A 72,089-nucleotide genomic window follows, 5' to 3' on the forward strand; every position below is an offset into this window, starting at 1 on the left:
TAGGATCAGTAGCCAAGCCTTCTAATGCAAAAATCAGTTTAAGCCAGTATTTCACCATAAGGACTTTAGCCCGTGCTTTGATAGATATTAACCCAACCTCTAAGCGAAGAGGCACATTGGAAGTACAAGGTGGAACTCCAGGAATGGCTCTCGCGAATTTGGTCTGAACAATCTCCAGAGGTTGTAGATTAGTGTAAGTGAATAGTTGAGAGCCATAAAGCATTTGTGAAATAATCCTGGCCTTTAAAACTTGTATTGCCGATGGTACATGTTTACCCCCATCAGTATGGAAAAATCTTCTTAGTGCTCCAGTATTTTTCTGGGCACTCATTGCTACGTGGTTTACATGAGTAAGCCAGGATCCTGAAGAGTGACAAACTATGCCAAGGTATTTGTAGCATGCTACTTGCTCTACAGGGTGTCCACTTATGCTTTATTCTCATTCTACTTACAACCATAATCTTGGTTTCAGCATAATTAATTATTAGTTGCTCTTTATTACAGTAAGAGGCGAAGGATCTCAGGAATCTTCTAAATCCTACGCACGTTGTTGACAGTAAAACAGCATCATCAGCATAGAGTAAGAATGCAATTGGGCAAGAGGCAAGTTTGGGTTGATGAAAATTTGGGTTACTTAAATTCTCAACTAAGCCATTGATATAGAAGTTGAACAAGGTGGGGGCTAGTATGCATCCTTGTCTCACTCCATTACGTACAGGGACTTGGTTGGATAAGATCCCCACGGAGTTACCAAGAACCCGCAAATGCATATTTTCATGAAGTCACCTCATCAAGAGGAGAAGCCATTTATCGATACTTGTGGACTCAAATTTTGACCACAGGTGTTCCCTTGGTATGAGGTCAAAAGCAGATTTGAAATCTATGAAGGCTGCATATAGAGCACCACCTTTGGGGGCAGAGTATTTAGATGCCAGGTGGTGTAAGATAAGACCCTGGTCTATGGTGGATCTTCCCAGCCTAAATACTGCTTGTTCCTCTGCAAGTATATGCTCCTCAAGTAGCCAATCTTGTAATTGGCCCAATAAATCCCTTGAATATAGTTTACTAATGGTGTTTAATAGACTTATTGGTCAATAGTTAACAGGATCCCCTCTGTTTCCTCTTTTATAAATTGGGACTACAATGGCTAGGCCCCAATCCTCAGGAAAACATGCCATTTTATCAATCCAGGTGAACAAAAAGGCTAGTACAGGAGCCCACCAGTCATGATAAGAAGAGCCCTACTAGGGACTTGGAAAAAGATTATCCAACAGATTTACCAAAAAACATCAGTCTGGGTATCATTTAGAGGTCTTTACACAACCTAATCTCATGGTGGAAGTGAAACTTCTAAGATATCAAGATTTATTAAAAAAGGATTGTGAGTTAGTCTAAAGAAGAGTTAGAGACACAAACATACAGTGTATATACAGTATCTATCTATCTATCTATCTATCTATCTATCTATCTATCTATCTATCTATCTATCTATCTATCTATCTATCTATCTATCTTTCTTTCTTTCTTTCTTTCTTTCTTTCTTTCTTTCTTTCTTTCTTTCTTTCTTTCTTTCTTTGTGGTCCAGAGCACAAGTGGAACCTAGGTATAGAAAAGATAAAATAGAGGGCTTTTACCCAGAACAAATGATATTTGATAAACTTCTGCTGGGCTCAAAAGACAAAGTAATTAAGAAAATGTATGATTATTTGTTAGAAATTAAAATGCAAAGAATGTACGTTTAGATGGGCACAAAATATAGGACATAATATTGATATTGATCAATGATTGCAAATATGAAAAAATAATATAAAGCTCACAAAATCGGTTAATTTCAAGGAGAACATATACAAGATGTTTTATAGGTGGCATATGACTCTGGAAAAATTGTCAAAAATTTATGCAGAGGTGTCAAATGTTTGTTGGAAGTGTGAAGCACAAGATGGAAGCTTTTGCCATATGTGGTGGATTTGCAGAGTAGCACAACAATATTGGATAGGAGTACATACTCTGCTACAAAAATATTGCTTTGTAATGTTCCACTAACCTCAGAACTGTTTCTACTGAGCATTATACCAGACAATATAAATAAGACAAACAACTACTTAGTTTTATATTTATAGTCACTGCAGCCAGAATTTTTTATGCCTAGTTTGTTCACATAATGTTCCTGACAGATGTGTTCTTGGCATGAAAATGTACTTTCTGTCATGTGAACCAGTTCTTAGTTAATGACTACCCGTTTCATTTTTTTCCTACTGTGGCATTATCCACTGCTATATCAAACTCTGTTGTAAACTATTCTGTTGCATTTTATCTCTACTCTTGAGGAAATGTAGCATTGGATTGCTTCAGTGACCATACAGTGGAAGATGGCAACAGGTGGATGAAAGAAACAGCTGGAAACGGCAAAATAACAAAGGGTTGATCATGAACAGGGTTACAAGCTGTGATCATGGCCTGCCAGCTGCCTAGCTACAGGAAAAGAGAGATCAAAGGAAAAGTAGGAGCTAATGAATGTTCTACATAGATATGTGTAACAGCATTTTCCATAGTACTGTTTAGGACTGGAAGGCCCACCAAGGTGATGGTGTTCAGTTAGAAGAATGGGATGGGGAAAAGTGGCATATCATTTCTCAAATACAGTATTTTGATATTTTACCAACCTTCAATACTCTTTGCCTTTCTTCATGCTAACTTCCTTTCAGTTCCAGGGTTCCTAAATGAGATGGACCATTTAGGTCCATTTCAATCTGCCTTCAGGTCTATTTATGAGTCAGAGATTTCTTCAATTGCTTTGGTAGGTTATGTACCCCAGGAAGTATATAGGCAGATTTTGTCCTTACTGGCTCTGCTGAAACGTTGGTCCTTCTCAACTGCTTTTCAGAGATGAACTTGCACTATTCTACAATGGCTGTAATCCTTGCTAAAGGGGTGAGCTCAGACAGTGGTGATGAGGGACTTCTGTTTAATAGCCTGGCTGCCAGCCTGTTCCTCTTGTGCCCAATGCTATTCAACATTAAATGAAATTGAAAGCACAAGCTGTTTGGTGCCACGCTTTCTGAAAGAAAACATTACCCCATATAGGTTTACCCAGGCTTTGGGATCTGTGGAAGTATCTATTCTCTTGGTCTTGCCCCTATCAATTAAGAACCAATTAAAAACGTGGATGTTTAAGCAGGCCTTCCCTCCAGTTAATACTTAACTTTCCCTTCTTGATTTACCCCCTGTTATTCTTTTCCATCTTGAAGAATCTGTTTACTGATCTAATTTTTTTCTTCATTTTGTCATACTTATATGTTGTTTTTTATCTGTTTGGAAGCCGCCTAGAGTGGTCGCAAGACCAGATAGGCAGGATATAAATAAATAAATAAATAGATAAATAGATAAATAAATAAATAAATAAATAAATAAATAAATAAATAAATAAATAAATAAATAAATAAATAAATAAATATCAGATCCATAAATGATGAGGACACAGGACTTTTCTGGTAGCTACTCAAACACTATGGAACTCTCTACTAATTGAGGTGTCATGATGATGGGATATGTAGTCAGAAACATGTCATGATGATGGGCTATGTAGTCAGAGAAATGTAAAATGAAGTCAGACAGGTTCTGTGTAGAGATGATTTGAGAGGCATTGGAATGTGTTTTTCTAAGGTCCACGAGAATGTTTTCCTGAAGACCATTACAGCCTGGATTGAGATAGTGTTTTGAAGGCTGAAAGGAGAGGCCCATAGAAGACTCAACATTCCAAGCTAGTTGGAAAAGAGATAAACAACACCTGGACTCTCATGGGAATAAGGAGAGGAGAGAGGTGGTACAACCCCTAAAGGTTAATTGGTTAACAGCCAGAAAGGTAATGAAGAAGGGAGAAGTTAGAAAGCTAGAAAATCGATGATGGGTTATGTGAATGTGTTCAATGGTTCAAGTGTTGTTCTGTTGTGGATTTCGATTCCATGACGATGGCCACCATAGCCCACTATAGCTTACCTTAGTTTTAGCTTTTTCATGTTTATTATTTGAAATGGGAAATAGTTATTTAACTGCAATGATCTTTGAATATGTTCTTGATAATAATGCTTATGCTTCCATATGAACCTACCCGGCAGTTAAGATCTAGCCAGGGGGCCCTTTTGAAAGAGCCATCCCTTAAGGAGGTAAGAAAGACGGCTTGTAGACAAAGGGCCTTTTCGGCAGCTGCCCCCAGACTATGGAATGCCCTCCCGACTGAGATTCGTCTGGCGCCGACGCTGATGACATTTCGGCGCCAGGTCAAAACCTTCCTGTTCCAGAAGGCTTTTAATTGAAATAATATTAGCTGTGGGTCCGATGGCAATTTTTATACATATTTTAATTGTGTTTTAATTGTTCTAAATTGTATTGTGTTTTAATTGTTGTAAGCCGCCCAGAGAACTTTGGGTAGTGTGGGCGGCATATTAATTAATTAAATAAATAAACTGATTTCTAATGAAACTATATTTTTCTAATAGAAATTAATTATAAAAAATTCTACTAAAGATCTGGTCTCTTGAACAGCAGGGTCTGGCTAAATCCAGGAGGTGGAGAGGGCTACAAACTAGCTTTTCATTTAAGAGTCCTACCTAATTGAGCTTTGGTGAGTTCTAAGGGATCACAAAGCCCATGTGCCTGTACTTGCAAAGTACTAAGCAAGTATAAAGTCTTCTTTTTAGGTCAGACTTGTTCAAAGGACTTATGCTATGCACTGCTGAGATCTTGGGACTTGCCCCAGCGCAAAGGTGGTAGATAAGTGCCTGTCGAACTCTCCGGCCAAATGCCCAGCAACCCTTTAGGGGGTCCAGTGCATCACAGGAGGCATGTTTCACTACCTCCCTGATGTTCTTCCAGCATCACACATGCCTATATCAACTGACTAACTGACCAAGAAAGGAATTTTAAAGGATGTGCTGCACTTTTCTATTACTAATTTTAATAATTATTTTAAGTAAGATGTTCCTATTATAACTGTTCTGTTAACTGATTTAATTATGGCTTAATATTTATAATATATAATGTAATCTCAGTTGTACATTTTTAAAAATTATATTGTAAGGCACCTTAGAGTCCAAATTTGGGGGAAAAGGTGGTGAGCAAAGCAATAGCTCAAATCAAATAGATAATGTTCATACTCCAGATACTGACACTACAGAGGAAGGGTAGAGAATTGAGCAGGGCCAAGACTTATTTTCTGATTGACTAGCTGGTTGGAGGGGACACTCCAACTAGAACATGGTCAAATAGGAAAAAGAAATTATTGCAATGGTTATAATGTGTGCCAGAAAAGCAGATCACAGTGGCATTATGATATTAGGTTCTTTTATGAGTCAGGAATCATAGCAGAATCATCTAAAATACAATAGTCAAAGCTGAAACATCAGACTAAGATGCCTCTTTGGGTTAATGGCCACATCAGTAGAAAAGAATTGATAATTCCAATGGAGAAAGTTCTGAAGACAGCAGTTGTAGTAGAAGATGACACTGGTGAAGGATCCTTTGACACTCAAGCTAACTTTTGTTACTGCTGAATAGGAGAAGGCAATGGTAAACCACTTCTGAATAATTCATAAATTTAAACTCCCCTTTGACAAGACTATCCAATAGTGTTGGAAGATGAGATCCCTTGGTAAAGGGACACTCAATCAGCTATTGGGGAAGATCAAAAGACCAGTACAAATAGTGCTGATGCTAATTTAATAACTAGATTAAAGCCAAAAGGATGTCTAGTGGCTAACATAACACAGATGAAATGAAAATCTGATAATGTACAAAACATGTAATTGTAAGTGTGAGGAAAGTGTGAATCAACATAAACATGGCATTGTAAAGTAATTGAACAATTAAACATAAGATCATAGAATAATGGATTTAGAAGGGACCTATAAGCCTATCAATATTTATTTATTTATTAATTTATTTGATAGATAGATAGATAGATAGATAGATAGATAGATAGATAGATAGATAGATAGATAGATAGATAGATAGATAGATAGATAGATAGATAGATAGATAGATAGATAGATAGATAGATAGATAGATAGATAGATAGATAGATAGATAGATAGATAGATAGGCAGCTTATGATAGAAATCATGGAAAAGTGAAGTTGGAAGGGGCCTACAAGGCCATCAAGTTCAACCCCCTGATCAACGTAGGAATACAATCAAAGCATATCTGCCAGGTGATTATCCAAGTTTTTCTTGTATACCTCCAGCGTTGGAGCACTCACCAACTCCTGAGGTAACTGGTTCCATTGCCATACTGCTCTGACAGTGTGGTGTTTAGCCCTTGTGGCCCCTGCTTGTCTTTCTCTCACAAAGGCTCACGTTGCATTTTCTTCTCACTGCCACCAGTGGATTACCTCAATCCACAATATAAATGACATTTGTCTGAACACTTGACTTGTGAACAGAAACAGAACTTATTTATTGAAGTGAAGCAGATTGAATAATAACAGAAGTTTCTCAGATAAACATTATACACAAGGAAATCATCAACAGTTCCCTCTGTTCCCTCTCTCTCTCTGACTAACCAGCCCTATCTGACTCCTCCTTCTCCTGCCAAGCATCATGTAGCTGCTGACTCCGCCTCTCCAGTCCTCTCATAAGTTCATGCAAATCAGCTCATGAATATGAATGGCATGAGTGACGTGGGTGATCATCACATTCCTCCCCCCTAAGAAAAAGTTTGTTTCATGAGATAAAACCTCACAGTTTACCCTTATGAACAACGGAACATACAGGGAACATTTCATACAAAACACCATCATAATAATATGCTTACCAGTTATGTCCTAAATTATATACCATATTTCAACATACACATCACATTTACCATATACTTATACATATCTTATACTAGTTTTCTCTCTATTACTATGTTTACTAGATCAAACTTATTACTTTAAACATTTAAAACAACCAATGCAATTACAAACATTTGCATTACTCACATTAAGATAGATTACATTACCCCTACTCCCCATTATTATTTCCCATCACTATACACCTCTCAGTTCATCAGCATTCAACGAGACTTTGTATTTTGATTGCATTTCATAACACACAGAACATTTAACAGAACATTACACTCTCTTAGTCATTTGGCCTTCAAGACCAAGCATCAGCAACCATATTTTGAGTCCCTTTTATGCTGTGGATCTCAAAGTCAAAGTCTTTCAGGTTCAGATTCCATCTTGCAAATTTACTATTAGTGTATTTCATAGTTTGTAGCCACACCAGAGTGAAAGGGTCACTGCAAAGGATCAAATTCCTTCCCCAAATGTAGGGCTTCAGTCTTTGCAGTGTCCAAACAATCAATAGCCACACCCTCTCGATGGCATACAAATGTCTCTCCATAGGTTGGAATCTCCTGCTGATTAGAGTCACTGGGTGTAGATTCCTGCTGTCATCTGCTTGGCACAGCACCACTCCAAGTCCGACGTTCGATGCATTTACACAGATTGTGAACCCCGGTTGTACTCCGGCACAACAAAGGCAGATCTTGAAGTCCTTGCTCTCTTCTGTCAACTGGCAGTCATCGGGCACTCTGAAGTCCAGTGGATGTCCTTGGCTTGTCTTTTCCATGATAAACCTGTCCTCTTACTGAATAGTGGCTTAATTTTCTCAGCTGTGGGAAGGTTAGGTGGTTTCTTCCACTTCCCCAGCACAGCTATGACTGCATTCTTCCTTGAGATCTTATTGCTCATGACTTCCTCCTCACCAACAAACTCACCAATAGGTACTGTCGAGGCTCTGACCGTCAGCTGGTTCGCCACTGCGGCTAGGGCTGTAGACATGATCGCACCTAAGCGCCCTCTCCAACGCAGAGCCCGCCTGGCGCCTTGGTTTAACCAGGACCTTTGGCCGCTGAAGCAGATTAGGAGAGGGCTAGAGTGCAAATGGAGAAAGGACCCGATGGATCACAATTGGATAGCTGTTAAGGTCGCCTCTAACCTTTACCTGGCTAAGGTAAAGGCTGCCAGTCGAGCATACTTTGCTAACCGGATAAGGGAAGCATCCAACCAGCAGGCGGAATTATTCCGTATAGTGCGCGACCTACCCGGAATTGGTCCGGGTGATGGGCCTCCCCCTAGTTTTTCACCGGACCAATTTGCAGCATTTTTTAAATCTAAAGTGGAGGCCATCCGCCGGGAACTCTCTCCTTTTTTGAATACAGTGAGTCGAGCTGAGATGTCCAGTGCTCCGTCTTGCCCGGTAACTTTTGATTCCTTTCAGCCAGTCATGCCTGACACTGTGGCCAGGGTGCTTGGTCGCTGTCGGGCCACCACCTCCTCCCTTGACCCTTGCCCGGCCTGGCTAATCAAAGCAGCCAGGCCTACAACAATGGAATGGGCCACTGTAATAATTAATGGGTCTCTCCTGGAGGGCAGATTTCCATCTGCCCTCAAGGAGACACTCATTAGGCCCATTAGGAAGAAACCAAGTTTGGCGGCGGATGAGATTGGCAACTATAGGCCCATCACCAATGTTTCTTTCCTAAGCAAGGTGGTTGAGAGGGTGGTGGCCGACCAGCTTCAGGCGCACCTGGATGAAACAGATGCCCTGGATCCATTTCAGTCGGGCTTCAGGCCGCGCCATGGTACAGAAACGGCATTGGTTGCCCTGTGTGATGACCTATTGAGGGAGGCCGACAGGGGAAAAGTGTCCCTGCTGGTCCTCCTTGACATCTCAGCGGCCTTCGATACCATTGACCACGGTATCCTCCTGGGGAGGCTCTCTGAGCTGGGAATTGGTGGCCTGGCACTGGCCTGGCTCCGTTCCTTCTTGGAGGACCGCCCCCAGAGAGTACAGCTTGGGGAGAGTGTCTCGGCCCCATGGAGTCTCAACTGTGGGGTTCCACAGGGGTCGATTATCTCCCCAATGCTGTTTAACATCTATATGAGGCCACTGGGTGGGGTCATCAGGGGATGTGGAGCTCGGTGTCATCAGTATGCTGATGATACTCAGCTGTACATCTCCTTTCCACCTACCACAGGAGATGCCGTTCTGTCCCTTCAGCGCTGCCTGGGGACCGTACTGCAATGGATGCAGGAGAACGGGCTTAGGCTGAACCCGGACAAGACGGAGGTACTGAGGGTGGGCGCCCCCACAGTCGGGGGCTTGGGAAACTCCCTCACTTTCGGGGGGGTGACCCTCCCCGCCAAGGATGGGGTCCGCAGCCTGGGGATCCATCTGGACCCGGCACTCACCATGGAATCCCAGGTGGCGTTGGTTGTCCAAACCGCCTTTTTTCATCTTAGGCGGATAGCCCAGCTGCGGCCCTATCTCGAGGTGGGGGCGCTCACTATGTTGGTGCATGCGCTCGTAATCTCAAGATTAGACCACTGTAATGCGCTCTACGTGGGGCTGCCTTTGAGGCTGTTGCGGAAACTACAGGTGGTGCAGAATGCGGTGGCCAGACTTCTTAGTGGTGTGAAAAAATACCAACACATTTTGCCCACTCTGGCCGCACTGCATTGGCTGCCCATCCATTTCCGCATCGACTTCAAAGTGTTGATGCTTACATATAAAGCCCTAAATGGCTTAGGGCCTCGATACTTGGCAGAACGCCTTCTCCCACCAAGATCTACCCGTGCCACTCGTGCAAGCCAGGATGTGAGGCTGAGGAGCCTAACGCCGAGGGAGGCCCGGAAGGAGAAGATGAGAAATCGGGCCTTCTCGGCGGTGGTTCCTCGCCTCTGGAATAACCTCCCTCCTAATATTCGCGCGGCTCCCTCGCTGGGCATTTTAAAAAAACAACTAAAAACACTGATGTATCGGCAGGACTTCCCCTTTGTCAGTTCCTGATTCCCCTTCCCTTCCACTCCCTAGTTCTGTCCCATCTTGCTGCAACTTTTCCTTTGAAAAATTGTTTTAACTATATTGTTGTTGTTTTATTGTTGTCAGCCGCCTAGAATAATCTTAATTGATTTGATAGGTGGGATATTAAATAAATAAATAAATAAATAAATAAATAAATAAATAAATAAATAAATAAATAAATAAATAAATAAATAAATAAATAAATAAATAAATAAATACTTTTGTTGCAAAGTTTCCCATATGTGGTGGGCCACTATCATGGGTCACCTCCAAATGCACAGGCATGTTTCTTTTAAGTGTAATCTCAAGTACTTGGTTTATGTCAGATGTATTGAGATTTTCAACATATGGTTCTGTTCCTTTAATCTCTGGTTTCTCAGGTAGGGGTTTGTTCTGCAAGATTCTCAGGACTTTTGCAGCTGCATGGGGAGCCTTCTTAATACTAGTCCCTTCAACTTTCCAATGCTGCTGCAACAGATCCACAGGTCCGCACACAAGCTTTTCTCCTTTCCATGAGTACTCCCCCAACTTGGCTCTGCTACTTCTAAGGACTTTTTCCTATATTTTACAGGGACAATTACTTGTTTGTGATGTTCATCTCCACTCCTATGAGATGTTGATAAAACCTCTCTCTATATATATATATCAGCTTTTTATCAGCTATAAACCTCTCTGGATGTTCAGGTGTCAGTGGAATGGGATTAGGTGTTCTAATACAATCATTTAAAGTAATATCTTCCTTCTGCTCCTCAATACAGGAAGTATTATTAGGGTTTTTCAATATGACATCCTCAGCCTTTTCTGCTACCTCATGGTTTTCCTCTAGACTGTGGCATTGTTCAGGATTTTCAGGGGTCAATGGAATATCCTTAACTTGTGAAAAGCATTCCTTTGAGGTTGGGTCTTCCTTTTGTTCTTTCTTTGATGAAAGATAGATTCTTAGGGCTTCTCAGAATAACCAGATCAGCTGTCTCTCTCACTTCTCTTATTTCAGGAAGATTTCCATCATTTCCCTCAGTGGCTTCAATCTGCCTTCCCTGAGAGCGAGTTGTCATAAAAACACTCTGCACATGCTCAGCTAAATCCAGACCTATTAAACATGGGGCAGGAATTTGATCAGATATGGCCACCTTCCAAACTCCTGACCATCCCTTATATCTCATTGGTATTTTTGCCATGGTCAGCACCACTATTTCAGAACCAATCCCTTTAACAGAAATATTTTCACGGTCTAACATATTTTCCTTAGGGACTATATCAGGGTGACATACTGTAACTTGTGAACAAGAATCTTTGAGTGCTAGATACTTATTGTTAACATAGATAACATATCCTGAGCTATGTAGAAAATTCTGATTACTTTCTATCAGAAAGCTCTGAGCAACCCTGGTCACAGGGGGATCTTGGCTCTCTGACCCTTCTGTTACTTGCGTTGCTATGGCAACAGCTCCATGGCTAGCTTCAGCTGCAGTCTTAGCTGTTCCATTATGCTGTACACAAAACACCTTCTTAGGGGGACTAGAATCTCCACCTTTACGCTGATTACAATCCCTGGTCTCAGACTGAGCCCAAAAATGACTTTTCTGCCCACACGTATAACAACATTTACTTGCCTTGGGTTCAAAACAAAGGGCCTTATTAACTTTTACCTCAGAGCTATTAGGTTTCAGATGACTGTGCTCTGGAGATGAGGGCTTGTCTCTAAAATGGCTTCCAGTAGCTTGGGTACTTCTGAGGTAATGTCTACCAGGTGGGGGTCCTCTCCTCCTATCATCCAACACTTTTCTATCAATTTTTACCTCAGAAAATCAAGGATCTCTTATCTCACTGATGCAATCTGCATTTTCAGATGCTTCTAATACATTTTTATGATATTTGTCCTTGACCAAATAATACACTTCCCCAGGCAAAATAGAATAAAATCGTTCTAACCCAATCACAGTTTTCATTTGGTCTAGAGAAGTGACCATATCACGTTCCATCCATTTGTCCAAACATTGAATCAATTTAGCCCCTACTTGGGCATAAGATTCTTCAGGCTTTTTGGTAAGGGAACAAAATTTTCTTCTAAGGTGTTCTGCGTTTATGCCAAATCTAGAATATACCATTTTTCTATATGCCTCAAAATCTCCAACCTGCTCCAGAGACATCTGAAAATAAAACTCTGCTAAATCTCCACTTATTTGTGATCTCAATGTATCATCCTCTCATCATCCTTAATCTCAAAGTCCCAGCACGCTCTCTGAAATGAAATCAGGAAAGATTTCCTATAATGGGGAAATGTCTTTAGATCGATTTTTGAGAGATTTCCCTCACTAGAGTTGTTATTATTACTATTTTGAGAAGCTAATTTTAATTTTTTCATTTGTATTTGAAATTCCATTTGTCTGGGCTCTTGCTTGGATTTCACTATAATTTCTAATTCCATGGCTTTTTCTCTGAAACTATACTCCTGTTCCACTTTCCATTTCTCCAGATCTAGGGAGCTTTGAATAATTTCCCTTGAGGGTTCCTCAGGTTCCGCAGGTATTTCAGGGTCTCCATTTCCATTCCCATTCCCCTCAACCACTTGAGAATCGATTTCCTCCATTACTGGCTTTTTAGTTATTTTGGGTGGCATAAGTATGTACTTCCTTGATAAGAGGGACTGATTTCTATTGCTGAATTAGTCAGGCCTCTTTTTAAAACACTTTAACTGCTGCTTTCTTTTTCCAGTATTTTTCTGGGGTACTATGTAGCTCTCACTCAGCAGCTAAAGATGGCTACACTTTCTCTGGCCTCACACACAAGCCACAATGCGACAACCTTCTTGCCTCCAAAAACAAAACAAATTTTATTTTCAAGACTCTGCTTTTTATTTTCTTATAACCTCAGATCTGTTCTGACCCTTGCTTCCACTTTTGATCCACCAGTGCTCCCTTATCTCTCAGAGCCTTGGATTTCAAGCCAGCCCACTGGGTCTTTCAAATCCTGAGGTAAACAAAAATGAATTTTCCCTTTAGAGTCAGTTCTCTATCTTTAGTTCCCCCAGATCTGGGTTCAGAAGCCCCATCACTAAGCTTTTCCACAAAAGCTCTAGCAGGTCACCCACTTCTTCACCACAGACCTCTGACTAAAAGGTACCCACAAGTCCAGAAAATTCACTCTTAAACTTTGGCTTTGCTGGATTATTTCATATCCCGCTGCTGCCACCAATTGTGGCATTCGCCCTTGTGGCTCCTGCTTTTCTTTCTCTCACAAACGCTCATGTTGCATTTTCTTCTCACTGCTACCATTGGATTACCTCAATCCACAATATATATGACATTTGTCTGAACACTTGATTTGTGAACAGAAACAGAACTTATTTATTGAAGTGAAGCAGACTGAATAATAACAGAAATTTCTCAGATAAACATACACAAGGAAATCATCAATAGTTCTCTCAGTACATACCTCTTTTCTATTTTCCTAACCAGCTCTATCTCTCTCAGTATCTGTTCCCTCTCTCTCTGACTAACCAGCCCTATCTGACTACTCCTCCTCCCGCCAAGCCTCATGTTGCTGTTGACTCCGCCTCTCCAGTACTCTCATAGGTTCATGCAAATCAGCTCATGAATATGAATGGCATGAATGATGTGGGTGATCATCACAGTTAAGAAGCTTTTTCCTGATATTCAACCAAAATCTGGCTTCCTTTAGCTTGAGCCCATTCTTGCATGTCCTACACTCTGGGATGATCGAGAGCAGATCTTGCCCCTCCTCTATATGGCAGTCTTTCAAATATTTGAAAAGTGCTATCATATCACCCCTCAGTCTTCTTTTCTCAAGGATAAATATACCCGGTTCTTTCAGCCTATCCTCCTAGGGCTTCATTACCACCCCCTTGATCATCCTTGTTGCCCTCCTCTGAACTTCTTCCAATTTTTTTAGCATTCTTGAAGTGTGATGTCCAGAACTGGACACAATACTCAAGGGTATTCTGTTCCAGAATTTGGCCTGGGATTGATGTCAGGCTGACAGGTCTGTAGTTCCCACATTCCTTTTATTGCCCTTTTTGAAGACAGGGACAACATTAGCCTTCCTCCAATCTTCTGGCACCTCCCCCATTTCCATGATTTCAAGAAAATAATGGATAGCAGTTCTGAGAGTTCTTCAGCCAGTTCCTTCAGTACTCTCAAATGCAGTTCATCTGGCACTGGAGATTTGAACTCATTCAAAGTTGTAAGGTATCCCTTGACTATTTGTTTATCTATCTCCAGCTGCAATCATGTCCCCCCCCCCCAAATTTAAACTTCCAATTTGTTTAGAAGTTCATAGCCTGTATTGTGGGAAAAGACTGGACTAAAATACAAATTGAGAACCTCTGCTTTTTCTTTGTCCTCTTTCATCATTTTTCTATCTCCAATGTGGAGCTGTGCCCCTATGTTTTTGTTTGTCTTTTGCTACTCAAATACCCGAAGAATGCTTTTTTTATTGCTTTTAGTGTCCCTAGCTAACCTCAGCTCATTTTCAGCTTTTGGCCTCTTAATGCCATCTCTGCATTTCCTTGCTATTTTTCTGTACTCTTCCTTGGTGGCCTGGCCTTCTTTCTGCTTCCTGTACATGGCTTTTATGGTTTTTAGGTCCTTCCTGAGCTTTTTAGGAAGCCATGCTGGCCTTTTTTTGCCACCTCCCATTTTTATTTCTTGTTGGAATTATTTGTAGTTGTGCCTTTAGAATTTCATTTCTTTTAGAAGCTCCCACCCTTCTTGGAGTCCTTTTCTTTTTAGGATCTCCTGCCATGGGATCTTGCTTATCCTTGTTCTGAGGTTATTAAAATTGGATTTTTAAAAAATCCTGCAGATGTGCATGGCTATGCTTTTGTTTCCTTTGAAATCAAGAATTCTAGAAGGACATGGTTACTCTCGCCTAGAGTTCACCTTACTGCCACTTCCTCCACCAAGTCATCTCTGTTGGTCAGAATCAAGTCAAGGATAGCACATCCTCTAGTTTCTTTCTCCACTTTTTGTAGGAGAATTATCAACCACACAACTTAGGAATTTCTTGGAAGGGCCAGACTTGGCAGAATTTGCCTTCCAAGATATATCTGCATAATTTACTTTGTTTGTTGAATTTGTCTATTGTATAATAATCTTTTTATATTTATTCATGTATTTTATGGTGTAAGCCACCTAGATTGATCTTAATTGACCAGATAAGCAGGATATAAATAAATAAATAAATAAATAAATAAATAAATAAATAAATAAATAAATAAATAAATAAAATCTCCCATTACTACTACATCTCTTTTAAACCCTGCAATTTGTTCTTCAAAGGTTGTTTCCACTTCCTCTCTCTCCCATTCGTAGACTCCAACTACCAAGTTCCTTTGTTGTTGTTTTTTGCCCCAACTAGAATGATCCAGATGCTCCTAATGGTGATTCTTTCCCATGGTGGTTCCTCCACAATGTTTGTAGCCTCTAGAACATTTTCCTTCATTGAAATGTTTTAGTTTTCTTCCACCAGCAGTGCCCCCTCTGACAGCTGCTGCTGCTCAAGAGTTCTATCAATGTAGGCTTCATCTTCCCTTATGTGTGGCTACTTACTGCTCCAGGTCTCTGACTTCCTCTTTTAACAGTGCCACAAGTTTACACTTGTTACATGTATACAGCATTTTACACTGAGGAACAAAGACAAACCTAGCACAAACTTTGCATATAACAACAACTGAATTGTCTCCGCCATCCATAATCACTTCTAGCTTTTTTATTTTCCACTTTTCATTTGTGATACCTGTCTTCTTGTATTGCTAATTTTAATGTAGTTTTACATATACCCAAAGGAACCCAAAAAATTAGTTAGGGGCCTCCCCTGGCAAACTCCGTTTGCTCTCCTGGCCACAAGCTCCCTTGGTCTGCCTTTAGTGAGGAATGAAAAGGCCATCCCAGAACTCACAACTGCTACTTATAGCCCTCAGCAGTAATCAGGACACTCCCCTTTCCATTAGGCCAATAACATGGCTGTTCCTGTTAAGGACACAGCCCTCCTGTTCTGCTGAGCCCATGGCTCTTCCTGTTAGCAACACACTTCAGGCCCTTTCCTGGTGTTTTTCTAGAGAAAACCCACTTAGCTCTCTGTCTTTGTCTGCCTTTAGGTTTATTTGTCAGCTGTGCTCTCCCTAGAGTCAGGAGTCAAAAAGCATAAATGAATGTTATCGTTTATGACATTCACTGTCTGTAAACTGTCCTCAGGAAGTTCAGGGCTATGTACATATTTTATTTATTTATTTAAAATATTTTTCTCCAAAAGGACCCATATATCTTTATGTTTCAAACTTTACAAGTGCAGCAGCCCTGTAAAATAGATTATGGTAGGAAAAAAGAATAAGATAATCCACATTACAGCACTGTGAGTGGGAATTTAACTGGATCTCCTTGCTTTGTATCAGACACTACAACAATATCAGCACTCCATCCCTTCTCCTACAAAATAATGCAATGTTTTTAGACAATTGTAATCTTTATTTTATCATTTATTGTTACCCTTCATGAACCTTCAGGCACAGGATTCTTTGATAAGTAAACACTGCTTAGCCATTCCAGTAGGATTAAAGGAAAATTTATATTTAGGCTAATAAAGACCTTGAAAGGCTATATTGAAACTCTCATTTTCCTTAATAAGGCCTATTAAGAAGAAGATTATCCTATATTTTGCCAGTCATAATCTCTACAGGCTAAACTTCAGATTTAAATAAGGAATGCCAGTAGCAAGGATTTCCTCTTATTCTAAGAAGGTGTGTGTTTTTCCCAGAGTAATGGTAAAGGTAGATTTCATATGATGAAAACACAGTTAATCTGTCTGAAGCTTGGTGTCTCCATGTAGCACTCTGGGGAAGAGGAATAAAAATTGCAGGGGAACATGGTGGAAGAGGATCTTGTTCTACAGTAAGTAACACTTTATTTTTCTGCTCCAAGGGAAACCTTATATGTAGCAAACCTTTTTGTGAAAAAGAAAAAGGCACTGATGTTGCTAACTGGCCTTAAAACGTATTGACCAATAGTTTATAGACTTTATGTGAGATACTATGGGAAGGGAAAAACTCTATTTTTCCCTCCACCCACTGTAAACAACATTCATACAGTTGTATGTGCATAGTCAAATGAGCATACAGGTGTCACAGATACACATTAACCAAATCCAGTAATAAGTTGCAACTGGAGTAGACCCATTAAGTCAGTGGGGATGCAGTTGATCAACACCAATATACGCTGGGAGGATCCATGGTCTCATCAGATATGCTGTCTCCCTGGAGGTCAGATAAGGGGTGTGATGGAAGGATTGTCATCACTCATAAAGAGTACAGATACATGTCCCTTTCTTCTTCTCCAAGTGGGAACACAGCCAAGAGGAGCTACCTAGAAATCATGTCCAACTTTGAAGCTCTGAGAAGGAAACTCAAGGACTTTAGGCCCAGATAGCTTTTTCATCCATCCTACTGGTGCTTGGAAGAGGAATCAAAAGAGAAAGGAAGATCCTCTGGGTGAATGACTGGGTACAGCGGTGGTATCGATGAGAGGGATTGGTTTTTTTGGGACCATTGGCTAAGCTTCCTGGAAGAAGGACTGCTAGCAAGAGACGGATCTAACAAGGACCGGGAAGAATTTGTTGCCCACAGCATGACAAACTTCATCAGGAGGGCTTTAAACTGAATTGGAATGTGGGGGGAATGAAAGCACAGAGTTAAGGGTAGATGAAGCCTTACACACAATAAGAGGAATGGACCAAATTTATCAAAAGGACAACAATAATAACATTAACAACAATAATCACAATAATAATCAAAACAATAATCATAATAATAATCATAATAATATTCATAAAAATGTACAAACTTGGTAGGATGACTCCCATGTCTGTAATACAGCAATTGAGGCATATAAACTGATCAAAATGAAGAGAGAATAACAAGTGAGGTGGAGTTGCAGTATATGTGATAAATATGCATTCCTGCACAGAAATACAGGAGGAAGAGATTGTCTGTCCCATCAAGAGCATCTGGATCAATCTAGTTGGGACATCTTTTTTTTCAGCCAGGTAAGAAGAGTCAAGAAGAAAAACAGTTGATTTCTAGAGCCATTTTGAAGCTTGTTGAAATTTCCAACCCTCATTTAAGTGCAAAGTACTGCACCTCGATAAAAGAAACCAATTGCACAATTACAAGATGGTTGATACCTAACTCAGCAGAACTACTACCAAGAAGGATCTTCAAATAGTCGTAGATTACAAGCTAAATATGAGCCAACAGTGTGTTGTGGCTACAAAAAAGGTAAATGCTATTTTAGGCTTCATTAATAAAATTATAGTTTCCAAATCCCACAAGGTGCTAGTCCCCCTCTATTCAGCACTGGTTAGGCATCACCTTGAGGACAGAGTGTGATAACATGTGTTATGGAAGCTAGAAAGTAATTTTCAGATGGGATTTGTAGTCATGAAATTAGCCAGAAAGAATCCATCTTGAAGTCTGTATGCTTGTATTGGAAATTTCCAGATGCAGTTTTCTTCACAGAAGCTAACATCCTTATCTGGTCTCCTTGGAGACAGAGGCCTAGTGAAGAGACTAAACATTCCAACACCAGAAAACAGGTGTTGGTATCCCATGGGAAAGGAAGGTGGGGAGAGACTGTCTTTTGCTTACTCCTGATTGGTTGACAACGGGGAAGAAGAAGGAGGGAGTTATTTCCAGCGAAGAGAGAAAATGGAGAATGGCTGACGGAGAGTGGGACTTTTTCACATAATGGATTCCTACTGGGAAACTTAACATCATGGACTAATGCCGTTTGGATTTCCAGAAAGTTTGGTATGGTTTTGAATGGACTATGAATGCTTAATTGGACTATGGACTATGGAGTTCACGAAATTCTTTTAAGATATAGTTTTTATAATTAGAGGAGACGCATGTCTTTTCTATTTTCATGTAGTTAGTCAGTTTGTTATTTTCTTTTTATAGCAGGAACTAGTTACTTTTCTAACTGGTTAGTTATGAAAATATTTCTATGTGCTTTGCTTTTGCATACTGAATTCTTTCAAAACTTTATTTTTCTAATAAAACAAAATATACTAAATATCTGGGGGTTCCAGTTCCGGTTTGAGGGAGGAACAGCGTTGGTATCAAGCTCTGCTCCCTTTTTAATCTTTAATCTTCATTTTTAATACCTACAAAGCATTCAACTGCTCAAGTTGTTTTATTAAAGAACTTTGCTTACCGGTGGTGCCTGGAGCCAAAGAGAGCAAGAAGCGCTGAGTCTCCCGGGGGAGTTTATCAGCAACACAATGTTTGGAAAGGACTGAGACTCTTTCAAGGAAAATTCAAGGCCGTGCAGGAACTACGCTGCAATACTGTGAGTTGTTTAAAAAGACTTTGAAGTCAAATATTGGGAGTTGCCTGAGCTATCTGATAAGGAGACACCACAGAAGGCAAGATAATAAAGAAATAAAGAAACCACACTAGGACTTGTGCTAGGTTTCGCAGACGGCTCTAACTTTTCTGGCTGCAGCTGAGATTCAACAGCACGTACAATCACTATCAATGGTTGTTACTAGAGCCCAGAAAGCTCGTGCTGGAAGTAACAATGCTCCCAGAAGCAAAAGTCAAAGAGCTATAGTAGACTTCTGTGTGCCTTTAACCTCCATTAATCAACAGGACTTTTCCAGTTCTGCTGGGCAAAGGTTTTCAAGGGAATATGTCTCAAGTATCCCATCTATCTCAAACAATCAAAATTTGAACATGACCATCAGAGATTCCCAAAGAAATGAGGTGGCTGAAGACCCTTTTGGTTACTTGATTGGTAATTGGTCAGTGGACCCAGGATTGCAGGAAAGGTCATCAATTTTATCAACAGATCTGCCTGAGAAAAATCCAAATTTATCAGACACCGAGCCAAGGAATGTATCCATAGAAGAACAGATAGACAAATCTTGTGGGCTTGAGAATGAGGACATCAAAATTATCTACAATCAATTGCGGGACTAGTGCTTCTTATCTGCAAAATGAACTCAGAGCATCTTCGATAAACTTCATGCACTGCATCAAGAAATATTTGACCTGAAAGCAACTCTCCAACTCATAGCCACCCTGATAGAAACAGGGATTTTGACAGCAGCACCCCCCCCCACCCCGGACATTCCCTAATCCAGATTCAGACTTCCATCACTCAGGAAGTGGGACTCATATACTAGAAATAAACAAGAATAATCCCTGCTTAACTCAAAAAGAAGAGCATCTTATTCAGAGGTTGGTGGACACAGAGTTGGCCGCAAACTCTGAAATGGTTCCAGAGACTCAGGCTGAGAATTGCAATGCAAACAAAGCTACTGAGGACCTGAACTTAACCCTTTCAAATGCAGACTTCATAGTAATTGATGAATGGCAAGATGCTACCCCACGTGTAAATGGCCCACAGTGCTCATTTATAGCCCCTACAGATAGGGACAACACACAGCCGGACAATACCTACCTACGACTTCTTACGAAAGTAGACTCCGGAACAGAGAAGCCACAGACTACAGTCTCACCAACTAACACTGTGAGTCACATTACTATATACAACTGGCCTCTAAAAAGGTCCAATAATACGTGGAAAACTAACATCAATGTAACACGGGATATCTTGGACATTCTGGGTAAAGATTGGGGTCCCTTAATGTATATGCATTGTTCCTGTATTTATCCTAGAAAGCCTAAGATGTGGAGGGGGAGAGTGCATCTGTCATTTAAAGAAAATGGACATGCTTAGCATTTTTGGAGCTTAATATATAAGTTTGAAGACATACCGATATCTTTCAAATGGGGAACGCATATAATACACCGTAAGCCAAATTTTAAGTCAACTGCAAAACAAAACTTGCAAAGACCATTCAAAACAAACAGACAGCTGTATGATGAGAATCACAGAGGTACTTTTGATGGGAGGGTAATGGTTGATGAATCTGGACTCAATGTAAATTTTAAAAGGATTCCAACACCTCATGGAAAATCAGAAAGAACTGTTGAGCCCTCTTTTAATTATGAGTACTCCAGGCACAGGAGAAATGCCCCCACCCATGCTGATGTTACACCCTGTGAGCCTAACTTAAACTACAGAGGGAAAGAAGTATGTCCACCTTTCGTATCTGCCCCCAATAATATCTTGATCAATCATCCCTGTGGTTTCACAAACATACGTAACAACCAGAGAATACAAAAAAAGAGAGGCTCCAAGGATTGGTGTCAATAAGTCTCCCAGTAGTCACAGAATGTATCAAACTTCCAAGGGGAAGAGCCACCTACCCAGTCACTTCAGAACTTCCAGTAGGTCTAATTCTGAATGGTACCTGGACAACAGATATGCCCCTCTAGCTGCCCTCTCCCAAGATTGACTAACATCAGATAAGATACAGTGCCAGCCTCTGAATCTGCTATCTTGGAATATTGCAAGATGGAAGAATAAATTGGCTGACTCAGATTTCATACAGTACCTCCAGACATTTGACATAATTTGCCTGCAAGAGACTTGGCTTCTGGAGAAAGACTCTTCAAATTTACAGGGATATAGGACATGGGAATTCCCAGCTCAAAAAAATTCAGCTTCAGGACGAGGAAGTGGGGGCTTGGCTATTTCAATTTCCTCCACTACTGCCTTGAAAGCAACAGAGATAGCTGAACTGAACTCTAGCCACTGGCAAGTTGTAACAATACATGGCTGCAAACCATGTCCTTTGATCTGTGTCAATGTCTATCTCCCTCCGAGAATAGTTGGTACTGCCTCAGAGGTTTGGGCTAAATTGGAGGACATTCTTGATACATTACTTTCTGAATATCCCAACCATCTTCTTATAATGTGTGGTGACTTTAATGCTAGAATGGGAAACAGTGTTTATATGATGGAAAAAGCCCGTGATATGGATAAAAGTACCTCCCGAACCTCCCAAGACAAGGTAATCAACAACTATGGCAAATTCCTCTTTCAATTGATCTACAAATTCCATCTTGTATGCCTAAATGGCTCTTATCTGGACACCTCAAATGGCTACTACACTTTTCTAACAGATAAGGGTGCTAGTGTGGTAGACTATATTATAGGATCTTCTGCTGTCCTCCCTTATGTATACTCTCTAGCAATCGATGACAGGCCAGAAAGTGACCATCTCCCTCTCAGAGTGTCCTTAAGATTCCAACAAAATCAGTCAGGGGTATTAACAGACCATAAAATGCCAGGCCACGTTCTAGGTGAGAAAAGGCTTAAATGGTCTATTAAAACTGATGACAGTATAAGGCAGATGCTGAGCACCAATAAACTCCAAGAGCTACGACAACATGCTCTTCTGGGGACCCAGAATATTTGCAAGGTCTACCAGGACATAATTCTCGCACTTAAACCACACCTAACCATTACACACCCAGAAAGAATGTCCGAAGCTCAATGGTCCTGGTTCGACAGGGAATGTAAGACCAAGAAAAAAGAGCTGAGCAGAGCAACAAGACAGGCGAGACATATTGGCACTGATGAAGCTACAGCTTCCCTGCTACATCTACAGAAAGAATATAAATCTCTGCTTAGAGGAAAAAAGAAGGCTTTCTATTTAGAGAATTGGAAATCTTTGGGCCAGGCCCTCATCGAGGGTAATGACCCCAAATTCTGGAAGCAGATAGAGGCTTCTCACAGAAAGCCTTTGAGATTGCCAACTCCATCACGCCAGAGGTATGGGTCTCCCACTTCAGTCACATTTTTTGGGGTAGTATTCATAGAAATATTACTCATGAGACCCTCTCTAATTCCCCTGAATGGCCACCTGTTTCCCCCAAAGAAATTAGGGACCTGATTCAAACTCTCCGGAATGGCAAGGCGCCTGGTGAAGATATGATCCCCGCTGAGGTCTTTGCTATTGACATTCAGTGGTGGTCTCCCATTCTAGCCAGTCTATTCACCTACATCAATAGTACAGGCAACCTTCCTGCAGGTTGGCAAACTAGCATTGTTGTGCCAATTTTTAAGAAAGGAGATCCTTTAGACCCTTGTAACTTTAGACCCATCAGTCTCCTCAATGTGGCCTCTAAGCTTTATGACAGATACCTCTTGAATAGGCTTCTAGATTCGGACAACAAACATTCTATCATCTTCGAAGAACAGGCAGGCTTCAGAAAAGGCAGAAGCACAATAGATCAAGCCTTTGTTTTACACCATGTAATTAGTAAATACACCAAACCTCCAAACAAATATCTTTACGCTGCCTTTGTGGATTTTTCATCAGCCTTTGACCTGATAGATAGAGAACACCTTTGGTATAAAGTGGAAAAAACAAACATTGATAAGAGACTCCTGTGGCTCATACAGCTACTACATAAAGAAAATACGATGCAAGTGCGTATAGGCTTACAGGGAACTCTATCACAACAGGTCAGCATTACATGAGGGGTAAAACAAGGTTGTATTTTAGCACCTTTTCTTTTGAACTTTTATATAAACAGCCTTATCCCTCAAATGGCTTCCCCCACATTCTTCCCTCCAGCCATTGGCTGTAGGAAGATCTCAATACTGCCTTATGCTGATGACCTGGTTCTGCTATCTTTGAATAAAATTGGTCTTAAAAGAATGCTGGCCAAATTTGGGCAGCTCTGTAAAGAGGAACGGCTAACAACCAATTATACCAAAACAAAAATTATGGTCTGTGGGAAGAGAGCCCCTAAGCATAACTAGTCTCTGGATGGACATGCTATTGAGCAGATACACTCATTTAAATACTTGGGCATTCAATTTTCTGAGAAACTCTCCTGGAGACAGCATTTAAATGCTACAATCTTACTGAGTACCAGATCAATAGGGCAATTAAAAAGATTTTTCTACAGCAGAGGAGGCCAGCTGGTAAATCCCGTTCTCAAGGTGTTTGTTGTTAAAATTGTAGCACAGATGCTCTATGGGACAGAACTATGGGGAGAGGCAGCCAAGCCCAAACTAGAAATCCCGCAGAACAAATTTATGAGGCTGATACTGGGTCTCCCCCCAGGAACTCCCTCAGCTCACCTCAGAGCTGAGTTAGGCCTACCCTCAATTGCTGCTAGAATTGATCTGGCTTATCTTAGATATTGGCATAGACTGAACAGTTTGGAGGACTCCTCCCTGACAAAGTGCTGTTGGTTAGAACAACTAAAGTCTGGTGGATGGGCACAACAATGTCACCAAAAATTAAATGTCTATAACCTTTTGATGGAAAAGTTCCTTAGTTTAAGCTCTCGTGACCTTAGGAACTGCATCTTTGATCTTGATGCTAGCCAGGATAGGGCAGCTATTGTTGGGTCCCGTTTTTCTACTTGGTATCCTCAACTTCAGGTGAATCATGCAAAACCAAAATACTTTGAGTCATTGACTTTTCCCCAGATTCGCAGAGCTTTCACGGAACTTAGATTTGGACAGATGGCCTCAGCATACCTCGAAGGGAGATATAAAGGAATCCCAGTCGAGGAACGAAAATGTGTCTTCGGCTGCAACCAAATTGAGGATCTAACTCATTACCTACTGTTCTGTCCCCTCTATAAAAATCCTAGAGAAAGATTTCTGTCACCCATCATTCAGATGTATTTTAACTATAATATCTCTGAAACAGTAGTAGGATTGCTTGCTGATGCACAGTTGTACATTACATATGCTGTAGCACAATTTGCACTAGCAGCTAAGAAGTTGAGGCTTCGATTTGTCAGGGATCATAATGCCACACAAATGCTGTATCCAGTGGATTGACGTTTTACATTATGACAATATTTTTAGACTGGGTTTTATTGGTTTTATTGGTTTTAATGATTTTAATGGTTTTAATGGTTTTAAAGTAATTAATGGTTTTAATGATTTTAAGGTGATTACCTGCTTTATTTGGATTTTATATGCTACAGTAGAAACAATATTGTAAAGGTCTATGGCCAGGAACAATAACGTTTATATGTATGTATGTACTAAATATCTGGAGTTTGACCTCTTGAACAGAATAACTGCTACAATTACTCAATTGAATTATTTAATTGGTTTTTCTTTTAAGACCATGGAATATGCTACCTTGAGTCCAGTATTTTCCCGAGTACTAGGAGATTTTAATATTCCTGGAACTCACGATTATATTTTGGTTCTCAAAGTCTATAAAACAGGTCAGATTTGGTGAAAGGGTGGAGTGATGCTTCCTTTGGTAAAACAAGGACTCATTTTGCCTAATTTAGGAGAATACTAATCCTGAATCCTCTCTGTCCCAGGCAATCCGTTTTTCTCCGGAGAATTGGCTTTGCTCACAGAGTGCTGTCCTCTGAAGATGCTGGCCACAGAGACTGGTGAAACGTTAGGAAGAACAACCTTCAGAACACGGCCAACGAGCCTGAAAACCCCACAACAACCATTAGATCCCAGGCATGAAAGCCTTCGCAAATACATTGGGCATGTTTAGCCTTGAGAAAAGAACACTGAGGGTTGATATTTATTTGTTTATCTATGTATTGTATTTATACCTCACCCATCTAGTCAAATGACCACTCTAGGCGGCTTCCAACATACATAACGCAAACATACATAGAACTTCTCAAATATTTGAAAGGTTGTCATACAGAGGAGGGGCAAGATCTGTTCTCGATCATCCCAGAGTGCAGGACATGCAACATTGGGCTCAAATTAAAGGAATTCAGATGTCATTTGAATATCAGGAAAAACTTCCTAACTGTTAGAGCAGTGCAACAGTGGAACCAGTTATTTCAGGAGTTGGTGAGTGCTCCAACACTGGAGGCATTTAAAAAAACTTGGATAATAACCTGGCAGATATGCTTTGATTGTATTCCTGTATTGAGCAGGGGGACTTGATGTCCTTGTAGGCCCTTCCAACTTCACTTTTCTATTATTCTCTCATTCTATGAGACACAACTGACAGGTGCATATCTTCAGCTAGGTTATTAACAGACCAATTAAAACATCATGAACAGGCTTTTTTATGTAGCTTAAGTGGTTCACTGAAGCTGTCAAGCTTGGTCAGGCATTACAGTATAAAGTAGAAGAAAGCCTGTATAGCCTTCCTTCCTTCCTTCCTTCCTTCCTTCCTTCCTTCCTTCCTTCCTTCCTTCCTTCCTTCCTTCCTTCCTTCCGACATACAGTACCTAGATAAGGTGGTGGTTAGAGATGGGGACGAATATAAAATGGATCTGTTTTTTCAATGAAAATATTCATCAAATGTTAAGTCTTGACAAATACGGTTTGATGACTATTTCCCTATTTTATTTGTCCTTCGTATTTTTTTTTAAAAAAAACACACTATTCTGCCTACCGCCCGCCGATCAACTGATTGGTGGGCCAATAGGCAGCCACCCACCCCCACATCCAACCCCCACCCCTTCCTCACCCTACCTTAGCCCCCCCACCCCACCAACACCCCCTTACCATAATTGTCACCGCCGCTGCCAAGGTCTCCATCAGGCCTTGAGGGAAACCGGGCTTCCCTTTGCAAAGATGGCAGCTACCTTAAATGAAGACGCAGCCACATATTTGCAAAGGGCAGCCAGTTTTCCTTTTACACACCGTGGCTGCGGAGGCCTCATAGAGACCTCGGTAGCAGCAGCAACAATTATGGTAATGGGGGTGATGGGGCAGTGGTAGCACAGTAGTGGTGGGGTGGCACTGGCAGTGGGGGGCAGGGGTTGGGTGGGGTGGTTTTTTAAATAACTACCCCCATGAATCAACGAATAACTCATTATTCATCCCTTCATGGGGGCAACTTCGTGCTTAGTGAGTCATCAACTTTTGACGATTCACAAAGCGGGACAACTGGCCAAAATGGTGAGTCCTCCCCATCTCTACTGGTGGTGTATATGTCAGTTGTGTAATCAGGCATGTGACCAGGCAAGCAACTGATATATCCCCTGGCACCTCATCAGTTACTCACAATTAGCCACAGAAAGTTATAAAATTCTTATGCAAACACCAATAGGAATCTTGCCAGTCTATATTATGTAGTAAAAATACAGGCAAACAAATTGGCAGATGAACAAAGCAAAGCTTCAGACACAATCCATACAGCTGAGAGGAATGGTACTTTTGCACACTCTCCATTTGTATTGCCAGAGCTTCCATAGAATGTCTTAATGGGCTGTCCATTAACTATCTTGAATCCCCAAACAGCTTTTGTTATTTTTGAACAAGTTTCCATCTCAGATCTTTATCATTTTATAATAATACTAATATTAATGGTTCAAATCTGCACTGGATTATCTAAGAGGGTAAACTGCTTCATTTTAAAACTACTGTTACATCAGAGAGATGGAATGCATCCCTTAGTACCCTCTAATGCCAATAATTGCCTCAGACCTCTACACAAAGGATGTTTTGGTGTTCAAATTCTCTGGAAGGGTTTGTCTGTAATTGCCTTAATGTGCAATCTCTCCAAGAATGAAAGGGAAAATGACATACATTTGGAAAGTTCTGTAAGAATAGTGCAAACAAGCAATGCTATTATGTGAGATGGTGAAGGAGCCTCCTGTTCTGAGGTTAAGCTGCAGATTTGAGATGGTTTTATGATGCATGGTGAACAGACATGTTGTGGTTATAAAGATCTAATGAGAACAATTGAACTCGCCACACACACACAAACACACACACAAAAAACCCTATGAAGCATCTACGTTTGTCTAAAATTTTGTGTGAAATCATACCTGCAAACCAGGATGATATTATACTTTATTCATGTTTGAGTTTTTCTAAGGTTTGGTCCATAAAATGTTTATGCTCCATTTCTACATGGGAAATCATAGCATTTTTATCTTTATATACCTCAAAAGCCAAACCAAAATCGTCCTCGAGCTCAAGGTCGATGGTCATGGCATCGACACCATTGCAATCTTCGACATCGAGTTAGAAGAAGAAGAAGACAACCCCTAAGCCTGCTAAAGCTGCTGAAATCTCAGCACTGAGGCCAGAGATATCCTGGCAACATTCTGTGAGCCTGAGTGTACCCTCGGGGGAAGAGGATGTAACCCTGCAGCTGCCGCCGCCATCCCCTTCCGTCAGTGATATTCCTGACTGGGGTAACACCTCTCTAGAGGTTGTTGAATTGTCACAGGCCAGCTCACATTCTTCATTGGGCTCGATGCAGCAACTGGTGGCCTCACCACCACCACCAGCTCCAACTGAGGTTCCTCATAAGAGAACCAATAAATCCCGACACCTGGAGCAACCGGACCCAGATAGCCGGTAGTCGGAGTCGAGGGGGTACCCTGCTCATCAAGGCTGATGGCATTAGCTTGACTATCTGCCAGCGTACAGAGCGGAGGACTTTGAACGGGACCTGCCTTTTCATCCAGGACCCTATCGATGTGACCTTGGTATCGACACTTTGAACCCTAGGCTCAGCCCTTTTTGCTGGCTCTGCCTCAGTACCATGGATGGCGTGACATTCATTTATTTATTTATTTATTTATTTATTTATTTATTTATTTATTTATTTATTTATTTTATTTTATTTTATTTTATTTTATTTTATTTTATTTTATTTTATTTTATTTGTTCGATTTATATCCCGCCCATCTGGTATATTCTACCACTCTGGGCGGCTTACAGAATATTAAAACAATAAAAAAACATAAAAACATTAGCATCCAAGGCTGAAGAGGGCTATATTCCTCCACCTCCTTGACCTCGCAAAAGGCACTTCTTGCTACCATTGAAGGTGTCAAGCATTCTCAGCTGGCATCAGACCCAGAGGTGGGCCATGCAGGCTATGTTTACCCTGCAGTCGGACCCAAGGTGAGCTTGGCTCGAGCCTGAGCTAGATAAAACTTCTCCCCAGCGCCACTAGAGGAGGCACCTTATTTCCTTTCCAATGATCGGGACTCTGACTCTCAGGTCTCAGAGGGAGAGGAGGACTCACCAACTAATATTCCTCCTCCTGTGTTGGACGTGGCAGACAACCATCCTCCGACACTATCAGAGGATTACTCCTCCTACTGCCACCTCATTCACTGAATAGTGAAGGTCGAGGTGCTTGCAGTTAAGAAAACAGATAAGGTGTATGAAGACATCACTCAAGAACAGACTCCTCCAGTATGCCTCAGATTCATAGAGTCCCTCTCCGAACTCATGAGAGAGTCATGGCTTAAACCTTCTACTTCCTATCAAATTCTGAGAAGGATGTAGAATCTGTATAAAGTATATGACTGATGCGGATTGCCTCTTAAAGCACCCTCTTCCGAATTATTTTGTTGTTGACAGCACTCAAAACAGGGCCCAGAATCATTCTGATACTTCTTCTGACAAAGAAGGATGTAAGTTGGATGTCCTAGGCCACAGGATATACTCTCTAGCCTCTTTTGTCCTCAGGGTGGCCAACTATTTGGCTGCCATGGGTGCTTACCACTGCCATTTATGGAATTTGGCAGTGCCCATTCTGGAAGCAGCTCCTGAGGACGTTAGAACCCAGGGCCTCTCACATCATCAGGAGGCCATGGGGCTCCCAAGACACAAGTGCATTGCCACCCGCCACACTTTAGAAGCAGCTTCCAAGCAGCTAGCCACTGCCATCTCTCTTCGCTGTCATGCTTGGTAGCACTCTGCTGGCATTTCGGAAGATGCCAGGGCACGGATAGAGGACCTGCTGTTTGACGGAGTAGAACTTTTTGATGAAAAGACCAGTGAAATACTTGACAACCTTCTCAAGCTCTGGAAGATGGTGCAGTCCTACTCTGTGCAACAGTCTCATCCAAGAGGCACCTGGAGGTGTTCTTACCAATCTAGGGGTATCAAGAACGTCAGAGGCCCCAGGCTCAAAGCTACCAACTGCATCTCCTAGGCAAGTGGGCAGGCAACGCCCGTGCCAGCTAAACCTGACAAGACCGCAAAAACAAGCAGTCTCTTTAATAGTTACAACTTCTCTATTGTTGTCCCGTCAGTCTGTTTGGCCCCTTTCTTGCACTCCTGGCACTCCATCACATTTGACTCTTGTGTATTATCTATCATAGCCACTGGCTACGCTATAGAATTTGATACTCCCTCCATCACTGTTCAGAGTGGTCAGATAGACCAGATGGGCAGGATATAAATCAAATCAAATAAATAAATAAATAAATAAATAAATAAATAAAAATCACAGGCCATTTCAAGTCCATCCCCCTCCCCCCTTTGGAAGATGAAATTCAGGCCCTACTAGAGAAAGATGCCATTATTCCTTTGCATCTCCCTGATGTTTCAGTAGGTTTCTATTCAGGGTACTTTACCATCCCCAAGAAGGATGGAAGCCTCTGTCCAATTCTTAATCTTCGCGGCCTGAACTCTTTCATTACTCCTTGCAGATTTTGTATGGTTTCCCTCGACTCTGTTATCCACATGTTACGTCACAGGGATTGGTTCACAATGATTGACCTCAAGGATGCTTATTTCCACATTAGCATCAGGTCAGACCACCGGCATTTCCTGAGGTTCTCAGTAGGAGGCAGAACCTATGAATTTAAAGCCCTCCCCTTTGGCTTGTTCACTAAATGTCTAGCTCTGGTGGTGACTCACTCTTGGGAGTCACAATTTACCTGTATTTGGATGACTGGCTCCTGGTAGCTGAGTCCCAGTCAGAAGCTCATAGACACACGAACTTAACACTTTCCCTCTTGTCAACATTGGGACTGAGAGTCAACATAGAGAAGTCCACTTTGCACCCTACCCAATGTGTGAATTATATAGGAGCTACTTTGGATGTTTCCTTGGGTCAAGCCTTTCTCCCTGAAAATAGAATTTTGAAGATGCAATCTGCATTATGCTCCTTCTCATCAGGTGCATGGATTCCCATTCTCGATGTCCAGCAACTCTTGGGGTCGATGGCATCTATCATGGCTGTGGTGCAACATGCACAGCTGAAGATGCAGTCTCTTCAGACCTGGTTCCTGTCACTCTTCTCGATGACTGATGACCATCCGTCCACACTGCTGCACGTGATGCCAGAGCTTACTGCACAGCTTGATTGGCAGAGACTCCCTTCCAATTTGCTGGTAGGAAAGGCTTTTGGACTCTTCACACCCACGGTCCAAGTCACTGCGGATGCCATCCTGACAGGCTGAGGTGCTCATCTTGGCTGCCACACAGTTCACAGCCGCTGGTCCTCAGTGGAGGTTGGCCTTCATATCAACGAACTGGAGCTCCTGGTTATTGCCAAAGCATTTTGAGCCTTCGAACCCCTGCTCTATGTTCATGTAATCCAAGTAGCGTCAGATAATACCACAGCATATATATAAATAAACAGGGTGGCACTCATTCATTGCAACTTCTGTTTCATACCATCAACCTCTGGGAATGATGCTTTGTCTGGCACATATACCCTGTGGCTGTGCATGTAGCAGGCAAGGGGAATACCTTTGCAGACCATCTAAGTAGGCGACAATTCTGCTCCCACAAATGTGGTCTAGACGATGCAAACTTTCACCACCTCTGCCACCAATGGGGAACTCCAGAAATAGATGTTTTTGCATCCCAAGCCAACAAGAAATCTACCAGGTATTGCTCACGAGCCGGCGTCAGCTGCCAGTCCCTAGGGGACATGTTTCTGATGTGATGGTCATCTGGCCTCCTTTACATGTTCCCACCCTTTCCCCTTCTCCAAAGGACCATCATAAAGATCCAACATGAAAATGCAGACATGATCCTTATAGCTCCTTGGTGGCCTCATTAGCCATGGTTTCCGATTCAATTCTCCAGAGCCTCAGAATACATCAGGCTGAAGATGGTCCCTCACCTACTATCTCGAGACAAAGGATGGATTTTTCATCGGGATCTCCACCTGATGGCCTGGAGACTTCCCTGACTGTAGCAGATGTTCTCAATCATGCCTGCAAGCCCTTGAACTCTTTGACCTACTCCCATAAATGGAACATGTTCTGTAGATTTGCATCGACACGCCACTTACCTTCCAGCCCAACATCTCTAGATGCACTTCTTCAATTCCTCCTCCATCTATTTCAACACGGGCTTTCACACTCCACCTTAAAGGTGTACACAGCCACCATTGTGGCCCACCAGCCTCCATCTTCTCAAGCAGCCATGCTCTTTAGACATCCTACCTTGAAGCAGTTCCTATGAGGGCTGAAAAATATGTGCCCTGCCTATAAACCCCTAACATCACAGTGGTCACTCCAACTAGTTCTTTGACAACTCATGAGGCCTCCCTTTGAACACTTGGCTCCTGCTTCGCTCCACTTGTTGTTCTTCAAAACTGCTTTCCTCCTGGCAATAACCTCAGCGTGGAGGGCTGCAGAACTAGCTGCGTTGAGGGCAGACCCTCCATTCCTGCAGTTTCACCCAGACAAGATGACTCTGCATCTGGACCTTACCTTTTCCCCAAAGTTTCATCTTCTTTCCACTTAAATCAGCCAATTGTGCTTCCTGCTTTCTTTCCTTCACCAACCTCACCACTCGAAAAGGCTCTACACTCCCTTAATGTCAAGCAAGCTCTCTCATATTATATCCACCACATAGCCACTTTCCGTACGACACAATGACTCTTTGTCGCCTTTGCTGGTCCCTCTATGGGAGCACCAGCTTCCTCTCAGACCATCTTGAGATGAATTGTCCAGACTATCTGCTTTGCCTATAATTTAGCTGAGATTCCTCTTCCAGGCCCAGTCAGAGCTCACTCTACAAGAGCAAAGCATCCTCAATGGCCTTTCCGCGTGTGGTAGACATTGCAGACATCTGCCAAGCTGCCACATGGGCCACTCCATCTACCTTCATCTCCCATTACCGCCTAGATATCCGGGCTAAGGCTGAGGCTGCGGTAAGTCAAGCTGTCCGGCTTTGGCACTTTTGTGATGTCCCTCCTCCTGGCAAGTGAGCTTGCTGGTCACCCATTAGTGTGCTTTCACAGAAACCATGAAGAAGAAAAAGAGGATACCTACCTGTAACTGGTTCTTCGAATGGTCATCTGTGAATCCACACTCCCCGCCCTTCCTCCCTGCTGTACGCCACGTATGCCATTGCATGCTGTGCAGAAGTGATCGGTTCCATGGAATTGAGGCATTCTGTGCTGGGGGTGGAGTTATAGCCAACAAGAGGAGGTCCCGGCACCATGTGCTTGAGCTAGAAAGTTCCAAGGCTGCTCCATGCAAGCGCGGATTAATCCATTAGTGTTAATTCACAGATGATCACTCAAAGAACTAGAGTTACATGTAGGTAACCTCTTTTTTTTCCTGTGGCAGTTCCTCAGATCTGCTAAAGTCCTATCCGCAGAGAAAGGAGAAATTCTCGTCCAGCAGAGCTTCAGAAGGGAAAGACAAGCGGTGGCAGCAGAAGCAGCCAAGAAGTGGGAGCCGACAGATTCCAGAGGCTTCAGTAGTTTATCAGGCTGAGCATTTTCAAGGACAAGACTGGATCCTTGACAGCGGAGCCAGCTACCATGTGACCAGGAATCCGGAGTTGCTTATATCCAGGGACAATTGAAGTTACAATGTGTAAGCTTAGCAAATGGTTTGTGTTCCCCGGTAATAGCACAAGGTTCTGTTCAATTACCTGGTTTAGGTAAGCTTGAAGAAGTATTGTTGGTGCCCCAATTAAACACAATTTGCTTAGTGTGAAATGCTTAACAGAAAAGGGGTGTGAAGTAACATTTAATGATACAGGCTGTATTATTAAAAGGAATGGTAATGTCTGTGGGCAGGCTGAACAGTGCAACGGCTTGTATAAATTAATACACGCAGACCAGGTGCAAGCATGTCTAAGCCTAAATAAGCCTGAACATGATCAGTGTATACATTTATTACACAGGAGATTTGGTCACATGGGGTACAACTTGTCAGAACCCAGCATCCAATTAAGGACTGCTCAATTATCGAACAGAGAGTATCCGGGTGTCTGTGTACAGCTGAGCAGATAACACAAACCCCTTATCACAAGTATGTTCTAAAAAGACACTTGCTTGCACTTAATTGAGTTAAGCAAGAAAAAACACATAAGCTTTGGAGTCTGCAAGAACGAACAAAGCTCAGGCAAAAAAAAGGACTCTGTAGCATTCTGTGGCCTAACAACTATTCTGGAAGCAGGCTCAGCAGACTTGCTGTTCAAAAGACCATTCATTCTTAAGGATTTTGAGAATAATTTTTATTGAAAAATAAATTCTTTAAAGATATTCAGTTTGTTTCATAAGCAAAACATGTTACATTTCCAAAATATATTGCAGTTAAAATCATAACAAAATTCAAATAGCAAAAATATACTATAATTTTAAAAAGCTTCTTTAAGGGTAGGCAAGGGTTAGCCCCCCTCTATCACTCTCTACATTCTATATCTTAGCATAAAGAATACAAAATGGCTCCCTATAATCTGGAAACTGGAATCAGGTATCAGAAATCTGGAAGTTCCTCCATGTGGCACCATCCTCCATTTTCTATCTCCTTGGCACCACCCTTTTCCTTCGTCCATCGAGGTGTTGACCGAATGGCTTTAAGGACAGTCCGTTCACATCACACCTCCTTTTCCCATGAGAAGTCCAGGTGTTGTTTTCCATCTATTCATCTTGGGCCTAGATCCAGACAACATGTTGTGTCTTTACTCCTTATCGTTTCCTAACATGGCTGATCACATGGAACTTTCCCATCGCCTCTTGGAGAAAACATTCCCATCATACAAAATCATTCTAACACAGAACCAATATGGACTCATTTTATAATTCTCCACAACTATATATCCCATCTTCAATTCAAGTTTTAACCTTAATATTCACAACCATGACACAACTTAATTAAGAAAACAATTGAGCACTCAGATGGTTTGAAAATAAAAGTTTGTGCAAAGTACTTAAATTGTGATGTGGCATCAACAAACAAAAAGTAGGGCTGCACCGGTTTCTAAATGTAGCTACAGACAAATACAACATCCTTTCCAGATTGTGGCAGTGGATCTGATAGGACCCATGACAAAGTCATTAGGAGGTGCAAAGTACGCACTGAATATCATTGGCCACCACACAAGATATTCATTTACCTACCCAATACATCAATACATACAAAGGATGAGACAGCTAAAACTTTGAAAAATTGGATAAAATTTGTTGAGAGAAAATATCAACCTAACAGGGTGGCAGAGATCCAATCAGATAAGGGCACTGAATTCACAAATAATGCATTGTGTAATTGGCTGAAGGCCAGAGGTATAAGGCAAAGATTTACCAACGTGGCTACTCCTACAGAAAATGGGTTAATAAAGAGGCAGAATGGTAGACTGCAATCAGTGCTGGAGGCTCTATTTAAAAGATGCAGGACTTCCTTTTTCATTTTGGGTTGAAGCTTTGAAAGTATCTAATTATTTAATTCACAGATCATTTAGAGATGCAATTAAAACAATACCCTATCAAAAGTTATATGGAAGGAAGACAAACTTGTCTCATTTGGAGTGTTGCCCAAGTGTTGGGTAAATGTAAATGTTACATGTCAGGACATTCAAATGTTAGAGCACATCCATTTCTTTTAGAATAATTTATAATTCTAAAAGTCACAGGATTTGTTATAATCTGTAAAGCACAAACTGTCTTTCTTCTGAAATTCTTTGGTATGCTCCAATAGGCAACGTACATTTGTAATATGATCTCTAGCACCTCTTCCTTTTCTGAATCCAGCTTTAATCTCAGGCATTTCTTGTTCCATACATGGCAAAAGTCTTTGTTTCAACACCTTGAGCATCATTTTGCCTGCATGGTGAATTAATGCAATGGTCCTATCACTCCAGTACTTTTTGGCAAGTCCTTTCTAGCGGTTCGAAAGCATGCAAATGCAAGTAGATAAATAGGGAGCACCTTGGTGGGAAGGTAACAGTGTTCCGTGTCTAAGTCACACTGGCCATGTGACCACGGAACATTGGCTTCGGACAAAACGCTGGCTCTATGGCTTGGAAACGGGGATGAGCACCGCCCCCTAGAGTCGAACACGACTGGACAAAAATTGTCAAGGGGAACCTTTACCTTTATTTCTTAGGAATTAGAATATATACTGAATATTTCCAATCTGTGTGCTATTGTTTTGTTTTCAATATTTGTTGGCATATTCTTGTTCAGATTTTGATATAGTCTCAGTAGCTTGGAATATCTCTATTGGTATCCTATCTACTCTTGATGATTTGGGTGGGGACATGGAAGAGGGCCTTCTCTGTTGCTGATCCCAGATTTTGGAACTCGCTCACACAGGAGGCAAGGCTGGCCCCATCTTTGCTGTCCTTCCACAAGCAGGCAAAGACTTTGCTCGTCAAGCAAGTTTTCCCTTCATAACAGGCTGCCTTAGTGAATTTTTTAAAATGGATTGTTATGTCTCACTGCTTTGAGTTTGCTTTTGGTGTTACTGCTGTTATCATCTTTTAGTGTGGCATTTGTTTGGTGCATTTTACGACTTATATATTCATTGTTTTTAACATTAAATAATATTTTAGGTCCTTCTGAAGGAGAAAGGTAGGATATCAATCAATCAATCAATCAATCAATCAATCAATCATCCTTGCATCTCTTTCGTATATTGCATCTCTTCAGTATATTGTTTTCATCTTTTTATTTTCTTTAATTAGAGTTGATATTCTTTCAGCATTTGTAATCTTGGTTTAGAATTCCCTTTGTTTTCTTGGATCTTATGGATGTTTTCCCTCTTTTGTTGTCATTTTATGAGCTTCCTTTCTATCATACATTTGGAGAAGTACATAGAGACACAGGAAAAAGCTACAGAAGCTACAGGAAGACTACAGGTTCTTGAGATTTCACAGCATTTGTTAATCTGCCAGATGTGGCTCTTTGCTACATTCATTACCTCCCTTCTACATTTTCCTTCAAATGATGACCACATTGTACAAAACAGGAACAATTATTGAGAAGAAAGAGGCCAATGAGTTTTGATCCCTTTTCCTTTTTGATATGAGCAAAATACTTTTCATTGTCACCACTAGTAGTGTTGCAGAGAGACACTACGAGATGTGGTGCTAATAAATGCTAAGGGTTGACATTTTAATATTATAGAATGGTTAATAAGGAAGGGAAGAGCGCTCTTTCCTAATGTCTAGATGTAGACCTTCTTATTATTATTATTATTATTATTATTTATTTATTTATTTATTTATTTATTTATTTATTTATTTATTTATTTGCTTCTTGCTGCCTGTTCCATGACCAGCAGGAACTGGTTGTTGACTACTTATTTATTATTTATTTTATAAATAATAATTGCATTCTATAAATTCTATAATTTACAATATAAATTATGTATGTAAACTATGTAGTCTATATATTCTACACATAACTATATATAACTATAAAGTATAAATTCTTCTTTGCTGTGCAGATCATGGCATTACTATCAGCTACCTTTCCTCACCTTTCTCTTTTTTGCAAAAGTAGAGGCTGCATTCCATGTTAATGTGGAGATCACTGCTGCTAATGATAATGACGACTTGTCAAAGAAAGAAACAAGTATGGCTGTTCTTGCTGCACACATAGCCTGAACCATCCTGATCATTACAAAAGGCATCATGCCATCATGCCATTTCTCTGACACAGGACAGATATATACTGTACAGGAGACTGGGAGACTTGGAGTGGCAGAGAAGCCATTGGTTGCCCTGCCCTTTACCTGTATGGCAACTTAACCATGATTATTATGAATATTCCCCTGCTGGTGTGGAATTTAGGCAGATGTAGGAGGAGACTCAGTGCAGGCTGGCAGTTTAGTCTCCACATTACTATTCTCATATGCCCACAGTGCTTTCTCAACTGTCAGGACAAAATTTACTCATTCATCCCTCTCATAACATCAAACGATTATGTGCAGAATAGGAAACACACCTTAACATAATAGAAGTAATCAGTGCTTCTGAGAGTTGCCAAACTAGTCAGGCCTGCCATGGAAGCAACAACTACTTTAATGGGAGTCGTATAGCCACTGAACTTCAAACAGTCCTTTAAATAACCTCAAAATGCCAAAGCCAGTATCAGTCCTACCTTGTGAAAATAATTATTTAAGTCTCTGAGCATAGTGGCAATCATAAATTACCTCAAAAAGTCAAATGCTCTGTATATATCAAAATGCTACATTCCTGTGTATTTCTCATTTAAAATTCAGGGATCCTTTAACCACAAGGCAACACTGTCTCCTTCTACTCATCCTGCCATGATATAGAACAGGAAAGGAGAAAGAGTTCCCATGGCATTGCAAAACGTTTAATGAAGCATGCAGCCACAGAGAACAATGGACTCCCTGCTACCCTGGAAAAGGATGCGGAGGCCTTTTCTGGGTATAGGCAGCACATGCATGCAGAGGTTGTAGAAATGAGGAATGACAGAAAGGCATTGATGAGGTTCATGGATAACCATGTCACTGTGCTCCAAATAAAAAAGACCAGGCCTTTGTTCAACCAAGCCAATCTGCATCTTATGCATGTTGACATTTCAGACTTTACTTGAAGAGGATTTGACACCAGTAGCTTTATCACCCAGAGCAGTCTCTGTACATGGCAACATGACACTTTATTTTCTCCATGTGTATTTGTTTATCATGGATGTTTTTATGCAATCCTAAAGTCATACTCTCAGAGCAATTTATATCATCGTTATGACAAAAAAATTACAATAAAAATGTAAATGGCAAATAGACTAAAAAGAAAGCAAGGCTGCAAAATCCACAAGATTAATGTTTGCACCAAAAAGTCTGGAAAACAAAACATAAAAATAAGGCACTAGGTGAACTCTTCACACACTGGGGCATCACCAACAAGGAGGCCTTCCCTACCACCCCACAGAAGACAGGGATTCCTGCAAGAAGGTTTTCTGCTGAAGATCTCAATCTATGGGTGGCAACCACTCTTACATATAACAAAAATACAGGGTTTAACTTCACTTGAAACTCTCTCCCTGGTTCTAGCCACCCTAACATCTTTTTATTTTTTATTTATTTTATTTTATTTATATCCCGCCTATCTGGTTGGGTCAGGACCACTCTAGGCGGCTCTGTGTAAGAATCAGATTTCTGTTAGGCATGTGCACTATCTTTGGCCAAATGTGCAAAAGCAGACTGATAAGAGTATTTGTTCTATTTGGGGATGCATGACACCCATCTCCACAGAGCAAAAACAGACAGATGTGAAAGATATTGGATGGAGTGGGCTAGAATGTATCTTAAAGGTCAGAGGGTGGGAAAGTCACAATTTGCATGTACAATATTCAGGAACAAAGCAGGTCAGTGGCCTTCTACACATGTCTAATTTCTAGCCTATCAACTGTATCCCAGAAAGGATCCCATTCCCACTGTCCGTTAGAACTGAGGAATTTGGTCATTCCTTTTATTAGTAGAGCAGAAGGCAGAAAAATGAGGAGAGATTTAATCCAGTCTCACCATCCCTCATACAGTCTAGCCCTTTGTAGCAAAAAAGTAATTAATTTAAATGCATCATTAGAAGGAAGTGAAGTTTACTCACAGTTATCATATATAGTTACAATCAGAAGGAAAAAAGAACAAGATGGAGTTTCTAGAAATGTGGTTGTGGAAGAAGAGAGATGAACAGCTAAGAAAGTAACCGAAAACAAACAGAAATTTGTGTATAAAGTGAACTTCAGTGTGGTAGCAAAGAGTTGCCAAGATTTGAGAAATAAAACTCCATGTGCTAAAACTATCCACCTCGTTTCATTTCAGTATCACTGTGCTGTTTTAAGATAGCATTTTTGACACATCAGCATAATTTACAGGATTTGATGGGACTCCAAAGCTGCATGGTTTTGGTAGATATCCACTCTGCTCAGTCATTTTGAACATGTTCATAAACAAATCTATAAAAATGGTTCAAGTCTGAAGTGAGATGCAACTCCTCTACTCCTTCATTACCCTGAATTCTCTTTGTTATCACAATTCCTACATATAGGATCCCTAACCACTGAGGGGTTCAGATACTTGAAAGCTACTTCCCAGTAAAATTCCATTATTGCCAAGTACTGTGAACATGAGGGAACCCTAGTGTTTATACAGGCACAGAGGCAATAACATATAGACAGACATAACTTCTTTTGGCAGCAGTTGCTCCCAGCAATCTGTCATCTGAGGCAGGGCAGAATTTGACCCTTCTGGCTACTAGATCACTGGCTTCTCAATATCTCAACTAAGCATTATCCACCTGGTCTGTTAGGATTCTTGCAATTGCACAATTCAGCTATTAGTACTTCTTAAGTTTCATTGATAATCAATGGTGAGCTATGTGCCTGTGTATAAACTTCAGTGGTTCTTAAAGATATTTAATTGTGTAGAATTGTAACCAGTATTCCTGTTCATCTGAGCTTCCATATACTCAACACATATTCAAACAGCTTTATGTCTCATTAATTCACAGCTGAAGGAAGGGGAATCAATTGGGACTTCAACGGGTGCTCATATTTGTACAAACTGTATGACAATATAGCAACATATTGGATAACACCACAGATTTGTGAAGTTTTCCTTGTTCTAATAATGTGGCCTGGGAGCTCTATCAACCCTGCTTCTGGAACCTCCAAGGAAAAGGGGCTTCCTATTTCCCCTCGCCTGAGAGGGAAAGAAAAGGTAAAAGGTTTCCAGATGATTTAAAAGCAAGTGTGGCTGAAAACAAAAATCAAAGCAACAGGGAAGGCTTCCAATTCCTCCCGGATGTGATGCTGCAAATGATAAGCCAGGATCTATTTTCACATAATTACGCTATGTCAGAGTCAGAAAGAAGCACTTTCAATGTTCATCCCATCAGCAGACCAAAAGCATGCAAATTAAACAGCACTTGGCATTAGGTTTTGCCTTTCAGGGAGTCAGCTTAATCTGGAGACACGCCACTGTAAGAATTACTAGACAGAACTACCAGAACTGTGAAGAATTAGAAGATGAGGAGGATCCACAAGCATGCATTTTTATAATTCTGGTCACAAATCAGGTCATGCCAGTCACTAATCAGTACTGTAATTGCAACCTGCATGATGTTCCGCCCCAAGGAGGGGCTCATCTTTCCACTGATTTTCACACTAGCTGAGTCAGGCTGTCCCAGGCACCACTTAGGCACATTTTCAGAACCTTCTTAATACCTAAAATCCTAGTGGTAAACTATAGCTTTACGTAATGTGTGAGTGCATGTTTCTGCATTAGTAGTCCTACTCATAGTTCTATATAAAATAAATCAAGAAAAGAGGTTCAAACAATCAAATAGGATTTTTATTTAGGGACAAGAGGTGTAACAGCCTCCTCATACGTCACAAAGGGGCTATTACTTCACACTCACTCACACTTAATTCACACTGCCACCAACCATTCCCTCAAATAATACTTCAGGCCAATGTATGATTTCAAAATAAAAGAACTTATGTTTATTTACAACAAAAAGAATGGTAAATCACTTGAAGAAAATAATAAGGCAATCACTATAATAAAGTAACATTCACACACACACTCTCACAGACCCTCACTAGATAGCACAGTTCTTACTTCACAATATCTTCAAGCCCTAACCTTCCTAGCATAACCCTATCTGGTCCCTAACCAGCCCTATCTCAAATCCCTATCTGAAGCACTCACATCATTCACTCCCCTTTATATACACTAGCTCCACCCCTTATGTCCCACCTTCTGTCACGCTATTGGCAGATGACATACAGCTTCAGCAGTGACAGACAGGTGATGTCAACGTTACTGTAACAAGAGGTGTAATAGGTATGAAGGGAAAGGTAGGTTCTTGGATACAAATGCTAAAATTTAAAGCAACAGTGAAATCTAAATATATTTCTCAATAAACTCCACCACAGTCTACAAATTTCTTTCAACTCTCTGCTCTAACTTAATGTCTCCCTGGAGACAGTCATATGTCAACTAGTCTTTTCCCTTTTCTGCTGCCTATGTTGCTGCTGCTTCGTACTGCCAAGCCAAAATTGACCCTAACAGGGCTTTCAATGTAAGTGAGATCTTTAAGGAGTGGTTTTACCACTTCCACTCCCTCAGTGAGTTTACGTGGCTGAGTGAGGATTTGAACCTTAGTCTCCAGAGTCCTAGTTCATCAATCTATACATTTTATCACACTTTCTCTTCCTAAACAGTCAAATCTCAACTCCGCTCTCACCAGACATTCAAACCACGCTTCTATAACTGCACATTTGTGAGTCATGATCAATCTTCAGATCTACAGCATTCTGCCTCTGTATTAAAATCCAGTAATTCTATGCTGTCTTCTCCACCTACTCCACTCTATGAGTGGGAACCTTTCATGGAAGAGAAATCTTCCTCTTGGTGATCTGGCTGAGGAGAACACAATCAAGAGGAAGGATCTTCAAGTCCAGTTATTCAAATTTCTGATCATGTCAGGGAACTATTAGTAAAATGTGATTACAAAGAAGCAAATAGATGGAAGATAGACACAAATATTTATCATCAAAATATTATAGAAGGGCTCCAAAAGAATTTAGAAGAGACTTGGGAAATAAATATGAAAGGAGGCGGAAAGGCTAAGATAATCTGGGATGCTATGAACTCTGTAGCCAGAGGATATGCCATAAAAGTGGCACATATTATTAAGATACAGCAAAAGAAAAGAATTCAAGAACTAGAGGATAATATTAAGAAGTCAGAAAAAGAAGTTATAAGAACTAGAGAAAAGGAGATTATGGTGGAATTACAAACTAAAAGGAAGGAACTAGCAGGGATATATATGGAAAAGGTCCAGAGGGATCTAATATATTTAAATAAGGATTATTTTGAATTTGGTAATAAGAATTCAAAGCTTCTGGCTAAAGCATCCCCCTCCCAAAAAAAGTAAGAGTAACATAGAAGTAATATAGGAGTTATAAAAAATCAGAATGGGGAGAGATGTAATACAATGAAAATAAAACTAGAAGCTTTTTAAAAAATTATAAAGATTTATATTCAAGCAAGAATCTCTCTTTAGAAAAGATCAAAGAATATTTGGAAAATAATTTTTTTAAGTATGAAATGAAGAGGATAGGGAAACAATGAAGAGAACAATTACAGAGGAAGAGATAGAAGTTATTATAAATAGGTTAGAAATAACACCTGGTACAGATGGACTAGGCCCAGAATATTATAAAACTATCAAAAAGAATCTTATCCCAAAATTAAAAGATTTATAAAATGGTATATTAAATGGAGAAGAAATTCCCCAGTCCTGGAAAGAATAATTAATAATTTGAATTTTAAAACCAGGTAAAAACCCTATAAACCTTGAGTTTTATAAGCCAATTTTATTGATAAATCAAGATGCTAAAATATTTACGGTAATTTTGGAAGCAAGATTAAATCATTTCATATGGGAATTATATTGAAAAAGATAAAAATGTATTTATACAAGGTAGACAGATGCCAGATACAATGAGGAAGGTGCTTAACCTAATGCACCTGGAAAAAAAATCAAAATGTAAGACAGGTGTGATATCCCTACATATTTTCAAAGCTTTTGATTCGATTGAATGGGATGCATTAAAAATATTGATTAAACAGCTAGGATTTGGCACTCAACTTAGACAAATAATTCAACAACTATATTCACAGAACTCTGCAAAAATAATAATAAATTATGGTATCACAGAACCAATACTCTTAGGCCTAGGAATGAGACAGGGTTGCCTCTTATCTCCAATTTTATTTACATTGGTAATAGAAGTGTTTGCGCAAGTAATCAGAAAGGACAGTTTAATTAAAGGTGCAGATACTAGAGAGGAGGATAAAATAAACCTCTTTGCAGATGACACATTATTAATAATTAAAAACCCAAAAGATACATTGCAGAAAATGGGAACACATTTTAATTTGTTAAAAAAAATACCTGGTTTGAAAGTGAATTGGGAGACTTCCGGCTTGACGTCGCGACGAGACAGCAGCAGGAGGGCAGAGCTCTGTCCCCTGGGCTGAATTCTGACCCATTTTGGGGCACCGTAGGGTGTCGGAACCACCCTGGAGGGGTGGTGAACTGGGGGAGAAAGCCTGTTGATCACGGGGGCGGCGGCCACCCCGGTTCGATCCAGGAAACTCCCTAATCAGCCAACGGGCAGAAATAAGCAGCTTCGGTGAGCTTCCAAGTTGCTGGCAGCCGGCTGAGAGAAGCAAGGAACAGCACCTGGCATCGCTGTTTTTCCATCGGGTGAGAATCTTTTTACAACTAATTGCCTACGTACCCCTACATATGGAAAAAAAGAATTGCTATCTTATCTCAGTAACTTTTTAAAGCGGCAGAAAAGCTGGTGAGAGGGATAGCTGAAGAAAGTAACTTTTTAAAATTATACTTTAAAGATATTCACAACCTGGCGTTATAAGCTTAAGAGACCTTCCTGCAAATTAAGTGTGGACATTGTTTTGACTATCCAGAGCATTTGGAATGATTCCCAGAAGATGTGACCTTGAATATACTGTTGTTGCTTAAGTCTGAAAAACTGTTTATTTCCTCGTGAGCTTCTGGCTGGAATTAACCCTAAAGTGGACTTTTCAAAACTGTTCCTTGAGTCAAATTTGGTTCAACTTTACATAGCCAAAGCAGAACTCTTGAAATGACTCTGGAAATTTAGAATATCTGTTTATAAGCATCTAGGCAGCAGAAACAGAATGGCACAACAAGGACAATTTGGGAATGAAGTAAAATCTATGCTTCAAAAAATATTAACGACCGTGAGATCTCATTATCAAGAGGCAAAATTATCTAATCAACATCAGAAGAACTATAGTCCACAAGCAACAGGAAACAACAAGGAAGGAAATGGGAGTATCACAGATGATGTATGCCAAACCAAGCAGCAGCTTGAGAAAGTTAACCTAAGAGAAACATCAGTCTTGGACCAGAGGAGAGTACCAGGGGATGACAAAGGGAAAAAAACAGCAAAATTAATCAAAAAAAGCCTGGAAGACTCATTGAAGATAGACCAAGTACAAAAGGAGTCAGTGGACATAAATCAGAACTACAAAATGGTTTCAGAGGACATGAAAGATGACAGAATGTTTAGAGATATAGCAGGGAATGAAAAAAGAGGAATCAGAGAGGGAATTACCTAGAAAGATGAAAAAAGGGAAAACAAGGAAGGGCCCCTTAATATTGGAAATATGTTTATATTTATCATCTGGATCTGTAAAAGGGTATATTCTATATATTAAAAGGAGAACTAAATTGAAATAAGGGAGCCCGAATCAGGGTAAAGATGTAATATGGTGATTTTTTATTTTAGGCAAACTAAACTAGATATAAAGCTGGGTCATGGATCTGGAACCACTTTCAATAAGAATGTTATTAGAAGATCCTGAGAACTTTATATAATATGAGAGTAATATTATGATAGTAGTTATATTATATACTAAAATCTGTATATGAATGGTTTGAAAGATGGTTGGAATTTGGGGGGATAATCGGGAAGACATTGAGATGTAAAAAACAAATAATTGCAAGCAAGTATGTAACACGATGTTTGACAAGCACAAACAATGTAGATAGATTGGAAAATTAATAAAAAATGTTTTAAAAAAAGAAAGTGAATTGGGAGAAATCTGAATGTATTTTATTAAATCATTCAGCAGCAGATGAAAAGGAGTTGAAAAAAGAATTGAAAGGAAGAATTGAAAATATAATTTAATATTTAGGAATTTATATCACATGGAATTTACAAGAAACAACTACATTAAATATGGATAAATTGAAGAAAGAAATTAATGAACAGATAAATCAGTATCAAAAATTAAAATTGTCATGGTTTTGTAGGTTAACATTATTTAAATGGAGATTATTCCTAAACTTAATTCTGTATTTTGAAGGTTCCCAACAAAGATTGGAGAAACATATTCAAAAGATTGGAAGAAATTGATAAATAACTACTATAATGGAAACAAACAAACAAGGGTCAATAAGAAACTATGGTATATTCCACAAAAAGAAGGAGGGTTTCGACTGCCTAATATTGAATTGAATTTATTTATTATGGTCGGGTGACCAGCTCATAAAACATATTTATAGCTTAAAATATACAAAATGCAGTTTAAAAATATGAAACCAATTCATAAAACATATGTGGCTAAACTATACAAAATGCAATTTAAAAAGTGTACAGCCAAATCATAAAGCATATTATATGGTTAAAATATACAAAATGTAATTTTAAAAGTGTACAACAAATAATTAATTGTGTACTGGTTGTAAAATATGAGGAGAATCAAATACAGCATTTTTATAGCTATCCTTTGAACCACCGGATTGTCTAGGGCAAACTGGTTTGGACAGGTTATAGGGAGTCCTTCTTACATATTTGTAAAGATCTGTAATTATTTCCTCCCTTTGGTTGGAACAACATTTCTCTACACTCGACAACAAACTACCCTCATGCTAAAACCAGTCAACCTTTGAACTCAGGACACTATAAGGGAGTGATGTGCCATTGCTGCTGCACAAAATTTTGCTGCAGAGCATGTAATAAGGGAGTCTTGATCAGAAAGAAGTAGCTTGATGTAAAATTCATCAGGTCTCCCTGGATATCTGAGAATGATTGGGCTCAGGAGGTTGGTGCGTAGATCTCTATAGAAAAGACAGTACAGTAAGACATGACCTACAGTTTCCACTTGGCCATTGTTACACAGACACAGGCAATCCGAAATAGGCATATGTTGAAACATCGCAAACCAGCTTAGACATATTATGGATATCATTGCACATAACAGAAGTTTAATATGGAGGGAAATGGAACTGTCAGAATATTCTAACAGATTGGAGGGCTTCCTTTTTAAACAAAAAATGGTAGAAGAAAAAGAGAACAACTAACCCCTTTCTGATTAACATGTTAACGTGTTGGAAAGAGTATAGATATATATTCAGTCCGCGTACTTACCTTTACAACAAGTAGTGGAGCCTCAGAATTTCATCAAAACTCTTAAAAATAAAGAAGTATTAATAGAGAAAAGGTTAAGCACGTTAAGGAGTTGGATGAAAACAATGAAAGATAAAAAATATTATAAAGGAAATTTTGAGGGAAGAAGAGGGAATATCTTTCAATACTTCAAATGGAAAATTGGACAAGAAAGAGGAGAAATTAGAAAACTGGCAAAATGTGAGGAGATCATCAAGCAAAGACAAATTCAAGAGCAAAGAAACAAAAGAAAAGGCACAGTTAGTGTAATTTATAAGATTATAATACATGCTGGATTTGAACAAGCGATGACGAAAAACCAGTGGCAGGAGGATTTTGAGGAAGAGATTAAAGGAGAGGATTGGAACAAGATATGGTCACAAAGACGAATGAAAAATATGTCTCTAAGGGTAAAAGAAATTTGTTACAAAGTAGCATGTTATAAAGTAGCATGGAGATGGTACTCTACCCCAGTAAGGTTGAATATAGTAAATAAAAATGTGCCATCTCAATGCTGGATATGTAAAAAGGAAAAAGGGCATGCATATGTGGCAGACTTGTGAAATAAAGAATGGGCACTGGTTTTCAGAGAAATTACTGGATATGATATTCAAATATCACCAATTATCACCCTCCTAAATATAATTCAGAATGACCATCTTAAAAAAGAACAAAAAGAGTTAATTATTATAAGGGCCACAGTAGCAAGATTAATATTTGCAAAGAATTGGAAAAGTGAAAAATTACTCTTGAAGACTGGTAAAAATAAATGTGGAGTTTAGCAATTAATGATAAATTAAAGTGAAATGAAAGTAAGAAGAATGACAACGTTTAATTATTTTAAAGATGTATAGAATTTATATTTGGAACATGCCTTTTTGAAAGGAAAAGGTTATAAGCCACCAGAAGAATCAAAGTATTTTTGAAGTGGAACTGGGTGAAAAGTTTTTAAATGATACTTTTGGTTAGCCAGTCCCAAATGTGAAGGTGGCACAGGTGGGGAAGATTAACTTGTATTGTGTAAGTTTGGAGACCCCTGATCTAGAATATGGGACTGCAAATCCTCTGTTGTGCCTTCTAGGACAGTGGCTCTCAATCTTGGTTAATCCAAGTGTTCTTGGATGACAACTCCCAGAAACCCCTGCCAGCACAGCTGGTGGTGAAGGTTTCTGGGAATTACAGTCCAAGGACACCTGGTTTACCCAAGGTTGGGAGCCACTGTGGTAGGAGAAAAGACAGCCTGCGTCACCTTGGGTAAGTTACATAGTCCCAGAGAACCCACAGAAGACAACACTGGTAAACCACTTCTGAATACTGTGAGAAGGGTTGCCATAAGTTGAAATCAACTTGATGGCACACAATTATTATACTATTAGCTTGCTATTAAATCTTCCTAGGTATACACATCAAAGTACATGTGAAAATGTACTTAGCAATTAGACTGAATGAGACTGATCACAAACTACATTTAAGAACTTGGTGTACTTGTTTCTTGCAACTTTTCAAAAACCACCAGTTTCTGTTTAACTTTGCAAAGGGAGTCCTAATAGATATAATCCCTAAGCAGTCTCCATTTTGGCAAAAAAATGTATCTTCTCACTAATAAAGGTGTTCTGTTTTTACCCCTGAAATTTAATGCAGGCATCAGTAATTGAGGTCTTAACGCCTTCTGGTGCAACTGTGGTCTTATTTCAAAGGAAGACATACACGTGGCCAGGCTGAAGCCTCACAGCAGCTGTTTTGCTTCTGGAATCTGCACAAAAGCTCTAGGGCACCAGGAAGCTCTTCAGTACAAACTCCACTGTGCCCTAAATTCCCCAAATCTAATAATCCCAGCTAAGAGACAAAGGGATTCAGATGAGATTATGCTATATTGTTAATGTGTATTTTTCAAACAGATGAATTCTTCCAGTTACTCTGGGTCTACAAGTCTTCCAGTTTCATTGAATTTGACACAAAGTAAGGCACAACAGTAATGATACAGTCACGGCCAAAAATATTGGCACCCTTGCAATTCTGTCAGGAAATGCAAACCTTCTCTCAGAAAATTGTTGCAGGTGCAAATGTTTTGGTACTCACGTGTTCATTTCTTTGGTTTGCGTTGGAACAACAAACAAAAAAGAAGAAGAAAAGTCAAATCTGATAAAATCCCACACAGAAAACCAAAAATGCACTGGTCGCCCTCCTCTGGACACGTTCAAGGTTGTCAACATCCTTCTTGAATTGAGGTGCCCAGAACTGAACACAATACTCCAGGTGAGGTCTGACCAAAGCAGAATAGAGTGGTACTATCACTTCCCGTGATACTACACACTATAATCCTATTGATGCAACCAAGAATTGCATTGGCTTTCTTGGCATCCACATCACACTGCTGACGCATGTTCAGTTTGTGGTCTAACAAGACTCCTAGATCCCTTTCACAGGTACTGTTGTCTAGCCAGGTATCTTCCATCCTATATCTGAGCAGTTCCTTTTTTTCTGCCTAGGTGTGTTGCTGTTTGTTTGTTTGTTTAGTTGTTTAGCCATGTCCAACTCTTCGTGGCCCCATGGACCAGAGGATGCCAGGCCCTCCTGACTTCCACTTCTTCCCGGAGTTGGGTCAAATTCATGTTGGTAGCTTTGATGACACTGTCCATCCATCTCGTCCTCTTTTGTCCCCTTCTCCTCTTGCCCTCACACTTTCCCAACATCAGGGACTTTTCCAGGGAGTCTTCTCTTCTCATGAGATGGCCAAAGTATTGGAACCTCAGCTTCAGGATCTGTCCTTCCAGTGAGCACTCAGGGTTGCTTTCCTGCAAAATTGATAGGTTTGTTCTCCTTGCAGTCCAGGGGACCCTCAAGAGCCTCCTCCAGCACCAAAATTCAAAAGCATTAATTCTTTGGCAGTCAGCTTTCTTTATGGTCCAGCTCTCGCTGCTGTACATCACTACAGGAAACACCATAGCTTTGGCTATGCTGACTTTTGTTGGCAAGGTGATGTCTCTGCTTTTTAAGATGCTAGGTGTAGGACCTTACATTTCTCCCTGTTGAAATTCATTTTGTTAATTTTGGCCCAGGACTCTGTCAAGGTCATTCTGAATTTTTATCCTGTCCTCTTGGGAATGAGAAACCTTTCCCAATGTGGTATCATCTGCAAATTTAATCAGCATACTCTATCTTCATCCAAGTCATTGATAAGAATGCAAAGGGCCCAGAACAGAACCCTGAAGCACCCCACTAGTTACGTCTCTCCAGGATGAAGAGAAGCTATTGGTGATCACCAACCAATTACATTCGTGAGCACCCAGTCAACCAATTACAAATCCACCAAAAGTAGCACTGTCTAGCCCACATTTTACTAGCTTCCTTGCAAGAATATCATGGGGAACTTTGTCAAAGGCCTTACTGAAATCAAGATATGCAACATCCACATCATTTCCTTCATCTATCAAGCCTGTAACACTATAAAAAAAGAGATCAGATTAGTCTGGCATGACTTGTTTTTGAGAAACCCGTGTTGACTTTTAGTGATGACAGCATTGCTTTGTAAGTAATAACTATCTGTTTAATGATCTGCTCTAGAATTTTTCCAGGAATTGATGTCAGGCTGACTGGGTGATAATTATTTGGGTCTTCTTTTTTCCCTTTTTATAGATAGGGACAACATTTGTCCTCCTCCAGTCTGTGGGGACTTCTGTTCTCCAAGAATTCTCAAAGATTATTGCCAATGGTTCTGAAATTACTTCTGCCAGTTCTTTTAATATCCTTGGATGTAATTCGTCTGGCCCAGAAGACTTGAATTCATTTAGAGTAGCCAGGTACTACTACTCTACCTATTCTGTGCTGCATTTCCCCCACTACATCACTTGCTCTTCGACCTTCAGGTTGAGCACTATTTTCCCAGTATTCAGATCCACCACAAAAATACATCAGATGTTACAGTCAGCAAAGGACAAAAGGGACCCCCTCACCACTGCAGGAGTATACCAGATACCTTGCAGTTGTGGACAGGTATATATTGGGACCACAAAACACAGCATTCACACCAGAATCAAAGAACATGAGAGACACTGCAGATTAAAACAACCGGAAAAATCAGCATTAGTTGAACATGCCCTTAAACAAGCTGGACATGAAATTCTATTTCAAAATACTGAAATATTTCAACACCAGCAATCTGTATGTTAGACTGCATAGGGAAGCCATTGAAATCCATAAACATACACAAAATTTCAACAGGAAAGAAGAAAGCGTGAAACTAAACTTAGCCTGGTGCCCCATTCTGAAAAATGCAACCTGCAAAATGTCAACAAACTCTTACCCAGCCACAAGGGCCAGAGATCATTGCACAAAAAAGACCAGCTAACGACACCCATCAATCACAGTGACAGATAATCTCTCCCTCTCCTTTTACTTTACTTTTATTAGACTTATACCCCGTCCTCCTAGACACAGTCTGCTTGGGGCAGCTTATATAGATAAAAGATAACAATGGACATACATAATAAAATCCTACAAATTATTTCTATATACATTACCAAGATGGGGAAAATTAAAAAAACAAAAAAGAGTTAATTGACTGGAGGGAAGGCCTGCCTAAAGAGCCAGGTTTTTAAATGGCTTTTAAAAACGCCCAGCGAGGGAGCCAGATGGATTTCCGTAGAGATGCTATTCCATAGTTGAGGGGCCCCTGCCGAGAAGGCCCAGTTTCTTGTTCTTTCCTTCCAGGCCTCTCTTGGTGTTAGGCCCCTCAGCCGTCCCTGCTGGCTTTGTCGAGTGATTCAGGTAGACCTGGGTGGGAGAAGATGATCTGCCAAATATCGAGGTCCCAAACCATTTAGGGCTTTTTACGTCATCATTAGCACTTTGAAATCAATGCGGAAATGAATGGGCAACAAGTGCAAAGCAGCCAGGGTAGGGAGATATGTTGATATTTTCTCACACCACTCAGAAGCCTGGCTGCTGCATTTTGCACCATTCGAAGTTTCCGCATCAATCTCAAAGGCAGCCCCATGTAGAGTGCATTACAATGGCTTAGTCTTGAGATTATGAGCATGTGGACAAGAGTAGTGAGGGCCCCCCATCAAGATATGGTCTCAGCTGGGCAATCCGCCATAGATGAAAATAGGCGGAACGGGCCACAGATGCCACCTGCGTTTCCATGGTAAGTACCGGGTCCAGATGTATCCCCAAGCTGCGAACCTCGCTCTTTGCAGTGAGGGTCGCCCCCCCAAAAGAAAGGGAGTCACCCAGACCGCCGATGGAGGGACCACCCACCTTCAAGACCTCCGTCTTGTCCGGGTTCCCCCCCATCACAACAAAAGCATGCTGATCACCCTATCTCCTGAAAAAAGACAAAATCCGTTCCCACAGCTATAAATACTATCCAACAAACACAAGCCGAGCATGGACAGAGTTCCTATTCCAGTCCTCTGAAGATATTGGCCACAGAGACTGGCGAAACATCAGGAAGAACAAGCTTCAGAACACGGCCAAAGAACCCGAAAAACCCACAACCACCACTATTTTCATTTTTGGAGAAAACTGACACAAAGAAGGTATTGAGAAGTTCAGCATTTCCCCGTCCTCTGTTGGCCATCTTCTCCACACAGTGCTCCCATCATTTCTTTGTTTTACCTTTTGCTGCAGGCATAACTAAAAAGCACTTTTTATTGTTTTTGATCTGTCAGGTAAGCCTGAGTTCATTCTACACTTTTGCTTTTCTTACCTTCCCCCTACATATACTGGCTATTTGCTTGTATTCCTATTTGGTGTTTTGCCCGTTTTTCCATTTCTTTTATTTATTTATTTATTTATTTATTTATTTATTTATTTATTTATTTATTTATTTATTTATTTATTTATTTATTTATTTAACAAATATCCAACCTAAACAAAATAAACTTAACACCACAATAAAATACAATTACATAATACACCAGTGCCACCATCACCCTCAGGGCTAGCATTAATAATATTTTTTAAATAGATTCAATCCATTTTCTCTCCAAAACCTCATTGTTTCTTCCCTCCATGTATACCCCTTCCCTTGCAAGAATACACTCCATATTTTGTTAAAATCATTATTTTTGATAGGCCTCTTCTTATTTTCATATCACATGTCAGTTTATCATTAATTGCCATAGGGTCTGTATTAAAGAGAAGGAGGATAGAATTATTATTAAAGAAAAGTAGAGTTGATATTCTCTATCTACAAGAGACACATCAACCAAAGGATGGAGTCACGAATTGAAATTGCAAAACATGCATATATACAAAAAAACATTTGGGACTTCTAAATTTAGAGGGGTAGCAATATTGATATCTAAACATTGTGAATTTGTGGTAAAAGAAGTAATAAAAGATAGTAATGGTAGATATTTGATAATTCAAGGTCAAATGGGGAAAGAAGATTATACATTAGTAAATGTGTATGCACCGAATATGAATCAAGGAGAATTTTACAAAACTGTGATTGAAGAAATGGAAAAGGTTAGGAAAGGATATGTGATTATGGCATGAGATTTCAATATGGTTCTGGATAAGGTGAAAGACAAATCTACATGTGAAAAGATGAGTTGAATAAAAGGGATACCCTCTTGAGTAAGAAACTAAACATTAGAGATTTGAGAGATATATGGAGAGAACTGAAGGGAGATGAAAAAAGGTTTGCATATTATTATTCTGTGCACAATAGTTATTCTAGAATAGATTTTCTGTTTATATCACAAAACTTAATTTCAAAAGTAGTAGATACGAATATTAATGTGATAAAAATGACAGATCACGCGTTGATGGTGATGGAGATGAAAGTTAAGAAGGACTATAGAGAAGCTAGGAGATGGAGAATAGACTCCAATATTTTTCAGCATACAGAGGTTGTAGGTAAAGTTAAGAAAGAATTGCTGGAAATATGGTCATTTAATGAAGCAGGTGGGAATAAAATAGGAGTGTTATGGGACACTATGAGATCGATAATGAGAGGAATTGCTATAAGAGAATCCTGTAGACTAAAAAAATTGAGAGAGGAAAATATAAAAAGAATTGAAGAACCATTAAAGGATTTAGAAAGCAAATATTTTATAGATAGAGATAAAAAATTACTAGATATTCAAGCTAAAAGAAAGGAATTAGAAGGTTTAGAGTTAGAAAAGGTCCAGAAGGACTTGATATCCTCTAGGAGGAACTTTTTTGAATACAGTACTAAAAATTCAAAACTTCTAGGTAGAATGGTTCAAACTAAAAGAGCAAAAAATATAATTCGAGTGATTAAAGATAAAATGGGAAAAACTGTAATTTAATGAAATAAAAACTAACGATAATACAGGAATTCTATCAAATGTATATAAAAGTAATAGTGTATCGAAAGAAGATATAGAAACATATTAAAGAAAATGTTAAGAGTAAATTATCAGAGAATGATTAAAAAGATTTAAATAAAGAGATAAAAGAGGAAGAGGTTTATAGAGATTATTAATAAACTAAAAAATGGTAAAACTCCAGGTTTTGATGGATTAGGATCAGAATACTATAAAACTTTTAAACCAATATAGATTCCTAAGCTAAAAGTGCTCTATAATGAAATATTGGAAGGAGAGAGAATACCAGATTCTTGGAAACATTCATTAATAACTCTTATCCCAAAGCCCAATAAAGATTTAACAGACCCAAGTTCATATAGACCTATTTCACTATTAAATCAAGATGCAAAGATTTTTACTGCAATACTTGCAAATAGAATTTAAAAGTTTATTACAAAATACATTAAAGAGAATCAAAATGGGTTTTTAAAGGGTAGGCAAATGGAGAACTTAACTAGGAGGATCTTGAATATTATATACAATATAGAAAAAGATAAATTGAAGGTAGGTATTTTATCATTAGATATATTCAAGGCTTTTGATTGTGTGGAATGGCCTACATTAAAGATTTTGTTAAAGGGTTGGGGTTTTGGAAAGAAATGTAGGGGGATAATAGACCAATTATATTTAGAGAATACCTCTGTAGTAATAGTTAATGACAGGATGACAGAACAAATAGCTCTAGGCCGAGGCACTAGACAATGCTGCCCTCTTTCTCCAGTTCTGTTTTGTTTAATTATTGAAATGTTGGCAAATGTAATAAGGAATGATGATTTAATTGAAGGTATGGGAGAAAAGAATAAAATAAAGATTAATCTATTTGCTGATGATTCCTTCCTGATAATGAAAAATCCATTAGAATGTATAGATAAAATTAGAATTCATTTTTAAACATTTGGAAAAATAACTGGATTATGTTTAAATTGGGAAAAATCTGAACTAATGTTGTTTAACCATAGTAGAGTAGAACAAGAAAGGTTTGTTGAAAAATATGATCTTAAAATATGTAAATCAATTAAATATTTAGGAATAGATTTAGCAAAAAATATTCAAAAAATAAAGGAATATAACTATAATAAACTAAAGGAAGTTATTAAAAAGAAATTACAGGAATACGGTAATTTTAACCTATCCTGGTTTGGAAGGATTGCATTGATAAAAATGAAAATCTTACCAAAAATTAATTTTTCATTTAGAATGCTACCAATACAGTTAACAGAGGATGATTTGAATTTTTTTCAAGGAATAGTTAACAAGTACTGTAATGAAGGGAAGAAATCTAGAATAAAAAAATATTGGTATAAAACAACAAAAAAGGTGGTATAGGTTTTTTTAATTAAAAGAATACAAAATACACCTACTTCTACAGAAAAAAAACTATAAAATACAAAACAAAACAGTACAATTACCCATGTGCACCCATCATCTTCAGGACTAGCATTACACTTCATTCCATCCATTTTCACTCCAAAATTTCATTGTTTCTTCCCTTGGTGTAAACCCCCTCCGTCTCCAAAATACATGTTCTAAAAATACATTCCATATTTTCTTAAAATCGTTATTTTTCATTTGGCCTCTACTTATTTTCTTATCACATGTCAGTTTATCATTAATTGCCATGTCCCATAATTCTCTATACCATTCTTCCAAGTTAAATTGATTTTCATTTCTCCAATTCCTTGCCATAATTATCCTTGCTGCCGTAATCATTATTACTATTAAATCCTTATTTTCTTTCGCCAGTTGATCTTTAATCATATTCAATAAAGCTGTTATTGGAGACATTGGAATATTCAATCGAATTATTTCAGATATTTCTTTAAATATTAATTTCCATTCTTTCTTTCTTTTTTCACATAGCCACCACATATGTAAATATGTCCCCTTCTCTTTTTTGCAACTCCAACATAATGTTGACACAGTTTTGTCCATCATATTCATTTTAACCGGCATTAAATACCACCTCCATATTACTTTATAACAGTTTTCTTTTATCCTTACTGACATGTTCTTCATATTTCTCTGATCCCATATTTTATCCCATTCCTCTCCTATTACTTCTTCATCCAAATCATTTTGCCATTGCATTTTAACCCTAAGATACCCTGTTCTACTTGAATTAATAATTTATATATTTGGCTTACAGTTCCTTTTCTTTCTGTCTTTTCCTCTGATTTCAATCTTTTTTCTATAATCTCTTCAAATTTTGTCATTTCTCTACCTTTCCCTTCTTTAGTACAGTGGGGTCTCGACTTACGAACGACCCGACTTGCGAACAATTCGAGTTACGAACCTGCCCTATAGGGAAAGTAAGGACTCGACATGCGAACTTCCCTCGAGTTACGAACAGGGGAAAAAGTCCCCCCTCCCTCCCCTTAGAGGCTTCTGGAGGGGGGAAAAGGGTCAGAAACTTAAAAATAAATACTGTACTGTTAAATAAAGTCACTTACCAGGCCTTGGTAGCCCCCAAACCACAGGAAAAAGAGCAGGAAAGAGCTAAAAGCCGACACCCAGAAAGAGCCTGGCAGCCATTTTGTGGTTTTCCCCGCTCCTCTGCCCGCCTAACAGCTGATCGGCTGGCTCTGAGCAGGCTTCCGGAGGCTTGCTCAGCACCTAAAAAGCCTGCCTGAGTGCCTTTGTGCTGAAAAAATCAGCACAACATGCTTTAAAACATTATTTAAAATTGGCTTCGTTTAAAAAAAAAGAGTTCTAAAGTGCTGCCTTTAGTGTTCCCTGCCTTCCCTGAACCTAAGGGGGAAAAAGAAAGAAAATATCCCCCTCTAGTGGCAGAAGGCAGAATAGCAGCTTCCCATTAGTTTCTATGGACAGAAAAGAGTAGATACGGATTAAATGGTTTTCAATGCATTCCTATGGGAAATGCAGATTCGACTTAAGAACTTTTCGACTTGAGAACCACCTTCCAATACGGATTAAGTTCTTAAGTCGAGACCCCACTGTATACCATTCTCTTGTACACTTTTCCAATTGAATTAAATTTAGCCATGAATACCCTTCTCCTCCTAATACCTTTTTTATATCCCCTTTTCCTCTTATCTTCTCTGTCCAGTCTTTTAATCTGCTTATCTGTTTACTTTTTAATACATCCTTTAAGTTTTTTAAATTTTCTGGAGTTCCTTAATTCAACTACCTGAGATAAAGGAGATATTGGTGGACTCAATACCTCTCTGAATTCTTTCCAGTATATTTTTAAAAAAGGATTTTTAATCTTTTTAATCTCTTCTGCAATTTTTTAAAAACAAAATACTTTCCACAGTTTCTTGTATTCCTTCCATCTCAATATCCGTTCAAATTAAGTTTTTATTATCCTTGATTATATCTGGGATATGTCTAAACTGATTCGCTATGTAATATAATTTTATATTAGGTAATCCAAGACCCCCCTTTTTTGTGCGACATACCATAATTTTTTATTAATCCTCTCTCGTTTATTTCCATTACAGTAACAGTTTATCATTATCTGCCATTCTTTTAATTGTTTTTCTGTAATCTTTATAGGGAGCATCCAAAATATAAAATTTAATTTAGGGATTATTTTCATTTTACATAATGCAACTCTACCAAACCATGAAATTTTAAAATTCTGATATTCCTTTATCCTTCCAATTATCTCTGTTTTTAATCTATCCAAGTTTATTTTAATTATTTCTTGTAAATTCCAAGTTATATTAATCCCCAAATATTTCATAACCTTTCCTATTTTGCCTTCAAATATTATTTTCACTTTTCTTTTCTCTTCTTCTGAATGGTTTAGCAATAAACATTCGGACTTCCCCCAATTTACCCTTAACCCTGTTAAACTCTCAAATTTCTTCAAATGTATTTTCAACCTTTCAATTGTTTCAGATGGATTATTAACTACAAATAATGTATCGTCAGCAAATAAATTTATTTCACCATTCTCTTTATTATCTGTAATGAAGGGAAGAAATCTAGAATAAAAAAAAAATATTGGTATAAAACAACAAAAAAGGTGGTATAGGTTTACCAAATATATATATATAAAAAATTACTATTTGGCTAACCAATTGAAGTTTATGGGGGAAATTATATATAATCCAGAAAAGCTAATTTGGTAGGAAATGGAATCATCAGAATTACAGACAGATGCAGAAAAATATCTATTCGGTATAGTTAAGAAAGATAAAATAAGTGAAATTAATAACCCATTCTTAATGACATTGCTAAACATATGGTATAAGTGTAAAAAGAATTTATATTCATCATACTCCCCACTCAGATTAGTGACAGAAATAGAAAATTTTCCTACCAATATGGAAGTGTATGTGGATTTATTTTAAAAAAAGTGAATAGACTGAAAGACTGGTTGTATAAAATGAGATCGATAAATCAAATGAAACAAACTTTTCAGAATAGGAGTATTTCATGGTTGAATTATATACAACTAGAAAGATGGACTAAGGAATATTAAATAAATATAATAAAGGTAGAGAATATTCAAAGTATGAACAATTTTTATTGTCATATGAGGACATTCGGATGACTAACTCAGTAAAAGGTACTGTGAGTAAAATTTACTCACTTCTTAATTTAGAGGAAGAAGAAAGTGAGAAAGAAGGACTGAAAATAGTGTGGGAACAAGACATTGGAAAAAGAATAAATGAAGAAGAATGGAGGAAGATATGGAAAATGAGGGTTTTAAGATTTATGTCAGTGAGAATAAGGGAAAAAAATTTTAAACCTCAGCTTAAGATGGTATTTAACACTGTTAAAATTAAATAAAGTTAATGCCAATCATCCAAATGTCTGTTGGAAATGTGAGAAACAAATTGGTATGTACTTTCATATGTGGTTGGAATGTGAAAAAATGCAAAGATTTTGGAAACAAAATTTTAAAGAATTAAGCTATATATGTGGAAAAGATATAGAATTTAATGCCGAGATTGCTTTGTTATCAATATATGAGAATGTGGAATATGACAAAAAGACTAAAGAATTGGTAACCAATTTATTAACAGCAGCTAGACTGATTATTGCTAGGCAATGGAAATTAAAAGTTGAATTGCAAATCGAAGAATGGTACAAAGAAATATGGAATATAGCAATAAATGATAAATTAACTTATAATTTAAGATTAAGGGATGTGGTGGCGCTGTGGGCTAAACCGCAGAAGCCTGTGTTGCAGGGTCAGAAGACCAGTAGTCATAAGATGAAATCCATGCGATGGCGTGAGCTCCCGTCGCTTGTCCCAGCTCCCGCCAACCTAGCGGTTCGAAAGCATGCAAATGCAAGTAGATAAATAGGGACCACCTCGGTGGGAAGGTAACAGCGTTCCGGGTCTAAGTCGCACTGGCCATGTGACCACAGAAGATTGTCTTTGGACAAAATGCTGGCTCTATGGCTTGGAAACGGGGATGAGCACCGCCCCCTAGAGTCGAACACGACTGGACAAAAATTGTCAAGGGGAACCTTTACCTTTACCTTTACCTAAAGATTAAGAAAGGAGAGTTGAAAAAGAATAATTTTTTATGAAATATGGGGTAGATTTTTTGAATATGTGTTAATAAGGGGAAAAGGGAAAGCTCCAAATCAAGAATCAATGCAGTTTTGGAGAAGAAGACAATAGGAGGAGGAAGAGGAGGAATATGGCAAGAGGTCCCGTGCATGGTGGTGGGGAACACAGTTAAATTGTACTTGAGTTTATATGTTATATGTATTTATTTATTTATGTTATAGTTATAGACAATTTAAAAAATATTTTTAAAAAGGAATTACAGCCAATAATTCCCTAAGTTTACTGAAACTGGCCTCCTTGAAGTCTAGAATGCATGTCTGGCTGCACTTGGCTTCCCCTTCCCACTGTATAACAAATTCCAAGAGAGTGGGGTCACTCCCACTAAAGTAAGATTGTTTTATTGGTTGTTGTGGGTTTTTTCGGGCTCTTTGGCCGTGTTCTGAAGGTTGTTCTTCCTAATGTTTTGCCAGTCTCTGTGGCCGGCATCTTCAGAGGACAGGAGTGAGAACTCTGTAAAATTGTTTTACTTTGTTTATTTCACCCTGTTGGATTTTATATTTTTAACCACCCAGAATACTGATGTGCACTAAAGGGGTGGTAAACAAACAAACAAACAAACAAAAATCAAATAAAAACAGTGTACAGTACCCTCAAGTTGATTGCGCCTTAAGGTGACCCATTCGAGATTTTTCTAGTACAGACTACTCAGAAGCACTTTACCGGTCCCTTCTCCTGGTGGCCCCCTCCTATTATGCAGCTCACCCATGGCTGTGCATGTGGCAGAGCATGTAACCCCATACACCACACATCCTCTGTCTAATCTCAGCTGGCCCCTCCTCCAGGAGGCATGGTGGAGACTGGAACTTCTCACCTAACCTACTGAGCTATTGTGAGCGCCTGTACTTGATTAGAGTCCACATATGAGGTGTGCCTGCAGTCATCCACACAATAATTAATCAGAACCAGGGTGATTTAGCTGACAGAGTGTCAGATGAGGACTGGGTTCAAATCCCATCTTGCTCATAAAAACAGGTTAAGGTATAGCCTTGATACCATTTCTTTTACCTCAAAAGTCCTATTAGGATTTCCATACGTTGGAACTGAATGAATGGCCAAGGAAAAAATCAGCAACAGCTGCTGTCTCTCACATGACCAGCGGGAGCTTCTTGCAGGAGCAGAATCCGAATTCCGTCTAAGGCACGTGGAAGACGCTCCGGAGCTCTCCCGATCTGCCCTGATTTCGTTGAGCAAAGGGAGGATTTCCCTGGACAGATGTGGGTGGCAACTCCCCCTTCCCCCGGTATGCAGTTTCCCAGGTTCTGATTATTATCTCCTGAAACAGATACCCTTCTGTAAAGCCGGTCTTGCCGAAGCCTTGTCTGCAGGCCTCCCGCCGCCGCCTCCCCGAAGTATATATTGGGAACAGACCTGGAGAAAGGGAACGAAAGCAGCGAGCGGCGTTGCAGGCGCTTCTGGCTCCGCGGCCTTCTGACGTTCGGCCGCTTCTAGCCCCGACTGCCCCCCTGTCCCCGCCGACGCTGAGCCTGCCTTGCCGCTCCAGGGCTTTCCCAACACCTGATGCGTTGCATCTGCCCTCTTCCAACAGAGGGAAGGGGGCGGATACGAGACTGGACGGCTCAAAGCCCCGCGGAGGCCCGAGCCTCCCCAGTTGCGGGTGTCTGCCCTCTGCTCGGTAGGCAGGAAGTCCTCCCCGCCTCCCCCTGCCAGCCCCCACTCCAAAAAAAAAAAAAAAAAAAAAAGGGAAACTGTGCTGCTTATATACCGCCCCATAGCGCTTCAAGCACTCTCTGGGCGGTTCACAAGTTAATTCTGCAAGCTACACATCCTCTCAAGCGAGCTGGGTACTCGTTTTGCCGACCTCGGAAAGACAGAAGGCTGAGTCCACTTTGAGCCGGCTGCCTGGGATTGAACCCCGGGTTGTGAGCACAGTTTTGGCTGCAGTACAGCGGTTTAATCACTGTGCCACCAGGCTCCTCCAAGGGTTTCTGGGCCAGGTTGCTGCTTGTCCGAGGACCCCCCCCCCCCCCGGGGGAAATTTATTTATTTATTTATTTATTTATTTATTTATTTATTTATTTATTTATTTATTTATTTATTTATTTATAGTGATTGGGAGTGGGGAACCCAGGGCTTGTGAACCCCCTGCGGTGCCTGCGGACAAAGAGCAGCCCCCTCGCACCCGTCCTTGGAGACGAGGGAGGGAAGGACGGCGACCCCAGCAGGGCCTACAAGGCCGGAGTTAGGGGGCCCGTCGGCGGTAGCAAGCGGGAGCCTTGGGACGGTTCTCCTCTACAAGCCCTGCAGAAACGAGAAGGGGCGCTTCGCGAGAGGAGCAAAGAACCAGAAAGGCCACGACATTTGATTACACCTGTTATCGTGGCGTGTTGAGCGTCCATTAACTATAATAACGCTATGTAGTCCCAATCCCAATTTTCCTTCTGGGACCTACGGTTTCTGCGAAGGATTTCGCTGCTATAGCAAGTATCTCCGGCATACAGGACTTCAGCTGTCATGTTTGCTCCGGAGTGAATCCAGTATGCTCAATGGTGTTTACTCTCAAGAAAGTGCACTTAAAATGGGAGCCAGGTTGTCAGTATGCAGAACCTGTCAGCTTCCCGTGTTCCTGGGCAAGACCCACACGCGGCGAGGGCAGCGGGCGGGCAGGCGGGCCCACGCTCACGCCTCGTTCCCCCTGGCGACCAAACAGGGCATGTCTCCGGGGAAGCCGCGGCGGGCTCGGGAGCCGCTCTTGTCGGAGGAAATAGCCCTCGCTTGTCTCCCTCGAACCGGCGCCCGAGGGACGGAATCTTGCCGAAGCCGTCCTAGCCCTCGGATCCCGAACAGAGGGTGCGGTAGGGGGATCCTGGACGGGGTGCGCGCGGGCTGTGCTTTCCGAGCAGCTCCATTAAAGAATTCGGATTCGCTAGGTTTCCCCTGTCCGGCTGACGCGGTCCGGGGGGGACTGTCCGGGCGGTTTGCCGCCGGCTGGCCACGCCAACGGTGGCGCTTTAGAACTGGACGCCGGGCAATCTCACCTCCGTTGCTGGAAAGGTCAGTGTGCCGAGGCGAGGAATCCAGTGTTTGGAGAGGCTTGCTCTGTCCCTGGCAGATATGTAGTACCCCGCAAAATAACCAAAAATTGTAGTTAAAGTATTTGAGTTGGATCAATACATGTCCCGGATATTTGCATTTCAGTGCAACATAAATCGAGTTTGGGTGTATATTATATTCAAGGCAATATTTTATCATCTGGCCGTCTAAACCAACTTATTCCCGAGTTGTCCAATACTTTATACACCGCCCAGTACTTTATTCAACCGCATAATTCCCGAAACCGCTTTAAAGCGTTTAATAATATTTTCATGATCAAAACGCATTTTCAAGCGAGCACGTTTTAATATATTCCGTCCCATTCTGCGACTGTACATAAGGACGGTAGCTGAAGACATGCATTGGAGGACCCTATATTCGTGCGGCTTGTCGCATCTATGTATAAAACATACCAGCACTTTTAGGGAAATGTGTGATGTGAATTAAATGAATTTAACTTAGATATGTGATTTCAGTGAATAACAACCATGGAGCAAACTTGGTGGATTTTACTAATTCGACCGTGACATGGAAAGCTGATTCACTTGGGCAGTACCCTTTTTGGTTCTGTTGGGAGACACAGACAGGGCGATTTAGAATCCGTAGGAGAGGAAATAAAACGATAATCGAGGCAGTGGAAACATTTGTGGCAGTTTCCGAAGGGTATCGTGTCGATCTGTTTGCAGCAAAAAACAAACAAAAACCCACAAAGACCGGCATGTTTTACTGTTTGGACAGATTGAAGCCAGCTTGAATGGCTGCACTGGGTGAGATCAACAGCTCTTTGTTTGACCCCTAGGGATGTAACCTACCGTTACTGGGGTTCCCCGAAATCATGTACCTAAAGTCCATCGAAAGGGATAGTAACAAGAGACACACAAAAAGCAGCCTTGAGGCTTTGAAATCCGCAGCCTCATAGTCTTGGAAGTAACGTTATAGTCCGCTCTTTGTGCTAGAAATACTCGAAGGAGCTGCCCAGACCCGCTAGCCTTTACTCCGCCTTCTCCCAACTGTAGCCCGCAGGCAAATCCCCCTCGCTTAACACCATACCGGCCCGAACACGGCTATTTATTTCAGCGAGGTTGCGCGGGAGAACTTTGTGGCCAGCCCTGTCCTTCTTCGTCGTCAGTAGTAACCTGTCGACACCAAGGGAAATCCATCCACCTGCGGATGCTGAAAGAACCAAAGAGGCACCGACCACCGGGAAGATTGCGCTCTCTCTGCCTTTCCATTCGCAGGGCTAACACGCGAATTCCTTTCGGATGCATTTATGGCTGCAGTCCGGTACAAATTTATCAGGAAGTAACCCTCATTCAGAATAACTGAGACTTTCCTCTGGTATAAGATCGTTTGGCGGAGGGAGCCAGAGTCACTGAAGTCGGTGCGGAACTGGACTTCTTGAGCAGGCGCGCCGGGGACCTCGGCGTGTGGCTGAGACGCTTGGATTCGCACTAACCGCAAGGGGGCGAGGGAGAGGAGCCTATTTCCAGGCCCTCTCCTCCTGCACGAGGAGTTTGCCTTTCTGCCCCACGGGCGCTGTCAGCGGGGACCGGGCCCCGTGAAGGTCAGTGGAATGGAGCTTACTGAAATAAATAAAGTGGCAAAGGTGAAGGAGCGAGAACTGGTAGCAGCCTGAGCTGTCTGCTTCTTCCTGCCTAATATGACAAACAAAACAAACAAACAGTCGTTTAACGACCCGTTTAAAGAATACAGAATAAAGAGCTTGATTCTATTTTCTACATCCTGAAACTTCATCTCTCCTTTATAATCTGGACTTCCGTGGGTGTACCAGTTCCTTTTGTTTTGTTTTACCATGCACACGACTACAGGAATAAAACTGAGTATGCTTCCAGGGTTAGACACATTTGCCTGAAAGGAAAGAAAGTACAGTACATATTTAAAATACAAAGACTGGAAAGATCACCGGTAACCATACACTCCCCCCGATGATAAAATGGTCCCACAGATAAGAGAAATTGTCCCTATCCCACCATCTCACAGTCTGCCGATCCTGCACTTAAGCCTGAGGTCCAGTCATTGCTGCACCACTGGCTTTAAAATTATGCACAAGATATACTAAGCCTCCTGTCTTGATTCACGCTCGGCAACGCCGTGTGCACCTCAATCCTATGCAGGTTTTAGGAACTGTAACTCCGGTACAATAAAAGATGGCCGCCTCGAAATTAAATCCTTCTGGCTTCCGTAAGCAGCACGCTAATGGTCCAGGATGGGAAACCCAAAGCGAATGGGTACAATGGCAGCAGAAAGCCTCCTGTTCCTTTCTTGAAGTCCAACACAACACAGCACTCCGCTGGTTTAAGTGAGATTTGGTTTAGTGCGGCGGGGTGGGACGAATCTCACATTGAGTGACATCGGCCTGTTCGCTGGATAGGCTCAAACTGTGAACGTTGTATTTCATCCTGTAGATCAGATGGAAAATTCTTCAAATCAGACTAGAAAATCCGGAGGGAATCTCATGGGAGGAAGAATAGACATAAGGGCGAGGTGCCAGTGCTCCCTGAAAGGATCCTAACAGCCAGAATTCTTCCCTTCTGCTAACAGATACCCTAAAAACAACTGATGCCGGGTATCTGCGGTTCAAACCCAATTCTTGTCTATACCTGTTGGGAGGATAATATGTAAATAGTTCGGTTTTAGTTGCATTATTCCCACTGGAAGAAATCCCCTTGAGCTCCGTGGAATCAATTTCTTAAACAATCGACTTAATTCTAGCACAATATATTTGCAACGCTTAAGAATTAGAAAGTACTGACAAATAACTTTTTTAAACTGTAAGCCAGCAAATCTAAATCCACCCAGGTTTTAAGATCTTTAGATATTTTTTTTCAGCAGTCGAGAGAAACCTGGAGATCTTCACAGCTTAACTGCTGTGCTTTTCAGATTGGCCTAACAAAGTAGGGATTTTGGACACCCTTTGCAAAAGCCAACTTTCTTTGGCTTGAACCTGGGCATTCCAAGATAAATTGATCTGAAGTTAATGGAACAGCCAAAGAAAACTATTTAGAATACAGTATAGGTTATAAGGGTACAAAAGGCGAGATTTGTGAGAGGTTTGTTTTGGTTGCTGAGTAGAAACAATGCAGCCGGGGAACTAAGCCAGCAGCAGTATTCTGCCTGCTTGGTGCAAAAAGCGGTAGCTGGAATTCGGAAATACCTGACAATGTCATCTTGTTATTAAAGTTAAAGTCCGCAGTGTATAGCGGGAAGTTGCCCCGTTCAGGTTCCTTCAGACGAATGATAGATGCGCAGGAGCAGGCTTTCCCTGTATTTCAGATTGCGGCTTGTGTAGGAGGATTTGGTGGCGGAGCAGTTTGCCTAATCATATGATGGATGGTTAAGTTGCTGCTTCACATGCGGGATGCAAGCAAGGCAGGTGACTCCGGGTGTTGGGGGGGGGGTGGAGAGGGAAGGAGGAGTCTTGGATGCACAGCTCCACCCCCCTTTTCGGGCCAAGGGGCTCTGTCCCCTAGACATCTTGAAGCTTAAATAACCGTCAGGGGCGGCTTGTTAATTGCCTGGCAGCCAAGTGCCCCGTTACGCCTGATTGAGCTAATTGCTTTGAAATAGGATATATTATCTATAATTATAGAGATCTTGGAGGAGACGGCCAGCCGTGTGCTTTCATCTTGCTCAAGTGCATCAAAATGTCGCGATCAAATTAATTTGGGCCACTTGAAATAATGCCCTCCATTCATTCAGTCTTAAAGAGCCAAGGGTGTTTTTTTCTTCTTCTTTTGGCCGTGTGTGTTCAGTGGTGGAGGGGAGATTTTTTGTTCTGTTCTGTTTTTTGTTTTTAACCGGGACAGTTATTAAGCTCTGGGGTCCCTAAGAAGTGTTTATGGACGAGCGAGGAGCGCGGGTGGAGAGCAGTTTATCCGTCCTGTTTTATTTTTGGTAACAGCTTTTTAAAGAGAGACGTCGTTTGAAAACCTTCGAGGAAAAAAGGAGGGTATTGCTAGACGATCTGAAGGGCGAGTCAAGCGTCTCCCTCTGCCCAACTCTCCTCTTCAATACATTAGCTGCACGCTAAAATCCATAGGATTTTTGCCTCCAGGTGACGGTACAAGCTTCGGAAGTAAAGTCCTTGGAAGTCTTATGGACCTTCGTGAGACTGACTTCCGAGTAGACGTGTATAGGATTACATGTTATGTATACAAATCTGCAGTCTTGTTGCACGGGAGCAAATGTCCTTGATATATATGGCTCCGAAGGCTGTTCAGCCTTGTTTAGGGTGATTTAAACCTACGGTGTTCAGTGCGAGTACTGCACATACCTACGTGGAAACGTGGTTTTCAGAGCGACACACTCATCAAGGAAGGAGTTACGGCTCCTGTCACATGCATACCCGTTGTCTCGTTGTTCTACTTACTTTCCTTCTTGAGTTAATGTGAAGACATGTGGTGGGGAGGGGGGAAGAGCCGCATGTTTGAAAGCTTCCTCATACACTCCATCTATGCATTTTACCTCACCAGATTGCCTTATGGTTGATGGACTACTCCAGAGCACATTGTCTCCACCGTGATAGTATCTGAGACGGAAAAAAGTATGAACGTTTTGCCCGTTGTAGGTTATGTGGCCTTTTGTTTCTGTCCATTGAGTTTTCTCGGCAAAGATACTGGAGTGGCTGTTATGGGTTTTTCGGGCTCTTTGGCCGTGTTCTGAAGGTTGTCCTTCCTAAGGTTTCGCCAGTCTCTGTGGCCGGCATCTTCAGAGGACAGCACTCTGTGCTCTGGTCCTCTGAAGATGCCGGCCACAGAGACTGGCGAAACGTCAGGAAGAACAACCTTCAGAACACGGCCAAAGAGCCCGAAAAACCCACAACAACCATTAGATCCCGGCCGTGAAAGTCTTCCCGAATATTGGAGTGGCTTGCCAGTTCCTGCTCCAGGTGGATCGTGTTTAGTCAGAACTCTCCACTATGACCTGTCCCTCTTGGGTGTTCCTGCACGACATAGCTCATAGCTTCTCGGAATTACTCAAGCCCCTTCGTCACAACAAGGCAGCAGTCCGTGAAGGGGAGCTGGACCATAAAGAAAGCTGACCACCGAAGAATTGATGCTTTTGAATTGTGGTGCTGGAGGAGACTCTTGAAAGTCCCCTGGACTGCAAGGAGAACACTCCTACCCATTCTAAAGGAAATCAAACCTGAGTGCTCACTGGAAGGACAGATCCTGAAGCTGAGGCTCCAATACTTTGGCCATCTCATGAGAAGAGAAGACTCCCTGGAAAAGACCCTGATGTTGGGAAAGTGTGGAGGCAAGAGGAGAAGGGGACGACAGAGGACAAGTTGGTTGGACAGTGTCATCTAAGCGACCATAATTAATTTGACCCAACTCCGGGAGGCAGTAGAAGACAGGAGGGCCTGGTGTGTTCTGGTCCATAGGGTCACGAAGAGTCGGACACGACTTAACGACTAAACAACACAGGTGATGAGGCAGGTCAGCCACTTCCAGCTCACCAGGAACACGGAAAGACTTCGTCAGGAAAGACTGCGTTTGCAAAGGTGTGACAGTTAACATTGGTTGGCGGTAGATCTGAATCGGGAATATGTGCATTATTCACTGGATGTTGCACTCCATCTTCAGGTGCTGCTCCGTGACTCGAAGAGCCCTGCTTAGCACTCCGCAGGGTTGGTGTATTCCCAATGTCAGAAGGGTAGAGAGAATTGGAGCTGCCTGCCTTTCTCGGGGTTCCCTCACTCAAAAGATCCTTTTCTCGCTTTAACCGTCTGGAGCGGCGGCAATCAAACCGGATCAGACATCAGGTGCATTCCCTGAAGTGCATCGGCAGCTCATTTAAGGCGTTTGGGGTATTGGGGTTGGAGAACGGGAGTTCGAACCGCCTATTCGCTGGTGCAACTCTCTAAAGGACCTTAGGGCAGCCCCACTGCTTCAGCTTGGCCTGCTTGATAGGGTTGGTGCGAGGAAGAGAGGAAACAATGTACATCAAGGCGATCTCATTGGAAAAAGGAAGGATATAAAATGAAACAAACAAGAAGACAAGAGTGTCTGAGTGTGGGTCACACATGTATGAATGCCTGAATGTGCTCCCTTAAAAAGCATTATGTCTGACGACAGGAGACCCAGAAGTTGGCACAGTCTGTCGATTCCCTGCAGGAGTGCCAGTCATCATCCGAGGAGCATCCCTGGATAAACCAGCACTCGGGAAGTGTTTGTCGAATCCCGCGGCACAGACCGCCTGATTCTAGGAGACTCGACCCGAGAATGAGAGGCCTTGGGAACCTTGTGAGCCTACGGGACAGGCGGCTCATGAGGAGGATGGTGACGCACGGCTTGTTCGGGCTCATCCAATGAGGCGGCATTAAGTTTCGCTTCAGATCTCTGGGCTGCACCCTGCCAAAACCAATGAGCTGACGGATCCTTGTGACCCTCTCCCGACACGGTTAAGTCAAAGCACTTTGGCTTAGAATAGTTATGTTCTATTTTTTTCCCAGTGGAATTTGTTTCCAAGCAGGGCTAAAAGAGTACAGATTACAGCGCACTGATTGGGAATTGAGACTTTCCCCCAAGCTCAGGATCGGTTACAAAGCTGTTTCTGTTTTGTATTTTCAGGTTAGATATTATTTGCACTCAAGAAGACCTAGGAAGGTGAGTTCTCGACACAACGATTTCTCTTTCTTCCCTGGCTAGCTTTCCCTCACCAAAGAAATGTTAAAAAACCGATTGGCCTAGACGAGGATCTCTCAGGCTGTTGTCCACAATTACAATAAGCATCATAAAAATCTCCGAAATATCCTTCGCTCCGCCATGTTGTGCTGAAAATCCACGAAGCTTCATTGTCCCTCCTCTTCCAGCCAATAAACTCTCTTCTGATATTGTTCCTTATAGTGTAAGGCAGTAAACGATGCTAGCGGCTCCAGGGGGAGACTCATTCCTACGGACATAAAAGACCATTACGGAAACCAGCTCCGGCTAGGGCGGTTATATGGCCAGGTTAAAATTAAGGGAGCAAGAAGAAGGGCAGGAGCGTAAATTCCCCCTGTCCTTGCCAAGGAGGAAAGGGACTGGGGACCCCCGGCTGGTGTTCGGGGTACTCCTTACAGTTCACCGGGCTGTCTGATGCCCCAGCAGTTTGGGCTACTTGTGAGCTTTCTTTCCAGTTCCACGTGCACTGGATCGTGTCTTCGTGTCCTCCGACCTGCCGGGCTTTCCTCTGTGCTCCTGAAATCCTGACGCCTGCTCCCAAGAGGATCTCGTCTCTTTCCTCCTAGATCATATCCCCTTCGAAACAAGGGCGAGGAGGTGGGATGGAGTGGAGTCAAATGAACAACCTTGTCCTCTTCGGTAGGATTGGGGCCTGATCCGAAAACATCATGGACGGGAACAAAATGAAAATCGCCTACTGTTTGAGGGGCGGGGGAGGGAAGATAACCGGTGTCTCCCCAGGCTACACTGTGCAGGCGGGGGGGGGGGGCGGTGATGGAGAGGCGGGCTTGTCCGAGCCAGCTAATTTCGCCCGGCTGAATGTGCCGGTGTCCCAGGGTTTCGGCGCCTTTCTCCCTTGATGCGGGTTAACGTCCTCAATAGTCGCCTCCAGCGGGAGCCTTTGATGCCGCCGCCGCTGGCGCCTAAAGACAACATCACTTGTCTGCCTATTAGAAGCACTGACTAATCGTGACAGATTGTTTATTCTCGCAATTAGCGATGCAGCCGCTTCTCGGAGCAGCCGCTCAGCTGCTGCCTTGGACCGAACCGGCCTTCCCCTCCAAAGGGCCCGCTGGCAGCCCCGGGGGCCGAGGCCGGGGGGTGGGGTGGGGGAGCTGCTCTTGGTTGGTTCCCACCGACATGGGGAGCGGGATTTGGCTACGGGGGTCGAACTAAGGAAAGAAGCGAGAGATTCTCAAATCACATTTTGTGAGACATGAAACCATTTACTGACTTGAGTTCACAGTTTAGTAAACTCGAAAGACGAAATCTTTGAACTCAACAAGTATTTTGACCTAACAGTTTTAGGGAGGGGAGTTTCAGAAAGTGGCCCTATCTGGTAAAATGGTATCCAGAAGAGACACAAAAATCTCTACACATTCCTTTAAAAAAGAACTGCGAGGTTTTTAACATTAGGGCTGGTTTAGGCTGGAACTCTAAACACATTCATTGCCCCCCCCCCGTGGTGAGAGCGATCCCTTGGAAAGGAAGGCCGGATCGGTCCAGAAAGTGTAACTGTGGGAGGAAGCTCCACTGAATTTAATGCCAGTTACTCCTAAGTAAACATTCACAGGGTTGGTGTCGCCTGCCATTTGGATTAATTCCACGCACAACTCAGCACTCACCGGCATGTTAACTGGGAACACAGTCCAGCCACGTCCCTAAAGACAGCCTCTTTCACAGTGACGATCAGCTGGACTGCGAATTTCAGTCTGCCCCCGCCCAAAACAACAACAAAAACAAACCCGAACCGGTGTGGTAAATTTGACTGTTATCTGAATAAGTGACTTCTCTTACAGTGTTTCAAGTACCGGAGTGAAGCCCCAGTTTATCACCTCCTGGTTTATTTGCACAGATTCTTCGAAGCCCACAGTAAATATACTGTACGTGGATAGGTGAACTGAATATTATTTTCATTGATACCAGATATAATTTGTCCTTAAGGAATACTTCAGATAATTTCCTGGTGTCTTTATCCTGCCCACTTGCATATGAACATATTTTGTTGATACCGTCAAGATCATAAAACATTTTCCTACTTAGGCATCCGCTGCTCCTGCATCCCATCGCATCCCTTTATGAAATCTTTTCTCACAGAATGTCGCCTCCCTAATGTACTGTGGGGAGATTTCTGAAGAAATTACATACTTTAAAGGTTTGTTTTCCCTTGTATCCTTTAAAATAAACTTCGTCTAAAAAATAGCTGGCATCGGCTTGCGTTTCACCTTTCCTCTGTGAAAAGGATGTAGACGAATGATGAAAATGATGGAAACAAATATACTGTGTGTCTGAATTCAGATTCGTATATATTAACAAAACTGTTTTTCATGAACAACCCCCACAAATAAAACAAAATAAATACACATTTTTTTAAAAAAGATCCCTGTCCTTCAGGAGTCGGCAAATTGAATTTGATGGGTGCAGGAAGTGAGGGAGCCAGTATGAGAAAAAGAGAGCAGGATAACAACGGCAACAAAATAGCTGTAAGAAACAGTTACATGATTTGTCTTGATTATAGAGCAATGCCTCAGCCTGGCTGCATGTTGGGCTCCGACTGGAGAGGTGTAGCTTAAAATCGTTTCCCCCCCCCCCCTCGCCCACATCCCTGAAACTACCTGGGTGATCTTTTCTGTCAATCTGCCTACTTTACAGAGTCGTTGGACTTCTTCAAGCAAAACAGAGCCTAGAACGGCCATGGCGTTCGGATTAGAGTTCAGCCATGACCACAGTGGTTCACAAGAACCTACGCACAGATGTAAAAATATTAACTTTTTTC

The sequence above is a fragment of the Pogona vitticeps genome, chromosome 5, assembly GCF_051106095.1.
Source record: "Pogona vitticeps strain Pit_001003342236 chromosome 5, PviZW2.1, whole genome shotgun sequence".
Classification (NCBI taxonomy): Eukaryota; Metazoa; Chordata; class Lepidosauria; order Squamata; family Agamidae; genus Pogona; species Pogona vitticeps.